Source organism: Oncorhynchus gorbuscha, linkage group LG09, assembly GCF_021184085.1.
Source record: "Oncorhynchus gorbuscha isolate QuinsamMale2020 ecotype Even-year linkage group LG09, OgorEven_v1.0, whole genome shotgun sequence".
Lineage (NCBI taxonomy): Eukaryota > Metazoa > Chordata > Actinopteri > Salmoniformes > Salmonidae > Oncorhynchus > Oncorhynchus gorbuscha.
In genome coordinates, this window is record NC_060181.1 from 74,154,784 (window position 1) to 74,215,731 (window position 60,948).

Sequence of the window (60,948 nt, forward strand, 5' to 3'; positions counted from 1 at the left end):
GGCTTCATCTGTGAGTTCTGCAAGCAGAAGGATGTGTTATTTCCCTTCCAGAGTGAGACCTGCACACGCTGTCAAGGCAAGTGTTTTTCTGACCAGACAGAGACAGCCCGCTCTTCACCTTGACTTTTTTAAATCCATATAAATCTGCTAACGATGCCTCTCTCTTGTTTTAGTGTGCAAGGCCTGTTTCCACAAAGACTGCTTCAGAGATGAGGAGTGCCCTAAATGTGCACGGATCCAATGTCGAAAAAAGCTGATGGACACGTTCTGCCTCTAGAGTACATGTTCGAAGTGTGGGAAAATATCCTCACATTCTTACATGTGTTTGTCTTTTGAATCTGAATACAGAGTATTCCAAATAATAAAATGCTGTGCATTAAAATGTAACAGTATATTTTATATTTGAATTCACTAAGCATGTAACATGAAAGGAGCAGGTACTGAGTCAGGTACAGACCCTCCTCATTTTACCAAGAAGAAAAGATGCTGCTTAGACCGAATATCAGAATGGGTTTTATGAATCTGAGTGGGATTGTGTTTATCTATCATTTTCGGAATTACAGTACTGTACCTTCTGCTCAGTATTACAACAAAAAAATGTGGAATATAGCGACATCTGTTGGACATTTGAGTGAATCACCTCACATTCTAATGGCCATAAAACAATGCCATGCACTAATTAATGTTAGAGTGATATAATTTCTACCTCAATTCACTCATTATGCCGTATCCCAGGACTGTAACATTTGTATTGGGTGAAATAGCCTAAAGCAGTCTGCTGAATATCCCCACAAGCCCTGATATCAAGCTTTGAAATATCATCCACTTTACAATTGACATTGTCTTGTAACTATCACAATAAGACATGCATATACTCACCTACAAACCTATATTGAAGAATGAAAGGTCCAAAAATATTGTCAGAAGTGGGATTCGAACCCACGCCTCCATGCAGAGACCAGAATACCCCTTTCCAGGAAGGATTTTAACCTTGAGTCTGGCGCCTTAGACCGCTCGGCCATCCTGACAACTATAGTAAGCGAAAGAAAATAGAGCATCTATTCATTAAACGATCATTGATTGTCATTTATTTTAGGTAGTATATTGCTACAGAATATTTTCACAGCCAAAAAACGTGAACCTTACGGTATCGCTACCTAACCATTGCCTTTTTGTTAGCGAATCTAGCTAGCTAGTTAGCATTTTGTTTGGAAATAGCTACCGTTAGCTAGATAACGTACTACTAGTGATATTGCAAACATATATATATGATATATACACTGGAAATGAATAAATAATATATTATAATAACTTGAGTTGTAGAATAACATTTAATTTGGTATGAAGTATGAATTGTCAGTGGTTGAGCTTAGTTTAAAATCAACAGTATACAAGATATGGCACTTTGTGGGCTCTGGGTTGATAAATTGTCGTTGGTTGCTGAATTTTACTAGTTTTGTACCTGAAAAAAAAACTATTGTCAGAAGTGGGATTTGAACCCACGCCTCCATTCGGAGACCAGAAACCCCATTACTATGGAAGGTTGAACCTTGAGTCTGGCGCCTTAGACCACTCGGCCATCCTGACAACTGAACATGTAAAAAAGTAATATTTCTTATAAAGATGCATGTAGCAGCAGTCGTTTTATAAGGTGGATAATGATTAGATTTGTTCGGGTTCTAGGTTCGCTACACAGTTTGATATTCATTAAACACTTACCAGTATTTACACATTTGTTATTTTAGCTGTATTTAACAAAATTGCGTTACCCCATGTGACTGTGTTTGCCCCACCCGCATTGGACGACGTAACGAGTCATTCTTATGAAACGTAAAAAGAGGCGTGTGTTGTCTAGTGTTATGCAAAGTTAAAGTAGCTATATAACTCCACTTAAAAATAATTATCCAGCTAACTAGCTAGCTACCAAAAGATGTCGTTTTATAGAAACGCCGTTTGGTTCGTTAAAGGACTTCAAGAATACACAAAGTGAGTATCGGTTTTTGATAGCTTGTGTTGCACATGAATGGAATGTTGGCATTTTAGAGGTTTGAGTGACTAACACGCGCATATGCATTCATAGTTACATATTGATGTTACCAAAGAATCCATGTATTTGTTAGTTAGTAGTCATACAATTACTATACTGACAACCTCAATATAACTGCCGTTACTTTGCCTTTTTAAACATGTGTTTGCTTTATTTTATCTCCGTTCCTTAATCACCATTAACCGTATGTTGAGATGTCTTTTTTCTTTTGTTCAACAGAAGCGGATATGAAGCAGCAGCTAAGCAGTTTAATACTGGGGACCTGGACGTAAACCTGAGTGGCAGGTCTTTTGTAATCACTGGGGCCAACAGCGGCATTGGAAAAGCTACAGCCCATGAAATAGCCAAAAGAGGTTAGGCAAAGTCGATGTCCTATGAGTGTTTAACACAACAATGAATATGTTTTTCACCTTGAAATGTACACCACTAATCTGTAGTATCACTGTTGATGATTAACAGTAGATTTATGAGTGAGTGCTAGTAGGTGGGCCAGAGGCAACTAACCTCAAGGTGGGGTCTCATAGAGGTTTATATAGACAGACTCACAGACCAATCATGAGGACAATATGGTTTTCAACTCCTCAGGTGGCTGATCATTAGTTGTGTGAAGGGGTTCTTTGAGGTCACTATAGTTTACCCAGGTTTTGATATAAAATTGTGGTTTTATTGCAGGAGGGATTGTCCACCTGGTGTGTCGTAACAAGGAACGGGCACAGGAGGCGAAGGAGGAGCTGGTAGAACATAGTAAAAACCAGGTAACGAGGACTGAATGGCACAGAAAGAATCAGTACAGAAAGAAACACCACACATGTTTATTCATGCCCAGCAACTGTCTGGTGAGGGATGAAGAGCAAGCCATTGAGTCAATTGTGAACAGCTTTGTTCATGGGGTCACAATGTGGCATATTCATGGGGTCATCATGAGTTAGGTGCTGCACAGATTAGCTAGGCTAATCTAACAATGATAAGGATCTGTTATACCCAGGTGGGTGGAAGTTGAAGTGATTTGCAGATGAGATTATCTGCTTTCTGCCTTGCTTAGACTGATTAATGTGGACAAGCACTTAGTCAAACAGAAACAGAGGATGGTTTGATAGTTCCTGCACAGTCATGTCTGGGGGTTGTTACGCCTCTGGTTTGGTAGAAAAGTAACACTGCTGTCTGTGTCTATACTCAAGTCCCCGGGTCACGCTCACAAAATTCCATGTTTGGCTTCTTTGTGATCAAATTTGAAAACTGTAATCAATCTTTCCAACTGCCAGCGTAATAGTTCAGAATCCGACTTAATGTGGTTCTATGTTGTTTCCTTGTCTGTGCAGAATGTCCATGTTCACATCGTTGACATGTCCAGTGCAAGACAAGTGTGGGAGTTTGCAGAGAGCTTTTCAAAAAGCAACAGCATTCATGTACTGGTAAGGTATCTGTTAGGTGGTTGAATAATCTCCAAGCCCCACACATGGGTTAGTCCATTGAATAGATTAAAGAGTTGATGGGCTGCTAGTTTGAATAGGATGATATATGAATGATTCAATAGGAATGATTGGGTATGATTCAACATGAGTGATTAGATTCATTGAATTAATTAAATACAAGTTTATTAATTATAATTCTTTCTCCCCCAGATCAACAATGCAGGGTGTATGGTAAACCAGAAAGAGCTGACAGAGGAAGGTGTAGAGAAGAACTTTGCTACTAACACTCTCGGTAAGTAAGATCAACCCAAGGGCAGTAGTCACGTCTCATTGGAAACAATGCACACCACTTACTTATATAGGTTGATATGTTTTCTCACAATGTTCTTCCTCGTCATTACTGTTCACTTGGTTAGGTACCTTCATCCTAACCACAGCGTTGATACCAGCCCTGAAACAGGCACAGGACCCACGAGTGGTGAGTAATGTCCTGGCATAGACAGATGACATTGGCCCAATCAATGAAATGAGAAAAGTTTGAAAAGTGGCTCTTGTATGGCCTTTCCTCCATTAGTTATGTTTGTGCTTGTATTCATGTCTAATTGACCAGCAGAGGGCCCAGTGTGTCTGAACAAATGCATCAAAGGAATCTATTACATATTACAAAAACAACAGCCCATATCGTCATGATGATAATCACCCCTCTCCTCCAGATCACAGTGTCTTCAGGGGGCATGCTGGTCCAGAAGATGAATGTAGACGACCTGCAGTCTGAGAAGGGGACGTTCGACGGCACTATGGCCTACGCTCAGAATAAAGTTAGGACATTGTGCATCTCTACTACACACTCACCCCTGAGCAAATGCATTACCTAGCCTATGACCTCAAAATAAATCTGTAAAAAATGATGTTACAGTTCTGTTATATTCTCTGTGAAAGTGATGTGCTGTGTGTTGTGGTAACAGAGACAACAGGTGATACTGACCGAGAGATGGGCGTCCCAGCATAAAGAGATCCATTTCTCATCAATGCACCCTGGCTGGGCTGATACTCCAGGTACTAACACTTATCTAAAGTCAGAAATCTAGACAAATATTCATCAGTACAAGTATTTCTAGATGATTGTTCTGTGTTGAGAACTCCCTGCATCTGTGTTGACTTGCTAATGTATATGTGTCTCTGTGTTCCCTGTAGCTGTCCAGTTGTCCATGCCTGACTTCCATGCTAAGATGAAAAACAAGCTGCGTACGGAGTCCATGGGGGCCGACACGGTGGTGTGGCTGGCTGTCTCAGCAGTGGCCTCCAACCAGCCCAGTGGACTCTTCTTCCAGGGTGAGACAGGGATGGAGAGTGTTGACGGTGGAACAGGAAGAGGAGGGGGTATTTTTGCTTAGAAATGCCTCCCTGATAGATGCATCCTAGCTGTTCAGATACCGTCCTGCTATCTCTTACATCTGCTCCTCTATTTATTTTTTTCCATAATGCCCCAGACCGAATGGCGGTGCCCACACATCTTCCGCTGGCTTTATCCAGGTCCTCTCCGGCCGATGAGGAGAAGCTGCAGGCAATATTGGAGCAGCTCGCACACAAGTTCAAACCTTGACCTCTCCTACAGCGGTCAAAGGGTTATGAACAGACAGACCCTCAAGCCCATGTGTCCGTTGACAAACACTCATCATTATAGATATGCACTGTATAAAGGGGACATAGCGGTAATATTTTTACAACCATTTTGTATTTATGATGATTATCTGGAAATTGATTGCTTGCTATTGCTAAGATCAAAGTGTAGCCACACAGAGCATTTCAGTGGCTCATGTTTGGGGTAGAGGCCTTCACTGGTCGTTCTGAAATGGACCTGGGATTTTCCCATCCAGACCTGAAATGCATAAATTTGTAAAAAATAAATAAATATAGAAGCCTGTTCAGTACAACTTGACCCGTTCCGTATAGACCTGGTCCGATCCAGACCCGTTCCGAGTAAGACGAGCAGCAGAAAGGTCAATTTTTAAGCTACTTTATTAACTGGAGCTGATAAAAAGGGCAGGTAGAGAGAGGTGATGCTCTAGCAGGTGCCGTGCTGTGTGTGTAGTCTGCTGTGAGTGTGAGTGAAGTAGGGAGGAGGGGGAGAGAGGTGATGCTCTAGAAGGGCCGTGCTGTGTGTGTAGTCTGCTGTGAGTGAGTGACGTGGGGAGGAGGGAGAGAGAAGTGACGCTCAAGCAGGGGCCGTGCTGTGTGTGTAGTCTGCTGTGAGTGTGAGCGAGTGACGTGGGGAGAAGGGAGAGAGAAACCGCAACCAACCAAGCTGACTCGCGCTGTAGTAGAATAATAGCTGCCATTGCTAGGTTATTTATCATCCAATATGATTACGTAGTACCTGTCTTGACTACACCAAACCGGGAGAAGATAGCTAGGCTAATTGAGGCTGATAGCTAGGCTAATTGAGGCTGCATGCACTTTCTCGTCCTACACATTTACAAACAACAATGCCTTTGGGGAGAACAGGCTCGTGGTAATGACTGGAGTGGAATAGTATATAACACATGCAGTGGCAGTTCTAGCTTGTATGGCTTCCTAGGCAAACCCCCCCCCCCAAAAAGCACCATTCTGCACAAACTAATTTTTTAACACCATTTGGAACACCATAAATAAATAATCCTAACATTTAAAACTATAAATATACAAAAATAAGACTCATGAATATCAAAGACGAATAGAAACCAATTGTAGTATATAAATAGAAAATTTAATTTAATTATTACCCTATTGCTAACAAAAAACACAAAACAATTGCACAAATCCTATTTTACACAAATAGAATAACACACTTGTAAAGAAGATAACGTGATTATTGCACTTCAAACAAACGAAATTGCACAACTAGTTGTATTAGTACTGTACAAAGTTTGAGGTGTGCTATTTGATAGCTATTTGATAGCTCACAAACTAGAATCAGGGCACCCACTCCCATACGGTGACATGATATCAGTGACGTGCAAATGAGTGATAGAAAACCATTCGCAAAAGTCACCTTTTCGGATTATTATTATTATTAAAATTAAATTGTGCGGCTGCCCCCGGCAAGATGCTGGCCAATATCGCCTATGCCTAAATCCGCCACTGAACACATGGTTTCCAGGTGTTTGATGCCATTCCATGCTCTGTACCCAGTAGCGGTTCTAGACCATTTCAACTGGGGGGGCCAAGCTGGGGCCAGTTACATTAGATATTATAGTTGTCATTGTTTTCTTCACTGCATTGCAGGCATTAGCAGGCAAAAGACCATGTTCATAATCAGCATCGTTGCCACTGTCTAATAACGGATGTAAAAAAAGAACGATAGCAAAAAATGTCATACTCCACATTTAGGGGGGCCACAAGGGGGTCAACAAGGGGGTCCCCCCACAGAACCGCCACTATCTGTTCCGGCCATCATTATGAGCCGTTCTCCCCTAAGCAGCCTCCACTGCTCCGTTCAGAATATAAAGTAGCAGCCTACCTGTGGGCTCTTCGTCATTGTAGCCTATCCTTCTCCTTTTAACTTAATTCCATTTGAATTCAATCTTCTATTGATTAGGTATCTCCTAACTTTTGCCCCACGCGGAGGCTCTGACTGTAGCCTATTACCGCTTTGATTACTTATGATTGGCCAACAACAAGCTACATGCGCCAGTCTCGTGAATAAATTATGCCATTTCTCTCTACTGCAGCAGTCGAGATCAGGTCTCTATGGGTCATTCTGGACAAGTCAGTTAACATTACACATACCCGAGACCAGTGACAATCAGATGCAACCCAGACCCGTGACATTATTTCAAATTCTGGATCTGGACCCGTTCGGGTCCTGGATCGGGTATCAGGAATTCGGGTACAGGGGGATCCGTGAAGACCTCTAGTTTGGTGTCATTTGATGCTTCATAACGTTTTACACCATACTACTTCCCTCAAATTCTTCTACAAAGGCTTTTCCATTAGCTTGAATGTTGCATACTTCGTACAGTTCAGTACTAATACAGTACATAGTGATTACGTCAGAACTTCTATGGAAACTGGACCTTCCATTTCAGAATGTGCTCTAGCCAGGCAGCTGGTTTAGGTTGATGGATGAATAAATCATGTTTTACTCAGATTTAGCAGTGTATACCATCCACAGCATTTTTACTCAATCAAATGTTATTGGTCATATACACAAAGGTTTTCATCAGGGTTTAACAAGGGCTCATGTTCAAAGGTGCTTCTGGTTGTCAGCGGTAATAGTGTCATTACAACTTTTGTATTCTGTTCTTATTAGTTTACTGTACAACCAGAACAAACAGTCAGTCTTTATATTTAACTTGTCCAGAGAATCATTGAGACACTGTTCTTAAAGCTACATGTTGTTTGTCTTGTTTTACGTGGTTTAGTACTTTGACATACTTTCTTTAAAATGATTTTATCCTTGTTAATCAAACCAGGACCTGTGAGCAGAAATGTGTTTTATTATTAAGAGCACAAATAAAGCCAAGGCTATTGAGCTTTTTATTAAGATACCACTGTACACACTCTAGTGTAGAATGTCCAGTGCATTAAAGACAGTTAATCAACTTCAAGTAAATAATAAAAGGCACCAATAAATATTTAAATCTTATATTTTCAGCATGCCTTCTAAAAGCTTGATTTTTGTCATGTAAATTACTTATAAAACAGGTGTGTGTGTATATGTTTTTTTTTTGGGGGGGGGGGTTCTTTAAGCTAACATGAAATGAAACTGTAAATGGAGTGCTTAGTTTAAAGTAAGTCAATTAACTTCAATAAATGTTGATAAAATCAATCTCAAGAACCTTCATCAGAACAACTTTGACAGCCAATTTTTAAGGCCATTCCTCCTACTTTGGGAATTATTCCCTTATCCAGAGCCTTGCTCATAAATTAAGGCCTATTCTCTTCCTCTTGTGCATTTGCTCCCTTAAGAGCATCTCTCTTTGCATTTGGTGTGCTCTGTCATCAAACCCTTGCTGGAAAGGGTCATTCTGCTCCTGAAATGACAAATGTCACAGACACTGTGTATATACAGTAAATCACATACACACCACAAACAGTATACGCCTGACAAATGCAGTGTACACATCACAGACACAGTTGATCTTACTTCTACAGTTACTTTAGTTTTAACGTGTTCTCAAAGTTTTCACCTTGAGTCTGGCCTGTAGAACTCTGTCATGCTCTGCTACGGCATTTCTACCTTCTCTGTCCTTCCTCTCCATCAGCTGGTTCATATTCTCCTCGTACGTCCTCTGTTGGTCCGCTCTCAATTTCTCCTGGACTACCAGCTACTCCACCATGGCTTGACTCCCGCTAAGAAGCCTCCCTTTTCGTTTGCGCTACTGTAGAGAAAGAGAGAGAGCGCAAAAGAGAGTTAAAACTTCTTATGGCTGGGGGCAGTATTGAGTAGCTTGGATGAATAAGGTGCCCAGAATAATCTACCTGCTACTCAGTCCCAGTTGCTAATATATGCATTATTATATTTGGATAAACACTCTGAAGTTTCTAAAACTGTTTGAGAGTATAACAGCACTGTCTGTGAGTATAACAGCACTCATATGGCAGGCAGCAACCTGAGGCAGGCAAAAATCCATCCAGGAAGTGGGAAATCTGAGGTTGGTCGTTTTTCAACTCATTCCCTATTGAAGATATAGTGGGATATTTGTCATGTTGCTCTTCCTACGGCTTCCACTAGATGTCAACAGTCTTTAGAAACTTGTTTGGGGCTTCTACTGTAAAGGAGACGCTCATAAGGGCTCTTTGAGTCAGAAGTCTGGCAGAGGGCCACAAGCTCGTGATGCTCGTTCACGTGAGAGGTAGCTCGAGTTCCATTGCTTTTCTACAGACAAAGGAATTCTCTGGTTGGAACATTGAAGATTAATGTTAAAAACATCATAAAGATTGATTCTATACATCATTTGACATGTTTCTACAGACTGTAACGGAACTTTTTGACATTTCGTCTGCTCCTAGTGAACGTGCATCGTGAGTTTGGATCTGTTTACAAACGCGCTAACAAAAGTAGCTATTTGGACATAAATGATGGACATTATCGAACAAAACAAATATTTATTGTGGAACTGGGATTCCTGTGAGTGCATTCTGATGAAGATCATCAAAGGTAAGTGAATATTTCTAATGTTATTTCTGACTTCTGTTGACTGCACAATATGGAAGATATTTTCTTGGCTTGTTTGGTCTCTGAGCGCTGTACTCAGATTATTGCATGGTTTGCTTTTTCCAAAAAGCTTTTTTGAAATCTGACAGCGGTTGCATTAAGAAGAAGTGTATCTCAAGTTCCATGCATAACACCTGTATTTTCATCATTTATTATGAGAATTTCTGTAAATTGAGGTGGCTCTCTGCAAAATCACCGGAAGGTTTTGGAACTACTGAACATAACGCGCCAATGTATACTGCGATTTAAAAATATATATAAATATGAACTTTATCGAACAAAACATACATGTATTGTGTAACATGAAGTCCTACGAGTGTCATCTGATGAAGATCATCAAAGGTTAGTGATTTAATTCTATCTCTATTTCAGATTTTTGTGACTCCTCTCTTTGGCTGGAAAAATGGCTGTGTTTTTCTGTGACTTGGCTCTGACCTAACATAATCGTTTGTGGTGCTTTCGCCGTAAAGCCTATTTGAAATCGGACACTGTGGTGGGATTAACAAGAAGTGTATCTTTAAAATGGTGTGAAATACTTCTATGTTTGAAGAATCCTAATTATGGGATTTCTGTTTTGAATTTGGTGCCCTGCACTTTCACTGGCTGTTGTCATATCGATCCCGTTAGCAATCTCAGCCCTAAGAAGTTAAAGATAATTTAAATATCACTTTGAAATTATCTTCTCCGCCCACTTTATTTTATGGATAAAGAATCTGCCATGAAAACTAAACAAATTCACAATAAAAGTTAAATTGTCCATATCGTTTAGATCAAAATAAAACATATCAGTCTTTCAAATTAATATTAATAGTAGTTTATTTTCAAATAAAATCTTCTCACTCCAAAATCTTCTGACATAAGAACAGTCCTAAAATAAATGGTCGAGTCTCTGGGTCACAACCACAAAATACACATTTGTAATCGATAGCTATTTTGAATCTGTGTATAATAAAGGTCTTTACAGGTTAGATTCTATGAATGAGTTTGTATGATACTTCATCTTATTAGATATGCAATATTTGCCAGACAACGATACTTTGTTCCAGTTTACTTGTCATATGGCTATATTCCAGTATATTCTAGCAGAGGGAATAGTTAACATCTTTATACTTTTTTGCCCCACTGTATATAAGAACTATTTAGTCAGCCACCAATTGTGCAAGTTCTCACACTTAAAAAGATGAGGCCTGTAATTTTCATCATAGGTCCACTTCAACTATGACAGACAAAATGAGGGGGAAAAAAACAGAAAATCACATTGTAGGATTTTTAATGAATTTATTTGAAAATGATGTGGAAAATAAGTATTTGGTCACCTACAAACAAGCAAGCAAGATTTCTGGCTCTCACAGACCTGTAACTTCTTCTTTAAGAGGCTCCTCTGTCCTCCACTTGTTACCTGTATTAATGGCATCTGTTTGAACTTATCAGTATAAAAGACAACTGTCCACAACCTCAAACAGTCACACTCCAAACTCCACTATGGCCAAGACCAAAGAGCTGTCAAAGGATACCAGAAACAAAATTGTAGACCTGCACCAGGCTGGGAAGACTGAATCTGCAATAGGTAAGCAGCGGGAGGACCGGGTGAATGACCTGCAGAGAGCTGGGACCAAAGTAACAAAGCCTACCATCAGTAACACACTACGCCGCCAGGGACTCAAATTCTGCAGTGCCAGACGTGTCCCCCTGCTTAAGCCAGTACATGTCCAGGCCCGTCTGAAGTTTGCTAGAGAGCATTTTGATGATCCAGAAGAAGATGGGGAAAATGTCATATGGTCAGATGAAACCAAAATATAACTTTTTGGTAAAAACTCAACTCGTCGTGTTTGGAGGACAAAGAATGCTGAGTTGCATCCAAAGAACACCATATCTACTGTGAAGCATGGGGGTGGAAAGATCATGCTTTGGGGCTGTTTTTCTGCAAAGAGACCAGGACAACTGATCAGTGTAAAGGAAAGAATGAATGGGGCCATGTATCGTGAGATTTTGAGTGAAAACCTCCTTCCATCAGCAAGGGCATTGAAGATGAAACGTGGCTGGGTCTTTCAGCATGATAATGATCCCAAACACACCGGCCAGGCAACGAAGGGGTGGCTTCGTAAGAAGCATTTCAAGGTCCTGGAGTGGCCTAGCCAGATCTCAACCCCATAGAAAATATTTGGAGGGAGTTGAAAGTCCGTGTTGCCCAGCAACAGCCCCAAAACATCACTGCTCTAGAGGAGATCTGCATGGAGGAATGGGCCAAAATACCAGCGACAGTGTGTGAAAACCTTGTGAAGACTTACAGAAATAGTTTGACCTCTGTCATTGTCAACAAATGGTATATAACAAAATATTGAGATAAACTTTTGTTATTGACTAAATACTTATTTTCCACCATAATTTGCAAATAAATTCATTAAAAATCCGACAATGTCGTTTTCTGGATTTTTCCCCCCTCATTTTCTCTGTCATAGTTGAAGTGTACCTATGATGAAAATTACAGGTCTCTCTCATCTTTTTAAGTGGGAGAACTTGCACAATTGGTGGCTGACTAAATACTTTTTTGCCCCACTGTACATGTTATTACATTTATAGTTTAAAATGTCAACTCCTTCTAGCTGTATTGAGGCTACAAAATCCTCAACAGTTGTACTCGGAGTACTGTTCTCCTAAAAGAAGAATAGCACCTTTTTAGGGACCGCTCTAACAACTATTTGAAACTCCTCAGGAGTGAATGTAACGTTGTGTGTTCTCATGATTTCTGGATAATCATATAGTTGTCCATTGTTATTCGATGTTTTAACCCAGATAATATTGTTGTCAACCCTGTTCTGGAAAAACAGACTTGTTGTATATCTATGTGGGGGAAATTGTTGTACATGAGGTTCCAAGTTAGAAGTACTTGTTTATGAAAGTTAGCAAGCTTAATAGGGATCTTACCCACATCAAAGTTGCATTTGAGTAAGAATTATAGACCACAATTCTGTTTTGAAAATTAAATGAGGGATTATATTCCAAATGCAATCCTTATTTCCAAAATAATTTTGTGCAAAATTGTAATCAGTAATGTAACTTTTGGATTACCCAAACTCAGTAACGTAATCTGACTACATTCAGTTACTTTTAGTTTAAATGTCTCATTGATTCGAGTTGAAAAATAAACGCTGTTCTCATAGAATGGCATGCTTTGAGCACGCCTGAAAGTGCTATTTACATGTGAAAAATGAATGCCATATGCTGCATTTGCTACAGGCCTATTGTTGACCTTTTTGTTGGTGACACTTTGATATGTTGATAATATGCAGCTGTTTAAAGGGAACATCCACACATGAAACAATAACAAAATGAAAGCCTGCCTCTGTTTTGCTGAGGGATGGGCCTGGAGAAATGTAACCACTCAAATTAATAGACAGCCATGGATGCAAGGACTGACCATCCATGATATAAAAAGTATTGTTTTAATCATTTTGAGGCTATACAGTGTTTGTTTACATTGACAATGTTTACAAACAGTGGAATAAAAACCACTTATATTTTGGGTTCTCATGGAGTGTGACAGTTGAACTAAGCTCATGAGGTATTTATTTATAAGTTATATTCTTCAAGAATCCATGGATATGGATATATGTTCAAAAATGGATGTAGCAACTACATATTGCCCCGTCAAGTCTATCAAAAGTGTGCAAGTTTGAGCATGTGTCCAACCACAATTCGTAAGGCGCAAATAGCTAAATGAGAGAGCAGCAGTGTGATTCACATCAATGCGCTATGTAGATATCAATAATAAGTGATATCCATATCGCCATAGACTACACCACTGCTGTCATCTTTACCTCCAAGTGTTTATTCAAGTTGGATCATCTTTGAATGCCGACAGCAGTCGCACCATTGGAAGACACAGCTTGGATTTTAGCCTACATAAACCTATTCCTGCTCTTTTCCAGCGATCCATCATGTGTTATCATAGGGGTCTCTGACTTGTGGTCAGACTCGCTCAGGTGGAACAAATTTAAATGTACGCTTTTTTTTAAATGCTGATTTGAATGTCATTGAGAACAGAAGTTTCAAATATTTTTTTCGTAAACATCCTTAATGAATTTAAAAGGAATCCTCGAAGTAATCTAGTTTTTCAAAAGTATTTGATTTCAATATTACATGTAATCCGTTTCTCCCCAACCCTGTTCCTCCATATGAAGTTAAATAGTAAACCAGTTAGCTTTGGTGCTTGACTGCTGTTGTTAGGATAGAACGCTCGGATCAACCGTTAAAGACATGGGTGAGGCTAAAACTTTAAGAGGGTGTGAACGATGCTGAATGGGTGTAGACAATAGCTCTCCTATATATATTTTTGTATTCATTTAAATTAAAAAATCCCCATCCCCGCTGGAGGCCTTTTGTCTTCTACTAGGCCATAATTGTAAAAAAAAAAAATTTGTTCTTAACTGACTTGCCTAGTTAAAATAAAGGTTCAATATTTTTATTGAAGTACCAAAACATTCAAGGCCATTTTCTCAAAAGTGAAGTCACAAGTTGATCAACTTTCAAATCAGAATTACTTTCCAATTGTTCCTCAAATGCAGTGTGTGTGTCTGCTTTTATCCAATGTAAAAAAAAAACATTTTAAAATTTGCTACATAAGACCGAATCAAGGCGGTCGGGCACATATACTAAACAAAAATATTAAACGCAACACAAAGTGTTGGTCCCATGTTTCATGAGCTGAAATTAAATGTTTCTAAACACTTCTACATCAATGTGGATGCTACCATGATTAGGGGTAATCCTTAATGTTGAGTGAGAAAGTTAAATGCACAAATAACACACTCCCATGACACGCTAACCTCGATTCATTCAGGATTATATGTAATCATGGTAGCATCCACATTAATGTTGAAGTTTAGAAACATACTCAATTCTTATTTACAATAAGTGACACCAAAATGACATACAATTACATTCTACTGGACAGAAAATAATCTGAAACACAACCAAAAAAAACTACACATGTGTTGGATACATTTGCTGAGTCACAAGCTTGATGTAAATCAAATCAAATTTTAAAAAATGTCACATACACATGGTTAGCAGATGTTAATGCGAGCGTAGCGAAATGCTTGTGCTTCTAGTTCCGACAATCCAGTAATAACCTAACCTAACAATTCCAAAACTACTACCTTATACAGACAAGTGTAAAGGGATAAAGAATATGTACATAAAGATATATGAATGCGTGATGGTACAGGGCGGCATAGGCAAGATGCAGTAGATGGTATCGAGTACAGTATATACATATGAGATGAGTATGTAAACAAAGTGGCATAGTTTAAAGTGGCTAGTGATACATGTATTACATAAAGATGCAGTAGATGTAGAGTACAGTATATAGGTATACATATGAGAAATAATGTAGGGTATGTAAACATTATATTAAGTAGCATTGTTTAAAGTGCTAGTGTATATTTTACATCAATTCCCATTATTAAAGTGGCTGGAGTTGAGTCAGTGTGTTGGCAGCAGCCACTCAATGTTAGTGGTCGCTGTTTAACAGTCTGATGGCCTTGAGATAGAAGCTGTTTTTCAGTCTCTCGGTCCCAGCTTTGATGCACCTGTACTGACCTCGCCTTCTGGACGAAAGCAGGGTGAACAGGCAGTGGCTCAGGTGGTTGTTGTCCTTGATGATCTTTATGGCCTTCCTGTGACATCGGGTGGTGTAGGTGTCCTGGAGGGCAGGTAGTTTGCCCCCACGGTGATGCGTTGTGCAGACCTCACTACCCTCTGGAGAGCCTTACGGTTGTGGGCGGAGCAGTTGCCGTACCAGGCGGTGATACAGCCCGACAGGATGCTCTCGATTGTGCATCTGTAGAAGTTTGTGAGTGCTTTTGGTGACAAGCCAAATTTCTTCAGACTCCTGAGGTTGAAGAGGCGCTGCTGCGCCTTCTTCACGATGCTGTCTGTGTGGATGGACCAATTCAGTTTGTCTGTGATGTGTATGCCGAGGATCTTAAAACTTGCTACCCTCTCCACTACTGTTCCATCGATGTGGATAGGGGGGTGTTCCCTCTGCTGTTTCCTGAAGTCCACAATCATCTCCTTAAGTTTTGTTAACGTTGAGTGTGAGGTTATGTAGTGAGTCATGCTATGTCTTCCCTAAATACTTTTGGCCCCCTAAAATGGGGGAACTATGTACAAGAAGTGCTGTAATTTACCCTCAAATAAAATCTCAGTCTGCACTTTAAAATCATAGTCACTGTATCATTTAAGTGTTGGAGTAGAGAGACAAAACAACAAATGTGTAACTGTATCAATACCTTTGGAGCTCATTATAATTAGAAAATATTTGACCAATCTCTGAAGTTGTATGTAAAATGCATATCAGTTTATGAATAAATTGTTTTGAATACATTTTTAATGTTTAAGTAAGTAGTAGTAGTCTGTAATTGACTCACATCTGGAAACCTAATTCATGCCTTTGTGGCTTGACGTTCTTCTTACTTTAATCTCAGATAACGGCCACAATTTGGTATTCAAATAGTTTTCAGATTAATAATCAATCAGTTTGCACTCAAGAAATAGCCATTGGCTCCTGTCTTTTCTGACAAAGGAGCAAGAGTGCCCTGGCTGAACAGAAGTGAAGGTGGATGTCACGGTTTTCCTCAGGTGAAAGAGAGGAGGACCAAAACGCAGCGTTGTTATATTGACTCATGTTTAATAAAAACGGATAAACATGAACACTACAAAACAATAAGCGTGGAAAACCAAAAACAGCCCTATCTGGTGCAAAACACAGAGACAGGAACAATCACCCACAAAACCCAACACAAAACAGGCTACCTAAATATGGTTCCCAATCAGAGACAATGACTAACACCTGCCTCTGATTGAGAACCTTATCAGGCCAAACATAGAAATAGACAAACCAGACACACAACATAGAATGCCCACCCAGCTCACGTCCTGACCAACACTAAAACAAGGAAAACACATACGAACGATGGACAGAACGTGACAGTGGAGGCAGAGAAACAGCAACAATTAGAGAAACTTATCCAGGAGAGGACACTGGAAACCTATAGTATACCATGTCTCCTAAAATAAAATTGTATATATTTAATGTTACTATAACCACAGATTGTAGTAACTGAGGGAGGTGTTTAAGAAGATGCCGCGTGTAAATCCATAACCAGGATGTCTGTATTGTGTTGTTCCTCTGTGATCCTAGGCTGAGATGGGCCAGGAGGCGAAGGAAAAGCAACAAAAGTTGGAGACTGCGATAGATAGCAATCTCCAGGAGCAGGAGAAGCTGTTGGCTAAGGGCTTCACAGAGAAGGAGCTCAGGGTATCGTGAAGGGTGTAAGCAATGGCTTTGGTAACTACTTCAACTATATAGGAAAGCCTGTGAGGAACTCAATGCGCTTGTGTTAAAGTCGCAGGTCAGATCCTCTACTCCCAAACTCAAAACAGGAGCGGTTGTCAATGGCATTACCCCTGGCTCAGACAAACGGGTGTTACTGGCCCTCCCACCGCCCCAAACACTTTGAATTTGCACAGTTGAAAACCTCCAATTGATGCTCACAATTGTTATTGCTAAGAAATATCCACATCAATATAAACACTAAACTTGTTGACCCATCATACTGTTGCAGCTACTGAACCAATCACTGATAAGGTACACTGGGGCTAAAGTAAAAGCCTCACTTCATTTGAGAATGTTCTTCAGTTTATAGCACTACATTTTTCATACAGATTATTTTTTAAATAAACTTATATTGGCTCAGCGGTATAAGGCACTGCATCTCAATGCTAGAGGCATCACTACAGACTCTGGCTCGATTCCAGGCTGTATCACAACCGGCTGTGAATGGGAGTCCCTTGGGAGGCGCACAATTGGCCCAGCGTCATCTGGGTTTGGCCGGGGTAGGCCGTCATAAATAAGAATTTGTTATTAACGGACTTGCCTAGTTAAATAAAGGTTAAATAAATCAAATTGATAATAACCGACACTCTTAGATTAGATGAAAAATACAATTCTTTATGTTTTGTATTTTTCTGTTAGAGGACTACAGTAAAACTTTAGCTCCAATACTATTGTTTTTTCTCCAAACATCTCGTCAGCAAATAAGTTTGACGATTTGTAACTCATTGTGATTGCTGTTTGAATAACCTTGCATTGACTTTCTGGACAAAGCGTGATTTATTGACAGATTGAACAATGGAGAGAGAGCTGATGAGCTGAACAACTTGTTTTAAATGAAGAATTCAGCTGAATCTCTACATGAATACTAGGCATTCACATGAAGAGACATCCTGTCTTTGTCACCTCATATACATTTTATGAAATACAAACATGAGTACATCAGCTGCAGTACAACAAGGGGAAATAAAATGATAGAATGATAAGAGCACACATCTCTACTCAGATGACCTGTACCCAGATCAGCTTTAGGATGAGACATGTAGGAATGATATTCTTAACGACTAGAAAATCTCCAATAATCTGCTGCTTGGACAAACTGCACATTAAGACCGGAGGGAAATGGCACAGAGCAGGATTAAGGAGTTAGCTACCTTGCTTTGATAAACATATATACTATAGCTCTTGATTTTCTGATTCCAGATCCTGCTTTGTGATAAACCCCCCTGGGTTACATACACACAGTACAGCACCAACCTGTGAGAATCATACTGCATGACATAAAACCGGTATGCCTAGGTGACAGACTGACAGTTCATCCATTTAGTAACACTAGTGTTGCCAATGATAACATGCTGATGAAAGCAGAGAAAGAGACTGGTATCCAGGTTACATAAAAACATAACACGAAAAACGTATTTCAAATCATATCAGCAGTCATTCAGATATTGTAAATCAGTCTTGGCTTATGAATCAACATGGAACTCATAACTTTTTGCCTCCCAACAATGATAACTGCACAGAGGTCATTAAATGAGGAAATGGATAGGAATAGTGTAATTCTCAAGTCAGTGATTGACTACTACAGTAAATAGCATTAGAGCCCCATACATCCATTCTCCACCAGTAGATATGTATTCGCTTAGGCCCAAGATATGTGTGACGGATTAATCAACATGCTACTATTCATGAAAAAGTATCATGGCTAATTATGGTTTTATAACACAAATATAAACATGCAGACAGGTTGTTGTGGTTTTACAATAGTGTCTCTGCCTAGAAAACAAATCATGTGCATGAACTTAACTGGAACAACTGTAGTTATATCCAGGATATGACACCTATCATAACCATCAATACACTTTGAGAATGTTAAAGCGTAAAAAACTATGTATCACACAAAAGTCCTGATTCATAGCCACACTATCAGTCAATGATTAATGACCTTGATGGTGTGTGTATTACACGAGATATGTCTATCTTGGAGGCTACAGTAACACACACACAGCAATAAATAAACTCATTATAACACAAATACATTTGACACACACATCCACTAACAACTGATCACCAGTCTGGTATACCCCTCACCTCAATGGAAAATAAATATTTTCAGCCTACAACCCTGTGTCATTTGAGTCTGTAGACAACATATTGTAAGTGTATGTATTGGACAATAAAAAGTGCTTTGTTATGATTTTGTTCTCTGAGAAATTGAACCGTAACAACTGAAGTGCAAATAACATAGAAGAGACTACAAGTAGTGAATCATGTTTAAGTAAGGCTGCAACATTTCTGGAACTTTCAATAAATTCCCTGCTTTTCCTGAAATTCCGGTTGGAAGGTTCCCGGAATAGGCAGGAAATCCGGTATCCAACGACCAACCACTTTTTCTGTAAAACCAGGGAATTTATTGAATGTTTCTGGAATTTTGCCACCCTAAGTCCACTACCGAAGTCAAAAGTATAGTAAGTGACATTTCAATAACTCTACAATAAAGTAAAGTAATGAACATGTTCTTTATGATTTACAATTTCAATTGGCAAGCCTAAACTAGAACTTCAGTTTGTAATACAGTATTCATAAAAAAATGAAAAACATTTCTTTCTCCAAGTCCTCTACATCTGTGGCGGTCAACCATTACCTGACAGTGAGATACCACATGTAGACTTGTTCACCAGCTGTGTGTGTATGTGTGATGACTTTCAGAGAGCATAGAAGCTATACAGTAGTGCCCTCAAATTCATCTCTGGACCTCATTGCTCCCCTATAATCAGGGACTGATTTAGACCTGGGACACCAGGTGGTTGCAATTAATTATCAAGTACAACAGGAAACAAGCAGGATTCGTAGCTCGTAGGGTAAGAGCTTAATTCCCATACATTAGGCTATGACCCTCCTGACACCAACTGAAACATGATCCACCTAGAAACAGTGGTATTTTGCCCTCTGCAGACTGCAACAATGTTAAAAACAAAGAGTCAAACCAATGAGCCTTATAAGGTCAACTTTGGGACCTTCTGTAGTTTCATGAATATATTAGAGTATTCCATCTTGCTGCTGTACATACAAGTTACATATCTAACTGGTATTCACAACCCAGGTACATTTCGTGCTTCAATTTGTTTTAGGACTATTGGTTCATTCTTTCTGTTAACCGGAGGGAAAGCTATAAGAAATTAAGAGGAAGGCACTTCAATATAAGCTATATATTTGCCCACCTAGCTGTATTTGATGTTCAGTAGGTAAACTGAGTTCCCTTTACTACAAAACTATTGTCATAAATATAATAATAAACCAAACAATATAGGGAATTATTTATGCAGCCAGTGTAAAGCTTTTCCCGTTTAGTCACCAAGAGGGACGAGGACAGGCAAGAAAGGCCTGGTGTTTCTAGGTTCTGTGGATGTTGCTCTGCTGTTGTAAGTTGTTTAGCTGTTGTTGTGGTGGTGGTTGTTCTTGTTGACATTCCCTCTTCCTCTGAGGATGACAGCCACCAGGCTGTAAGCTCTACCCTGATAGGTGGATGGAGCTCCATGTTGTAAGTTGTTTAGCTGTTGTTGTGGTGGTGGTTGTTCTTGTTGACATTCCCTCTTCCTCTGAGGATGACAGTCACCAGGCTGTAAGCTCTACCCTGATAGGTGGATGGAGCTCCATGTTGCTCCCTGTCAACGATGACCCTCAGGAGACCACTGGAGTCATGTCCCAGAGCTGTTGACACACACACAAACATAAGCTGTATAAAGAAACAGACTCCTTCATACACATATATGCACCCAAGAAAATACTTTGCATAAATGTATCCTCCTGTATTAGATACAAAGTGTCTGGTCATGTCTGTCTCACCTTGACGACTTTGTCGGCCCCAGAGGTCAGCAACCAGCCTGTGGTGGGCTCGTAGTGCATGTAAACTATGCTGTGCTTGCTGTCATGGAATGTCGCCGTGGGCGCCCGGCTGTAAGACGGGGAGGGGGGAAAACAGTTATAACCAAACGTATAGGAAAAACATTTGATGACCAGAAGATGTCCCCAACAAAGGATCACCATACCAACGTGACATCGGACCACCGAGCAAACAGAGGCCCTCTTGTCGACCCCCCCCCCCCATCTCCGAGGCAACGGCCCTATAGGCAACAGTACTCCTAGCAGCACCCCCACCCCCCATACCATGGGAAGCTCCATGGTAAGACATGTAGCTATTGAGGATGCCAGAACCTTGTGCTTTCCTAGAGCGAAAATTCATTATATTTTAGTGAAGCTTCCCACAATACAGAAGCACAATTGGCACAGCGTCATCCGGGGTAGGCTGTCATTGTAAATAAGAATTTGTTCTTAACTGACTAGCGTAGTTAAATAAAAAGGTCAAATAAATAACAAATAGCCCATGGGTCTAACTGCATCAGCAGACTCCTCCAAATGCATCACTGGCTGAAAATGTACTGTGCCTCAGTGGAAGTGGCGTTCATTTACAATTTTGACCGGTTCTGGGAGCTGAAGGATTGTTTCAGTGAGGACAGAATACATCCCAACTACGGCGGAGCACAGACTCTCTTCCAGCATAAAACAGTTGCTTATTCTGACAGTCACAGCCCAGGCCCTCATGAGTCTATCGCCTTCCCGCCACCACAGCAGCAGAAATCGGTGCTGTCTCAGGTAATCCCTACCATTATGTCACAGCGCCCTCCTAAGACTAGAGGTCGACCGATTAATCGGCCGATTTCAAGTTTTCGTAACAATCGGAAATCGGTATTTTTGGACACCGATTTGGCCTATTTTTTAATAGATTTTTTCACACCTTTATTTAACAAGGCAAGTCGGTTAAGAACACATTCTTATTTTCAATGACGGCCTAGGAACAGTGGGTTAACTGCCTTGTTCAGGGACAGAACGACAGATTTGTACCTTGTCAGCTCGGGGATTCAATCTTGCAACCTTACAGTTAACTAGTCCAACGCTCTAACCACCTGATTACATTGCACTCCATGAGGAGACTGCCTGTTACACGAATGCAGTAGAAGCCAAGGTAAGTTGCTAGCTAGCATTAAACTTATCTTATAAAAAACAATCAATCAATCATAATCACTAGTTAACTACACATGGTTGATGATATTACTAGTTTATCTAGCGTGTCCTGCGTTGCATATAATCGATGCGGTGCACATTCGCGAAAAAGGAATGTCGTTGCTCCAACGTGTACCTAACCATAAACATCAATGCCTTTCTTAAAATCAATACACAGAAGTATATATTTTTAAACCTGCATATTTAGTTAATATTGCCTAACATTAATTTATTTTAACTAGGGAAATGGTGTCACTTCTCTTGCAACAGAGTCAGGGTATATGTAGCAGTTTGGGCAACCTGGTTCGTTGCGAACTGTGTGAAGACTATTTCTTCCTAACAAAGACAGCCAACTTCACCAAACGGGGGATGATTTAACAAAAGAGCATTTGCAAAAAAAGCACAATCGTTGCACGACTGTACCTACGCATAAACATCAATGCCTTTCTTAAAATCAATACACAGAAGTATATATTTTTAAACCATATTTAGCTCAAATAAATCCAGGTTAGCAGGCAATATTAAACAGGTGAAATTGTGTCACTTCTCTCGCGTTCATTGCACGCAGAGTCAGAGTATATGCAACAGTTTGGGCCGCCTGGCTTGTTGCGAACTAATTTGCCAGAATTTTACTTAATTATGACCTAACATTGAAGGTTGTGCAATGTAACAGGAATATTTAGACTTATGGATGCCACCCGTTAGATAAAATACGCAACGGTTCCATATGTCACTGAAAGAATAAAGGTTTTGTTCTCGAGATGATAGTTTCCAGATTCGACCATAATGACCTAAGGCTTGTATTTCTGTGTGTTATTATGTTATAATTAAGTCTATGATTTGATATTTGATAGAGCAGTCTGACTGAGCGGTGGTAGGCAGGATCGTAAGCATTCATTCAAACAGTACTTTCGTGCATTTTGACAGCAGCTCTTCGCTGTGCTTCAAGCATTGCGCTGTTTATGACTTCAATCCTATCAACTCCTGAGATTAGGCTGGTGTAACCGATGTGAAATGGCTAGCTAGTTAGCGGGATGTGCGCTAATAGCGCTTCAAACGTCACACACTCTGAGACTTGGAGTAGTTGTTCCCCTTGGTCTGCATGGGTAACGCTGCTTCGAAGGTGGCTGTTGTCGATGTGTTCCTGGTTCGAGCCCAGGTAGGAGCGAGGAGAGACGGAAGCTATACTGTTACACTGGCAATACTAAAGTGCCTATAAGAACATCCAATAGTCAAAGGTATGTGAAATACAAATCGTATAGAGAGAAATAGTCCTATAATTCCTATAATAACTACAACCTAAAACTTCTTACCTGGGAATATTGAAGACTCATGTTAAAAGGAACCACCAGCTTTCATATGTTCTCATGTTCTGAGCAAGGAACTTAAGCGTTAGCTTTCTTACATGGCACACATTGCACATTTAATTTCTTCTCCAACACTTTGTTTTTGCATATTTAAACCAAATTGAACATGTTTCATTATTTATTTGAGGCTAAAATGATTTTTTACTGATGTGTTATATTAAGTTAAAATAAGTGTTCATTCAGTATTGTTGTAATTGTCATTATTACAAATAAATAACTAAATAAATCGGTCAATTAATCGGTATCTGCTTTTTTTTGGTCCTCCAATAATCGGTTTCGGCGTTGAAAAATCATAATCGGTCGACCTCTACCTAAGACTGTTACAGATGTTTATACTCCAAGATGTGTTGTCAGTCATAATCTTGTACCCATAAAGTTGATTCCCATTGTTAGCTCCATTACCGTTAAATCAAATGGGAAGCCCACTCTGGCTAGCACAAGCTCAACCAGAGCTATTAATTCAAATGTGAATTCCATAAATACGGATATTCCCTTGGTTATCAAATCAGGTAAGAGGCTTGGGATGTTGCACTTAAACGTGCAGAGTTTGATTTAAAATAAGGACCTTGTTGATATCAGTAATCTTGTGCCTATAAACCTGAATTATACTGTTAGCACAAACTGTCTGGACTATTAGGAAGCCCACTTTGTGCAGCTCACCCAGTACTATTGGCTCAAATGGAAATATCATTGACATGTCTATCTCTGAGAGTTTTTTTTTGTGCTTTCCTTGGGAATCCTAACAAGCAGCCCAGAAAAGGGCTAAAAATAGCCCACATCAACCAAATTCATAAAATCGATAACTTGCTAACAGTAAACAACATTCATATACTGGGTGTCTCTGAAACTCCCTTAGATAATTCATTTGATGACACAATGGTAGCAACACATGGTTATAACATCTACAGATGAAACAGAAGTGCCAATGGGGAAGGTGTTGCTGTATATATTCAGAGTCATATTCATGTAAAGCTTAGAGAGGATCTCAAGTCAAATGCTATTGATTTAATATAATTTCAGCTGCCTCACCTAAAGCCTATTCTTGTGGGAAGTTGCTATAAGGACCCCCGAGTGCTAACAGTCAGTATCTGGATAACATGCGTGAAATGCTTGAAAGTGTATGTGATATCAACAGAGGTCTATTCTCATCAAACTGGTTCTCATCAAGCTGTCCACTCAAGAAAGCTTCAAACTGTAACCAGTACCTGTAATCTGGTATAGGTTATTAGTCAACCTACCATGTAATCTGGTATAGGTTATTAGTCAACCTACCAGGGTATTTACAAACAGCACAGGTACTAAATCATCCATGTGTATTGATCACATCTTTACTAGTGCTGCAGAAATCTGCTCTAAAGCAGTATCCTCACCCATCAGATGTAGCAATCATAATATAGTGGCCATATGTAGAAAAACCAAAGATCCAAAGGCTGGGATTAAAAAAGTGTATAGGAGATCATACCAAATGTTTTCTAGGGATTCCTATGTTGAAGATGTAAAAAATATCTGCTGATCTGTTTGTGTTTAATGAGGAGCAACCAGATACCGCACTTATGGAATTGCTTCTTCCAGTTACCGATAAGGATTCAACCATTAAGAAACTGACTGTCAAAACTGCTAAATCCCAGTGGATTGATGAGGAATTGAAAAACTGTATGGTTAAGAAGGTCGAGGAAAAAGGAATGGCAATTAAGTCTGGCAGTCTGAGTTGTCATGTGACTAAACAAAAATAACAAACAGTACCTCGAAACAAAGATAAATGATAAAGGATGATGGTAAAAAGCTTTGGAGTACCTTAAATGACATATTAGGCAAAAAGGCACCGCTCTATCCTTCATTGAATCAAATGGCTCATTCATCACAGAACCCTCTGATATTGCCCACGACTTGAATAACTTTATCATTGCCCAAACTAGCAAACTTACATGCTGACAACAACGCTCGAGTCACGTGCGTTGCAAAATAAATGTACACATACATGTTATTCAAACATTGCACCCACACTGCTCGCAGGCGTCAGTGAGCATCTACGTGGCCAGGCGCTAAAATAGAAATTGGTTTTTCATTTATAACGCTCAATGCGTTGCAAGTCCGGCCTCTCCCATCTCCTCATTGGTGTTTAGGAGCATATACCCACGTGCCATCTCCTCATTGGTGTTTAGGAGCATATACCCACGTGCCATCTCCTCATTGGTGTTTAGGAGCATATACCCACGTGCCATCTCCTCATTGGTGTTTAGGAGCATATACCCACGTGCCATCTCCTCATTGGTGTTTAGGAGCATATACCCACGTGCCATCTCCTCATTGGTGTTTAGGAGCATATACCCACGTGCCATCTCCTCATTGGTGTTTAGGAGTATATACCCACGTGCCATCTCCTCATTGGTGTTTAGGAGCATATACCCACGTGCCATCTCCTCATTGGTGTTTAGGAGCATATACCCACGTGCCATCTCCTCATTGGTGTTTAGGAGCATATACCCACGTGCCATCTCCTCATTGGTGTTTAGGAGTATATACCCACGTGCCATCTCCTCATTGGTTTTTAGGAGCAAATACCCATGTGGGTGATTGAAAGATGAACGTAAGTCCACACTCTGGTAGGTTGTAGTAATGCTGTGAAGTTGGTTGCCAACCGCCATATAAAGTCCAAAGAAGAAAAAGAAGCCTTAAGGAAGGAGGAGAGATGACGAGAAACTAATTTGGTTGACCGTTTTATCTGTGGATTAACTGTCGGAGTTGAGGACCTTGTGCATTTCAGGTAAAATAACAACCCAATGTTTACATACCAGGATAAATTAACTAGCAACAGCAAGTTAACTAGCTAAATTGCCATAAATGTTGAATGCTTTTTGACCTGTCCCCAAATTAATATAATTGGTTCAGAGTTTGTTTTGATATTTCAACTTGCGTGTCCTGATCGCTTCTGGTGTGAGTGAACAAAATCAAAGTGCGCACAATGGCCGGTTTGGTCAGCATGTTAGGCATGACATGCCAACCTCAAACTCAGTCTTCATATTCATGCAGAACTGACCTGATAATGAAAGACAAGCATTGTAATTATGAATTCTGTAAAGTGAGTGTGGAAGAGGTGTGTGACCTCAGACCTGGAGAGAAGCAAAAATCATTCTGCTACCCAAGAATAGCAAAGCACCCTTTACCCGGGTTCAAACACCCGACCAATCAGCCTACTACCGGCTCTTAGTAAACTTTTGGAAAATATGGTGTTTGACCAGATACAATTTTATTTCACTGTAAACTGATTAACAGCAGCATGCTTTATGGGGAAGGTCGCTTAACATGTACAGCACAGAACGGTGTACAGCACTGACACACCAACACAAAAGACCAATGATTGGATGAAAGAAATGAATAAGAAGATTGTGGGGGCTGTATTGTTAAGACTTCAGCTTTCGATATTATCGATCATAATCTGTTGCTGAAAAAAAGTATATGTTATGGCTTTACAGCTATATTGTGGATAGAGAGCTACCTATCTAAATAAGTATTTTGTTTTAAAATATACTTAAGCATCAAAAGTAAACATAATTTAGTGGCAACAGTTTGGGGTAAGGCCATTTCCTGTTTCAGCATGACAATGCCCCCATGCACAATTTTTATTTAAATTTTAAAAAATGTAACCTTTATTTAACTAGGCAAGTCAGTTAAGAACAAATTCTTATTTTCAATGACGGCCTAGGAACAGTGCCTGGTTAACTACCTGTTCAGGGGCAGAACGACTTGTACCTTGTCAGCTCGGGGATTTGAACTTGCAACCTTTCAATTAATAGTCCAACGCTCTAACCACTAGGTTATCCTGCCACCCCAAAATCGAGGTCCATAAAGAAATGGTCTGTCGAGATCGGTGTGGAAAAACTTGACTGGCCACTAGGCTCTGACCTAAACCCCATCGAACACCTTTGGGATGAATTGGAACGCCGACTACGAGCCAGGAGTAATCACCCAACATCGGTGCCCAACCTCACTAATGCTCTTGTGGCTGAATGGATACTCCAATATCTATTTGAAAACCTTCCCTGAAGAGTGGAGGCTGTTATAGCAGCAAAGGGGGGGACCAACTCCATATTAATACCCATGATTTTGAAATTAGATGTTCGACAAGCAGGTGTCCACATGTCATGTATTTTTACTCAAGTACTTTACACCACTGATGTTATTAGCTTGTTTGTGCACAGTTGTGTGTTACTCACTCCTCGTCTGTGATGGACTCATGGCAGCTGTCACACACCCGCACCTCGAACTCGAAGCCCATGAGAGGGATGGTGGAGCGCTTGGCAGAGCACTTTCCACACACAGCCTGCCCACACTTCCTGCAGTGGTGCTGGGGGAGAGGAGATCGGAGATAGGCTTAGGTTGGCCCTACTCGGCTGGCAGACAATGACAATGTGCATATATCTCACTCATGTAGACTCACAAACAGGTGAGGCCACACCAGGGCTGTTTTTCTGTATTTCACCATGCCATAGTAAGAACACAAAATAGGGACTTCTCCTGCCCTTTTGTGGACAATAGGTGAACTACACCCCAGAGTGATAGTGACAGTATGGAGCCCACTGTACCTGGCGCAGGCCGATCTTCTTACTGTCCCACATCTGTTTGAAGTTCCAGAAGAATGGTTGCTCACACTTCTGACACGAGTCACTGTCCAGCCACTCTGGGGTCTGTGGGAACACACAGATAGACAGGTTGAAAACAGACCTTAAATACAGTAATTCTCTAGAATCAGCTTTCCCTTTCTCAATCCTACCTTTAACCATTGGGAGTTAATAAAGGGAACTGACCCATAATCAGTGCTTAGGTATGATCTAAGTGAGAGATGGTTAGAGCCAAACAAAGCCATAGGTAGTCTACACAGATTCAGCAAACTATCTGCCATGTTGGCACTGAACACCTCATTTGCATTCAGTACATGAACATTCAAATTTTCATTCAGTTTGTCATTCTCTCAGTCTGTGCATCTATGGCTGTGGTTTAAAGCCACTCGTTCTGTTTCAGGTCACTCTCACACCTCCCCGCAATCCGTCTCACTGCCTTGAGGTTTCTCTTCCTCCCTCCTGCTCCATCATTCTATCTTTATCAGTCCATCCCTCCCTCACCTCCTGTCTGGTCACGTCCATGTTCCAGATGACGATGCCGCCATCTGAGCTGCAGGAGATCAGTTGACGTGTGTGTGGCGCATAGCACAGGCCCTGGACTTTATCACTGCATAGTTAACATACACACAAGGATGCAGTATATAAAGCTTGATTTGATGATTACATTTCATACATTCTATCCACAAGTGCTCTTGGTTTTCCATTTTGCGTACTCAGACACCTTCTCCAACTGCATGACTGTACATGTATCAGCCTAAAGTTATGGATCATTACTTAGCAGAAACGCCCCTTAGGAGACTACTAGAGGCATTTCAACAGTTTCTAAGTCTGTATCATCCAGATGAATACACTGGGTTTTAATACTACATTGGGAGTACATTTGAAGACTATATTGGACGACCATGTTGACGTTCAGTGTGCAAGTCTTACTTGTGTCCCTGCAGTTCTATGGCGGTGCCTTTGCGTCCCCCGATGTCCCACATGATGATGGAGTGATCTGAGCTGCCAGAGAACAACACTCTCTGGGCTGGATCCCAACACAGTGCCGTCACGTTGCCTAGAGACAGCAGAACACTTAACACACATTCTGAGATCGTACTGGAGATAACGAACATTCCCAGCCTCTGGATCTTTAACTTGACCTGGTCAAGGCTGCACCAAGTGGAACAACCTAAGAAAAACAAACTAAAACGGCTCACTGAGTTTCTACTTCTTGGTAAGACAGCAAATGCAAATCCACCCCCCCATAACAGAAGGACAACTTGATTATTTACTTGTAATTTTAAAATATGGTGCAAATTCATCACGTCAAATATAAGCCAGTACGCCAGGCACCAAATACGATCCATTGTCCTCTTAACACCCACTCTCATCCCGTAGCTCTTCCACCATCCCATGTACTGTTTATTATTGTGAATGTAAATTACCACCAAAAAGTTAGAAATAGCAGAAAAGTAGGGTAAAAAATAAAAAGAGGAGAAAGAGAAAAATTATTTAAAGAAAATAGGGAGAAGTCAAAACAGGACAAAACAAGAGACGACCAGACAGGACAAGACAGGAGGGGACAACGAAGGACCAGACTAGTGGATAAGTTGCCAGTTAGAAGAGATATAGGTAGGAAGTGCCATATTTGGCGTTGCCTGGGGGCAGTGTAGGATAGAAATGGTTCCAAGATTGTGTAAAAGTCCTTCAGTATGTTATTTAGTTTGAAGATGGATATCTCCAGGGAGGCTAGGTCAGACCATAAACTAAGCCAGTGTATGGTTGAAACATTGGATCTGCTTTTCGACTTGAACAATATCCCTTTTTTTCCAGATTGTTAATGAGATCAAAATAGTCATTAAAAGAAACAGGGGTCGTCATCATAAAAATAGTGTAGTATACAGAGTGAAGGGGATGAAAACATGGTAATATGGAAGATGACAGACAATGCTGAGAACTTTTTTCCAATAATTCTCAATACATTTACATTTAAGTCATTTAGCAGACGCTCTTATCCAGAGCGACTTACAAATTGGTGGGACAAAGCCAGAACGCATGGAGATGAGTGTCGGGAACATCTTTTTGGCAGAAAAAAACACAGAATCAACAAGCCCCATCAGCCACCAAGTTCCATAGATATTGTGTAATTTATGTAGGACTTCGTACGGGATAAGTTAAATGTTCTTATTATATGAGATGCTGTGGGCGGAGGTAAATGCGTTCTTCTGGGCTTCCCTGTTAAGGGAGATGTCCAAATCGCTGGTTCCATTTCTCTAGGGAGGATAGAGCATCACCTACTCCTGTCAGTTTTTTAAACATTTTGGAAGTAATATTTATTGAACTCTGGTTGTCTAAGAGCAATCGGCTTAGCTCCGAGATATGTTAATGCTTCGGATTGAATTGCAATTTAGATTTAAGTAGCTGTTTAATCTGTAGGTACTGAACACTTGAGGAGCTATTCAAATGAATCCTTTTCTGTATCTATACTGAACAAAAATATAAAACGCAACATGCAACAATGTCAACGATTTTACTGAGTTATAGTTCATAGGAGGAAATGAGTCAATTGAAATAAATTAATTAGGCCCTAATCAGTAGATGTCATGACTGGGCAGGGGCGCAGCCATGGGGAGCCAGGCCCACCCAATCAGAATGAATTTTTCCCCATAAAAGGGCTTTATTAGAGACAGAAATAGTCCTCAGTTTTATCAGCTGACTGGGTGGATGGTTTCAGACGATCCTGCATGTGAAGAAGCCGAATGTGGGGGTCCTGGGCTGGTTACATGAGGTCTGCGGTTATGAGGCCAGTTGGACATACTGCAAAATTCTCTAAAACGGCGTTGGAGGAGCGATATGGTAAAGAAATTAACATTAAATTCTATGGCAACAGCTCTGGTGGACATTCCTGAAGTCAGCATGCCAATTACATGCTCCCTCAAAACCTGGAGACATCTGTGGCATTGTGCTGTGTGACAAAACTGCACATTTTAGAGTGGCCTTTTATTGTCCCCAGTACAATGTACACCTGTGTAACGATCATGCTGTTTAATCATCTTATTGATATGCCACACCTATCAGGTGGATGGATTATCTTGTCAAAGGAGAAATGCTCACTAACAGGGATGTAAACAAATTTGTGCACACAATTTGAGAGAAATACACTTTTTGTACAAATGGAAAACTTCTCGGATCTTTTATTTCAGTTCATGAAACATGGGACCAACACTTCACATGTTGCGTTTATATTTTTGTTCAGTACTTAAATGAAATGTCCTTTATCAAGTAACTTGTCCATACTTCCAGTGTATTTAATGTGAAGGGATTGGAAAAGGGCAGTTTTTCAACAGATTGAAAAATATAGGGAAGATCTTGAATCTTAAGTGGTTTTACGCGGGAGTCTTCTATATCAATCCAGGAAGGTGAGTTTACAGCCATTTGGCTGTTATTCATTCAAAGGCCAAATAATAATTTAGAAAGTCTGGTGCTACTAGTCTGCCTTTGGGTTTACAGTATTGTAATATAGTAAGTTTAATTCGGGCCTTTCTCTGTCTCCGATAAAATCTTGAGATTTTATGAATGGTTAAGGGTATCAAACCATTTCTGTAGGGGGGGGGGACTGGAATCATTTTAAATGTATTAATATGACCGGCAAGAGACAGAGGAAGAGGTCCATCTTTCGAGATCTTCGACCAATTTCAATAGTTGAGGGAAATTATATTCAAACATTTTATCTAGCCTGTGTGGTACTTGTACTCAGAGATATTTAATGCCTTGAGGAAAAATAATCTCCTTCTGCTCAGCAAAGAAGGAAAATAAAATAGGAACTTGAGAAAAATGTCAATGCTCTTGATACCCTCCTTGCATCCATTCAAACCAATAATATTCCTAAGCGACTATTACAGGCCAGACTGAAACTTAATTAGCAGTTTCCCAGAGTAGCATTGGACATTTGGGACATCAAAGATGCATTACCGATGAAAAGGTCTATATGGGAATACGCTTTATGATGAGGTGAGAAATAGGTATACTCTCTCATGTCTGGATTGAAGAGGTGCCAAATATCCACCATATCTTGTTCTATCATGTATCCTTTAATGGTCCTGGGGCGCTTGTTGAATGCATGTGCCATGGGCTCCTTTTAACTAGTGGGTCAAGAACAGTGTTAAAGTCCCCAATTAGAATTCTTGTAAATACTTGAAGATTAAATACAAAAATCGAGGACAGCCAGTCCAGTATTGGGACAATATAAATTCAGTATGGTGTATGATTGATTGTACCATGAATTAAGATAAGCGCCCTTCAGTCTTTGAAAAAATATTATGAGTTTAAATAGTGTTTATTTTTTTGAGGATGGCAACCCCTCTGCTCTTGGGAGTTAAAGGAAGAATAGTAAAATTGGCTTATTCACTTTATTTGTAATTTTTCATGTTCAAGGTCAGTTAAATGTGTTTCTTGAAATAATGACTTGAACTGCCTGAGAGGGGAGAGGATTCTCAACCATTTTTTGGGGGGGTGAATTTATTCCTCTAAAGTTCCAAGAGGATGCAGTTAGAGTTGCATCACTCAGTTTAGGTTGGCATTCAAATATATGTGGTATTAATACAGTATTATACATGTCTATGATCGTCAATGTAAATGTTGCTGAGAATATGGCATACCAGGGATCCCATTAATCTAACAGGCAGTTTGATCAGGCAGCAGCTAGAGAGTAAGACAAAAAAGGATCGACCTTCGAAACATATAAAGCACAACCAATGACATACCCACATTCAGTAAGCAGGACAACAGAAAATAAATACAATGATGCATTGAATGAATGTTGAAAAAAATTAAAGTGAATTGCCTCTCTAGGCCACTGGGGGTTTACGCTCATGTAAATCTCTTAAGGCATTCTTGAGCACCCTCGTGTTAAATTCTTACTTATGTTCAGGGCAGTTTAACAGGCAGATAATTGCATAATGGCAAACGTGTAATAGGGTTGAATGGCGAGAACCCGGTTACCGAGATTTACCACCCAAAACCACTCCCTTTTCCCGGAATAAATAACTGAGAGAAACATGTAAAATATAATAAATTATTTATATGAACAGCATGGCGTGGAAATGGAAATAAATGTGGCTTCTCTACCACCTCTGCATGATGAATCAACGCTCAGAGTGGGGACAGACCCATCTCAGTATGGAGCGCAGTTCACAATGCATGTAGACCTATCATCTCATCATGGTAACTTTTTTTTCTTGCGACAGGTATGGCCTGCATTTGCTGCAACATAGCCTATGTATGTTACAGTAATATAAAGACAGAATGTGTGTCTTACTTACCCATCTCCAAATCAAATCAAATTCTATTTGTCACATGTGCCGAATACAACAGGTGTAGTAGACCTTATAGTGAAATGCTTACAGCCCTTAAGCAACAATGCAGTTTAATAAAAATACAAAAGATAAATAAAAGTAACAAATAATTAAAGAGCAGCAGTAAAATAACAAGAGAGAGGCTATATACAGTGGGTACTGGTTAGTAGAGGTAATTGAGTCCTCAACTGGCAGCGTCATTAAATAGTACCCGCAAAACACCAGTCTCGACGTCAACAGTGAAGAGACTCCAAAAAAAGAACAGACACTGGACTGTCACGTCTTTATTTTAGTTGGTCAGGGCGTGAGTTGGGGTGGGCATTCTATGTTGTTTTTCTATGTTTTGTTTTGTTGTTATATTTCTGTGTTTGGCTTGTATGGTTCTCAATCAGAGGCAGGTGTCAGTCGTTGTCTCTGATTGGGAGCCATATTTAGGTAGCCTGTTTTAAATTGTGTTTTGTGGGTGGTTGTATCCTGTGTTAGTACCATACGGGACTGTTTCGGTTGATTGTTTGTATTTTTGTTCAGTTGATTTATTAAATATATCATTATGGACACTTACCGCGCTGCACATTGTTCTGATCCTTGCTACTCCTCCTCTGAAGAAGAGGAATTCCGTTACACTGGACAGAGGAACTGCCTAGAAGGCCAGCATCCGGGAGTCACCTCTTCATTGTTGACGTTGAGACTGGTGTTTGCATTTAATGACGCTGCCAGTTGAGGACTTGTGAGGCACCTGTTTCTCAAACTAGACACTAATGTACTTGTACTCTTGCGCAGTTGTGCACCGGGGCCTCCCACTCCTCTTTCTATTCTGGTTAGGTCCAGTTTGCGCTGTTCTGTGAAGGGAGTAGTACAAAGCCTTGTACAAGATCTTCAGTTTCTTGGCAATTTCTCGCATGGAATAGCTTTCATTTCTCAGAACAAGAATAGACTGACGAGTTTCAGAAGAAAGTTATTTTTTTCTAGCCTGTAATCGGACCCACAAATGCTGATGCTACACATACTCAACTAGTCTAAAGAAGGACAGTTTTATTACTTCTTTAAACAGAACAACAGTTTTCAACTGTGCTAACATAATTGCAAAAGGGTTTTCTAATGATCAATTAGCCTTTTAAAATACTAAACTTGGATTAGCTAACACAACGTGCCAATGGAACACAGTAGTGATGGTTGCTGATAATCGGCCTCTGTATGCCTATATAGATATTCCATTAAAAAATCAGCCATTTCCAGTTACAATAGTAATTTACAACATTAACAATGTCTACACTGTGTTTCTGATCAATTTTATGTTATTTTAAATGGACAAAAAAAGTGCTTTTCTTTCAAAAACAAGGACATTTCTAAGTGACCCCAAACTTTTGAATGGTAGTGTGTGTATATATATTTTACCCCAAAAACATATGGGGGATTGGAAATGCAGACAATTACATTGATGGAAGCAACAATCTGCAATATCAAAGCTGATCCACCCATGGAAAAAAACAAACATTTTATACAATAAGAAATACTAAAAATACAAAACAAAAAAAATGTAGTACCGACAATCTGCAAAGGCAGATTAGCCACTCGTAGCCGGATCCTCACAAGGCAGCCCAATCTCCTTCCACAAAACCTCTGTCTATTTCTCCTGCAAATGACGGGGATGAGGGCCTGTTCGGGTGTCCTGTTCGGGTGTCTTAAGTCCCTCTTGTCCGACTCATTTAAGACAAAGTATTCGTCCAGTTCAAGGTGAGTAATCGCTGTTCTGATGTCCAGAGGCTCTTCTCGATCATAAGAGATTGGAGCAGCCACATTATGTACAAAATAAGTTACAAACAATGCGAAAATCAAACAAAATAGCACGGTTAAGAACCCATGAAACGGCCTTCCCCTCCGGCGCCATCTTAATCTCCATCTGGCTTTCAGGGTTACCTTGTTTTTCAATTGTAAACGTAATTTTTTTAAATGTAGCTGCAGAGATTTAAAATAACCTTTCACTCGAATATCGTCGGTTTAAATCAGTGCACAAGTGAGCCCCCTCCAGCAGTCTCTCTCCATCAACTCCATTCAAATTGCATCCAAAATAATTTATCCTGTTCTAGATTGATATACAGTATAACCCTATACTAGAGGTCGACCGATTAATCGGAATGAGCGATTAATTAGGGCCGATTTCAAGTTTTCATAACAATCGGTAATTGCCATTGTCGGACACCGATTATGGCCGATTACATTGCACTCCACGAGGAGGCTGCGTGGCAGGCTGACTACCTGTTACACGAGTGAAGCAAGGAGCCAAGGTAAGTTGCTAGCTAACATTTAAACTTATCTTATAAAAAATAATTCATATTAACATAAATCACTAGTTAACTACACATGGTTGATGATATTACTAGTTTATCTAGCTTGTCCAGCGTTGCATATAATCGATGCAGTGCCTGCCTGTTAATTTATCATTGAATTACAGCCTACTTCGCCGAAAAAAGCACTATCGTTGCACCAATGTGTACCTAAAATCAATACACAAGTACATATGTTTAAACCGGCATATTTAGTTATTATTGCCTGCTAACATGAATTTCTTTTAACTAGGGAAATTGTGTCACGTCTCTTGCATTCTGTGCAAGCAGAGTCAGGGTATATGCAGCAGTTTGGGCTGACTGGCTCGTTGCGAACTGTGTGAAGACCATTTCTTCCGAACAAAGACCGTAATAAATTTGCCAGAATTGTACATAATTATGACATAACATTGAAGGTTGTGCAATGTAACAGCAATATTTAGACTTAGGGATGCCACCCGTTAGATAAAATACGTAACGGTTCCGTATTTCACTGAAAGAATAAACATTTTGTTTTCGAAATGATAGTTTCCAGATTTGACCATATTAATGACCTAAGGCTCATATTTCTGTGTGTTATTATATTATAATTAAGTATATGATTTCATATTTGATAGAGCAGTCTGACAGAGCAGTGGTAAGCAGCAGCAGGCTCGTAAGCATTCATTCAAACAGCACTTTCCTGCAGCTCTTCGTTTGCTTTTTTACATGGCAAATATTGCTCTTTTACTTTCTTCTCATACACTTTGTGCATTATTTAAATCAAATTGAACACATTTCATTATTTATTTGACACTAAATTGATTTTATTGATGTATTATATTAAGTTAAAATAAAAGTGTTCATTCAGTATTGTTGTAATAGTCATTATTACACACACATATATACAGTAGGGAGAACAAGTATTTGATGCACTGCTGATTTTTCAGGTTTTCCTACTTACAAAGCATGTAGAGGTCTGCACTTTTTATCATAGGTACACTTCAACTGTGAGAGACGGAATCTAAAACAAAAATCCAGAAAATCACATTGTATGGTTTTTAAGTAATTAATTTGCATTTTATTGCATGACATAAGTATTTGATACATCAGACAAGCAGAACTTAATATTTGGTACAGAAACCTTTGTTTGCAATTACAGAGATCATACGTTCCCTGTAGTTCTTGACCAGGTTTGCACACACTGCAGCAGGAATTTTGGCCCACTCCTCCATACAGACCATCAGGTTTCGGGGCTGTCGCTGGGCAATACGGACTTTCAGCTCCCTCCAAAGATTTTCTATTGGGTTCAGGTCTGGAGATTGGCTTGGCCACTCCAGGACCTTGAGAAGCTTCTTACGGAGCCACTCCTTAGTTACCCTGGCTGTGTGTTTCGGGTCGTTGTCATGCTCGGAGACCCAGCCACGACACATCTTCAATGCTCTTACTGAGGGAAGGAGGTTGTTGGCCAAGATCTCACAATACATGGCCCCATCCATCATCCCCTCAATACGGTGCAGTAGTCCTGTCCCCTTTGCAGAGAAGCATCCCCAAAGAATGATGTTACCATGATTGTACTCATCCTTCTTCTTCCTCCAAACACGGCGAGTGGAGTTTAGACCAAAAAGCTCTATTTTTGTCTCATCAGACCACATGACCTTCTCCCAATCCTCTGGATCATCCAGATGGTCATCGGCAAACTTCAGACGGGCCTGGACATGCGCTGGCTTGAGCAGGGGGACCTTGCGTGCGCTGCAGGATTTTAATCCATGACGGCGTAGTGTGTTACTAATGGTTTTCTTTGAGACTGGTGATCCCTCACCTTCCTCATGATCATTGACGCCCCACGAGGTGAGATCTTGCATGGATACCCCGACCGAGGGTGATTGTCATCTTGAACTTGCTCCATTTTCGAATAATTGCAACAACAGTTGTTGCCTTCTCACCAAGCTGCTTGCCTATTGTCCTGTAGCCCATCCCAGCCTTGTGCAGGTCTACAATTTTATCCCAGATGTCCTTACACAGCTCTCTGGTCTTGGCCAGTGTGGAGAGGTTGGAGTCTGTTTGATTGAGTGTGTGGACAGGTGTCTTTCATACATGTAACGAGTTCAAACAGGTGCAGTTAAAACAGGTAATGAGTGGAGAACATGAGGGCTTCTTAAAGAAAAACTAACAGGTCTGTGAGAGCCGAAATTCTTTTTTTGGATGATCCAGAAGAAGATTGGGAGAATGTCATATGGTCAGATGAAACCAAAATATAACTTTTTGGTAAAAACTCAACTTGTTGTGTTTGGAGGACAAAGAATGCTGAGTTGCATCCAAAGAACACCATACCTACTCTGAAGCACGGGGGTGGAAACATCATGCTTTGGGGCTGTTTTTCTGCAAAGGGACCAGGATGACTGATCCGTGTAAAGGAAAGAATGAATGGGGCCATGTATCATGAGATTTTGAGTGAAAACCTCCTTCCATCAGCATAGGCATTGAAGATGAAACGTGGCTGGGTCTTTCAGCATGACAATGATCCCAAACACACCGCCCGGCCAACGAAGGAGTGGCTTCGTAAGAAACATTTCAAGGTCCTGGAGTGGCCTAACCAGTCTCCAGATCTCAACCCCATAGAAAATCTTTGGAGGGAGTTGAAAGTCCGTGTTGCCCAGCAACAGCCCCAAAACATCACTGCTCTAGAGGAGATCTGCATGGAGGAATGGGCCAAAATCCAGCAACAGTGTGTGAAAACCTTGTGAAGACTTACAGAAAATGTTTTACCTCTGTCATTGCCAACAAAGGGTATATAACAAAGTATTGAGATAAACTTTTGTTATTGACCATATACTTATTTTCCACCATAATTTGCAAATAAATTCATGAAAAATCCTACAATGTGATTTTCTGGATTTTTTTTCTCATTTTGTCTGTCATAGTTGAAGTGGAACTATGATGAAAATTACAGGCCTCTCATCTTTTTAAGTGGGAGAACTTGCACAATTGGTGGCTGACTAAATACTTTTTTGCCCCACTCCATAATTGCACACATATATACATAAAAAATGAAAATCTACCGATTAATCGGTATCAGCTTTTTTTTTGGGTCCTCCAATAATCGTTATCGGCTTTGAAAAATCATAATCGGTCGACCTCTACCCTATACAGTGCATTTAAAAAGTATTTTTAGACCCCTTGACTTTTTCCACATTTTGTTTTGTTACAGCCTTATTCTAAAATTAATTACATTATTTTTTCCCCCCTCCTCAATCTACACACAAAAACCCATAATGACAAAGTAAAAACAAAGGAAATGTCCGTAGAATTCCAAGACTGGATTGTGTCGAGGCACAGATGTGTGGAAGGGCACAGAAACATTTATGCAGTATTGAAGGTCCCCAAGAACACAGTGGCCTCATCATTCTTAACTGGAAGAAGTGTGGAACCACCAAGAATCTGTCCTAGAGCTGGCCGACCGGGCCAAAATTAGCAATCGGCGGAGAAGGGCCTTGGTCAGGGAGGTGACAAAGAACCCGATGGTCACTCTGACAGAGCTCTCGATTCCCTCTGTGGAGATGGGAGAACATTCCAGAAGGACAACCATCTCTACAGCACTCCCCCAATTAGGCATTTATGATAGAGTGGCTAAACAGAAGCCACTCCTCAGTAAAAGGCACAACAGCCCACTTGGAGTTTGCCAAAAGTCACCTAAAAACTCTTCGGACCATGAGAAACAAGATTTTCTGTTTTGATGAAACCAAGATTGAACTCTTTGGCCTGAATGTCAAGCGTCACGTCTGGAGGAAACCTGGCACCATCCCTATGGGGAAGCATGTTGGTGGCAGCATCATGCTGTGGGGATGTTTTTCAGCGGCAGGGATTAGGAGACTAGTCAGGATCAAGGCAAAGTTGAACGGAGCAAATTACAGAGGTCCTTGATGGAAACCTGCTCCAGAGCGGTCAGGACCTCAGACTGGGGCGAAAGTTCACGTTCCAAAAGGTGAACGACACTAAGCACACAGCCAAGACAACACAAGATTGGAACATGTCTCTGAATGTCCTTGAGTGGCCCAGCCAGAGACTGGAACCTAATCGAACATCTCTGGAGAGACCTGAAAATAGCTGTGCAGAGCTTGAGAGGATCTGCAGAGAAGAATGGGAGAAACTCCCCAAATACAGGTGGTCCAAGCTTGTAGCGTCATACCCACGAAGACACGAGGCTGTAATCGCTGCCAACATGTGCTTTAAAACTAAGTACTGAGTAAAGCGTCTAAATACTTATGTAAATGTGACATCAGTTTAAAAAAGAACATAAATTTGCAAAAATTGCACAAAAAAAAAGTTTTTGCTTTGTCATTATGGGGTATTGTGGGTAGATTGATGAGGGGAAAAAACAATTTAATTAATTTTAGAATAAGGCTGTAACCTAACAAAATGTGGAAAAAGTCCAGGGGTTTGAATACTTTCAGAAGGCACTGTGTCCTAGCCTACTCTTTCAGGTAATAAATTCAATGTGTTAGCCTTATGTTGAGCTAATTTATGATGTGTTATGCATGAAAAGCCTCTAACTTATAGCCTCTGTCTCTTGCGCAATACTCAAGCACCTGTGCTTCGCTGGCCTCTCCTTAAAAAACACTCCTTAACTCGGAGTCCCATGCAGGAACAGCTAGACTAGAATAGCTTGCTGGACATAATGTCTTTAGCATTTCTTATACCAATAGACTATTCGAGAAGAGATGCAAGCTGTTTTTTGCTGAATGTTAAATACAGCAGTCAATAGAACTCATGGGTAGTTAGAAAGAAGAGTGAACGCACGATGGCAGTAGGCTATAGCAGTTATTTATTCAGACCCATAACCATTCAATCTTCGTGAAGAGAAGTGAAAGCCTTCTGCATCCAATACTAGTTCTATATTATTCAAAGAACCCATTAGAATGATGATAAGGACAACGAAATGTATTTATTAAATGTTGAAAGCGAGGAAAGAATGAAGCAACAGAGAGAGAAAGGTAGGCTAATAACAGAGGAAATATTATTAAATATTATGAAAGGTATAAATGAGTCAGCCTATTAATTATACAAATAGGCCTTACTATACACTGCTCAAAACAATAGAGGGAACACTAAAATAACACATCCTAGATCTGAATGAATGAAATATTCTTAAATACTTTTTTCTTTACATAGTTGAATGTGCTGACAACAAAATCACACAAAAATTATCAATGGAAATCAAATTTATCAACCCATGGAGGTCTGGATTTGGAGTCACACTGAAAATTAAAGTGGAAAACCACACTACAGGCTGATCCAACTTTGATGTAATGTCCTTAAAACAAGTCAAAATGAGGCTCAGTAGTGTGTGTGGCCACCACGTGCCTGTATAACCTCCCTACAACGCCTGGGCATGCTCCTGATGAGGTGGTGGATGGTCTCCTAAGGGATCTCCTCCCAGACCTGGACTAAAGCATCCGCCAACTCCTGGACAGTCTGTGGTGCAACGTGGTGTTGGTGGATGGAGCGAGACATGATGTCCCAGATGTGCTCAATTGGATTCAGGTCTGGGGAACGGGCGGGCCAGTCCATAGCATCAATGCCTTCCTCTTGCAGGAACTGCTGACACACTCCAGCCACATGAGGTCTAGCATTGTCTTGCATTAGGTGGAACCCAGGGCCAACCGCACCAGCATATGGTCTCACAAGGGGTCTGAGGATCTCATCTCGGTACCTAATTGGCAGTCAGGCTACCTCTGGCGAGCACATGGAGGGCTATGCGGCCCCCCAAAGAAATGCCACCCCACACCATGACTGACCCACCGCCAAACCAGTCATGCTGGAGGATGTTGCAGGCAGCAGAATGTTCTCCACGGCGTCTCCAGACTGTCACGTGCTCAGTGTGAACCTGCTTTCATCTGTGAAGAGCACAGGGCACCAGTGGCGAATTTGCCAATCTTGGTGTTTTCTGGCAAATGCCAAACGTTCTGCACGGTGTTGGGCTGTATAAGCACAACACCCACCTGTGGACATCGGGCCCTCAAACCACCCTCATGGAGTCTGTTTCTGACCGTTTGAGCAGACACATGCACATTTGTGGCCTGCTGGAGGTCATTTTGCAGGGCTCTGGCAGTGCTCCTCCTGCTCCTCCTTGCACAAAGGCGGAGGTAGCGATCCTGCTGCTGGGTTGTTGCCCTCCTACGGCCTCCTCCACGTCTCCTGATGTACTGGCCTGTCTCCTGGTAGCGCCTCCATGCTCTGGACACTACGCTGACAGACACAGCAAACCTTCTTGCCACAGCTCGCATTGATGTGCCATCCTGGATGAGCTGCACTACCTGAGCCACTTGTGTGGGTTGTAGACTCCGTCTCATGCTACCAGTAGAGTGAAAGCACCGCCAGCATTCAAAAGTGACCAAAACATCAGCCAGGAAGCATAGGAACTGAGAAGTGGTCTGTGGTCACCACCTACAGAACCACTTCTTTATTGGGGGTGTCTTGCTAATTGCCTATAATTTCCACCTGTTGTCTATTCCATTTGCACAACAACATGTGAAATGTATTGTCAATCAGTGTTGCTTCCTAAGTGGACAGTTTGATTTCACAGAAGTGTGATTGACTTGGAGTTACATTGTGTTGTTTAAGTGTTCCCTTTATTTTTTTGAGCAGTGTATTTCAAAATGAAAATCAAATTCACTAGCCTATACTTGTACATTTGTAGGCAGTGTGTTCTGTTCTACTTTATCATGGTTTGAACAATGTGTGTATGTGTTTCAATCCATATAATACAGCATGTTAATGTAGGGCTCATAAATGTATTTAATATATGGATCATCAGACTCAGGTAGCATCAGGTTTGAATTTTTATGCTGATCAAAGCCCTAACAAACCCAGACATATTTATATGCTTCATAATGCTTTGAATGACACTTCCGGTGTTGTTGGGAAATACTTGGTGACCCAGGAGAAAAGTGATTTATTCTCAGGATGGAACATTTGTAAAATACAGGGAAAATATTCAACACTAATGTGCAACTCTACTGATAAGAGACAGGCCTAGAATAGTGGTGCTGTCAGCAGTTGTCAGTCACAAGCTTTTTTGTCAATATAGGAAGTAGGAGATGTGACTATGCTACAACAGCTGACCCCAGATCAGAACATAGGGTTTGTAAATAGCTGTGAGGGTTGTCCTCCGGGGTGTATATCTCACACAGCTCATTAGCTCTGTCACTGCTGGCAGGGGATCAAGTGGTCGGGAGGGACAGTCAGTGGGTAACAGACCTACTTGTAAAATCTACATGATTTTTCCAGACCTGGGTTTAAAATAGTATTTGTGTTTTCTTTCAAATATTTAGGGTCACTTAATTTGGTTTCCACTGCGTAATGAACCACTGGAGTAGTCCAAAAAGGGTGAACCCCCCCAGCTGGAGTTTTAAGGCTGGTGGAGGATGGGATAGTAGAGGACGAGTGTTGTGTTCCAACGTGGGATGTAATTAGTACCTGTGTGTCCTTTGAAGGTGGTGACCAGACTACAGCTGTCCTGCTCCAGCTTCAGGATGGTCACCTGACCAGAGTGGTCACCCACAAAGGCGTGCCTTGTCTCCACATCAAACCTGGGAGACGTTGTGTCAAGGACAGTCTCCAGCAAAAACACGACAGTGGCAATGACTGATTAAAGAGGCAATCTGCAGTTGCTACATTCATTTTTGGCTTTATAAATGTACCCATAGATTATTGAAGAATATAACGTATAAATGCCTCATGACCTTAGTTCAACTGTCGTACCACATCAGAACTGAAAATAATGAGCTTGTTTGACTCCAATGTTAGTAAATTTAAATGTTTTTTTAAAAGAACATAGTTAAAACTATAATTGTGATATCATTAATGGTCAGTCCTTGCATCTATACCACTGTCTATGAATTTGAGAATAGTTAAATTTCTAATCTTTTACCTAAACATGGGCGGGAAAATACTTTGTTATCGTTTAACTACGGATTGCTGCTTTAACTGAACAATTTGCATCTGAGCAACTTCACACACATTTACTCTATTCTCAAAGTGTTACCTTGTTGAAACCTACTGGATCTGATCTGTATGTGGTTCATTCTAGTCAGAGAAAGGTTGACTGCATATCCAACAAAAACTAAAGATCCCATTTCAGTAAACTTACCACAACAATCAACTGTTCATTAGCTACAAAATCATATATACTTAGTCTCTGAGCTCAAGAGTCCTTTCAGTGACCTTCTGAGGGCGCAGCCAGGAACACAGTTCTCCCTGTGACCTGTATACAAGAGGCCAGAACAATAACAGCCAGAGAGAAAAAAAAGACAAATCTTCTCACTTAGCATAATGTCATTTCTCCTTCTTCTGAAAAAGGTTGCTGTACTAATCTGACCCTAGGCCAACTCAAAACTGTGGCTGTTATGGAGAATTAGCTGGATGACATACTAAAGAAAATACACGTTCCAAGTTGATTTCTTTAAATTTCAACTATTTTGGACAGTGCCTCCTTTAGGTTTGCAAGTCAAACAAAGCAAAACAATGGCTGCCATATGAATGATGTCAGCTGAAATGCAACGCCGTTTTGCTTTGCTATATTTAACATGGGAAGTGTTTATCCCTGGCTTTGAAGAAGCAGTCAGTCTTATGACCTCACAGAGCTGGTTGGTATTGAGTGCCCTCCACAGTGGAGTGGACTCAAACCTTTCATCTCGCCATTACAGAAAACTCTCTGGAGCGCTGCCTTGGTGACCGCATGACAGAAGGCTGTTGTTAGCATCTCCCAATAAGAACTACTTGGACGCTAATCTGGCTCCTTCTCTGGTGTACCCCACAGCGCTTCGTTGTTATAAAAATATACACTTGTTTGAGGTGAAGGAGACAGTCAAAAGCCATTACCACTTGAAATATGTTTTGTGGCTTTACATTTCACTTAAGTATCCGTTAAGATAAAGTGCCTTCAGAAAGTATTCATACCCCATGACTTATTCCACATTGTTGTGTTATAGCCTGAATTCAAAATGGATTAAATGTATTTCTTTTTTCCTCATCCATCTACACACAATACCCCATCAGTTCCAATTGGCTCATTCAGCCCCCTCCTGTCCCCTGTAACTATTCCCCAGGTTGTCAACGTACTGGGTAAAATAAGGGTTTTTATAAACAGGTGAAAACATGTTTTGACATTTTTGAAAAGGTACTGAAAATGAAATACAGAAATATCTCATTCACATAAGTATTCACACCCGAGTCAATACATGTTAGAATAATCTTTGGCAGCGTGGTTTTTGATCATTGCTAGACAACCATTGAAGTTTTGCCATAGATTTTAAAGCAGATGTGCAGTAACAGTCAAAAGTTTGGACACCTACTCATTTTTTTTTACCTTGTAGAATAATAGTGGACATCAAAAATATGAAATAACATATGGAGTCATGTAGTACCCCACAGAAGTGTTAAACAACTGAAAATATATTTTATATTTGAGATTCTTCAAAGTTGCCACCCTTTGCCTTGATCACAGCTTTGCACACTCTTGGCATTCTGTCAACCAGCTTCACCTAGAATGTTTTTTCAACAGTCTTGAAGGAGGTCCCACATTTGCTGAGCACTTGATCGCTGCTTTTCCTTCACTCTGCGGTCCAACTCATCCCAAACCATCTCAATTGGGTTGAGGTCGGGTGATTGTGGAGGCCAGGTCATCTGATGCAGCACTCTCCTTCTTGGTCAAATATCCCTTACACAGCCTGGAGGTGTGTTGGGTCATTATCCTGTTGAAAAACAAATGCTAGTCCCTAAGCACAAACCAGATGGGATGGTGTATCACTGCAGAATGCTGTGGTAGCCATGCTGGTTAAGTGTGCTTTGAATTCTAAATAAACCACTGACTGTGTCACCAGCAAAGAACCCCCACATCATAACACCTCCATGCTTCACGGTGGGAAACACACATGCAGAGATCATCCGTTCACCTACTCTGCGTCTCACAAAGACATGGTGGTTGGAACAAAAAAATCTCCAATTTGGACTCATCGGACAAAAGGAAAGATTTCCACCAGTTTAATGTCCATTGCTCGTGTTTCTTGGCCCAAGCAAGTCTCAGCTTCTTATTAGGGGTCCTTTAGTAGTGGTTTATTTGCACCAATTCGCCCATGAAGGCCTGATTCACACAGTCTCCTCTGAACAGATGATTTTGAGATGTGTCTCTTACTTGAACTCTGTGAAGCATTTATTTGGGCTGCAATCTGAGGCTGGTAACTCTAATGAACTTATCCTCTGCAGCAGAGGTAACTCTGGGTCTTCCTTTCCTGTGGCGGTCCTCATGAGAGCCAGTTTCATCATAGTGCTTGATGGTTTTTGGTGCGACTGGCTCCCGGGTTGGATGCGCGCTGTGTTAAGAAGCAGTGCGGTTTGGTTGGGTTGTGTATTGGAGGACGCATGACTTTCAACCTTCGTCTCTCCCGATCCCGTACGGGAGTTGTAGCGATGAGACAAGACTGGATACCACGAAATTGGTGAGAAAACGGGGTAAAAATTCAAAATGGAAAAAATGAAAAGAAAAAAAAAGTACTTGACATTTTCCGCATTGACTGACCTTCATGTCTTAAAGTAATGACGGACTGTAATTTCTATTAGCTTATTTGAGCTGTTCTTACCATAATATGGCCACAGTATTTTTACCAAATAGGGCTATCTTCTGTATACCACCCATACCTTGTCACAACACAACTGATTGGCTCAAACACATTAAGTAAAGAAAAAAATTCCACAACGTACTTTCAACAAAGGCACACCTGTTAATTGAAATGCATTCCAGGTGATTACCTCATGAATCTGGTGGAGAGAATGCCAAGAGTGTGTAATGCTGTCATCAGGGCAAAGGGTGACTCGGCCACTCAGGAACATTCACTGTCTTCTTGGTAAGCAAATCGTGTAGATTTGGCCTTGTGTTTTAGGTTATTGTCCTGATGAAAGGTGAATTAATCTTCCAGTGTCTGGTGGAAAGCAGACTAAACCAGGTTTTCCTCTAGGATTTTGCCTGTGCTTAGCGCCATTTCTTCTCCCCAGTCTTTAACAATTACAAACATACCCATAACATGATGCAGCCACCACTATGCTTGACAATATGGAGAGTGGTACTCAGTCATGTGTTGTATTTGCCCCAAACATAACACTTTGTACTCAGGACAAAAAGTTGTGCTTTGCCACATTTTTTGCAATATTACATTAGTGACTTGTTGCAAACAGGATGCATGTTTTGGAAAATGTTTATTCTGTACAAGCTTATTTCTTTTCATTCTGTTAATATAGTAGAGTAACTACAATGTTGCTCCAGACTCAGTTTTCTTCCTATCACAGCCATTAAAAACTGTTTTTTAAAGTCACCATTGGCCTCATGGTGAACTCCCTGAGCAGTTTCCTTCCTCTCTGGCAACTGCGTTAGGAAGGATGCCTGAATAATTGTAGTGATTGGGTGTATTAATACACCATCCAAAGTGTAGTTAATAACTTCACCATGCTCAAAGGGATATTCAATGTCTGTTTTTTCACCCATCTACCAATAGACGCCCTTCTTTGCGAGGTATTGGAAAACCTCACTGGTCTTTGTGGTTGAATCGGTGTTTGAAATGTACTGCTCGACTTGGGGACCATACAGATAATTGTATGTGTGGGGCACAGATGAGATCGTAATTCAAAAGTCATGCTAAAAACTATTATTGCACACAGGAGTGAGTCCATGCAACTTGTGAGATATTATGAAGCAAATTTTTACTCCTGTACATATTTAGGCCTGCCATAACAAAGGGGTTGAATACTTATTGACTCTAGACATTTCATCTTTCCATTTAATTAATTTCTAAACATTTTTTAAAAAACATTCCACTTGGACATTATAGGGTATTGTGTAGGCAGGGATTTTTTTTATATATTTTTAATCCATTTTAAATTCAGGCTGTAACAACAAAATGTGGAAAAAGGAAAGGGGTGTGAATACTTTCTGAAGGCATTGTACAGTCGTGGCCAAAATTTGAGAATGACACAAATATTAATTTCCACAAAGTTTGCTGCTTCAGTGTCTTTAGATATTTTTGCCAGATGTTACTATGTAATACTGAAGTATAATTACAAGCATTTTATACATGTCAAAGGCTTTTATTGACAATTACATTAAGTTGATGTAAAGAGTCAATATTTGCAGTGTTGACCCTTTTCAAGACCTCTGCAATTACCCTGGCATGCTATCAATAATCTTCTGGGCCACATCCTGACTGATGGCAGCCCATTCGTACATAATCAATGCTTGGAGTTTGTCAGAATTTGTGGGTTTTTGTTTGTCCACCCACCTCTTGAGGATTGACCACAAGTTCTCAATGGGATTAAGGTCTGGGGAGTATCCCCGAGCCACTTAGTTATCACTTTTGCCTTATGGCAAGGTGCTCCATCATGCTGGAAAAGGAATCGTTTGTCACCAAACTGTTCCTGGATGGTTGGGAGAAGTTGCTCTTGGAGGATGTGTTGGTACCATTCTTTATTCATGGCTGTGTTCTTAGGCAAAATTATGAGTGAGACCACTCCCTTGGCTGAGAAGCAACCCCACATGAATGGTCTCAGGATGCTTTACTGTTGGCTGATGGTAGCGCTCACCTTGTCTTCTCCGGACAAGCTTTTATCCAGATGCCCCAAACAATCGGAAAAGGATTGATCAGAGAAAATGGCTTTACCCCAGTCCTCAGCAGTCTAACCCATGTACCTTTTGTAGAATATCACTCCGTCCCTGATGTTTTTCCTGGAGAGAAGTGGCTTCTTTGCTGCCCTTCTTGACACCAGTCCATCTTCCAAAAGTCTTCGCCTCATTGTGCGTGCAGATGCACTCACACCTGCCTGCTGCCATTCCTGAGCAAGCTCTGTACTGGTGGTGCCCCGATCCCACAGCTGATTCAACTTTAGGAGACGGTCCTGGCGCTTGCTGGACTTCCTTGGGCGCCCTGAAGCCTTCTTCACAACAATTGAACCGCTCTCCTTGAAGTTCTTGATGATCTGATAAATGGTTGATTTCGATACAATCTTACCGGTATGAGGATTCTGTGCTATGGACTATAGCCCATTACCATATATGTGATTGAATATTATCTGCTGTTGGCTTGTGTGGATGTATGTATGCATTTTGCAACATAGCTGACTTGAAACATTGTTAACAGTTTCAGGGCCATGGGCCTTTCTCATGATGGAAAAATACAGAATAACATGAAGACAGGAACTCTGCAATTGGGTTGGGGGGGGGGGCACATTCAGAACGTAGTGTTGCGAGAACAAACAGTCTTTTGTTAGATAACAGGAGCCAGGTAACAGTATCGAGCATGAGCGCATAGATATTCTTCACAGCAAGTTACATCTATCAACTGGAGCACCCGGGGGCTGGTACCAACTCGTTCGACAACAATGAACGATAGGCTGGGTGAGTCTAAACCACACCCAGTCTCTACTCTGACAGGCCAGCTCGGGAAGCAGGCACTAATACTGTCATCAGGGTATATTATAATATCTTTGTCAGGAACAAGTCAGTTCTCTGTTTTTGCCCTGCGAGGTGGGACAGAGAGCCCGTATACACGAAAATCGCATTTAACATTTATTGCTTAGCTAATAAAAAATACATAGTATACAATCGGTGACTCATTGCCATATTTATCCTGATACCAGATTCAAATTGACGCAATTCTAACACCGGCAGCAATATCCTTGCCTGTGAAGCCCTTTTTGTGCAAAGCAATGATGATGGCACATGTTTCCTTGCAGGTAACCATGTTTGACAGAGGAAGAACAATGATTCCAAGCACCACCCTCCCTTTGAAGCTTCCAGTCTGTTATTCAAACTCAATCAGCATGACAGAGTGATCTCCAGCCCTGTTCTCGTCAACACTCACACCTGTGTTAACAAGAGAATCACTGACATGTCGTCAGCTGGTCCTTTTTTAGCGGGGCTGAAATGCAGTGGAAATGTTTTTGGGGGATTCAGTTCATATGCATGGCAAAGAGGGACTTTGCAATTAATTGTAATTCATCTGATCACTCTTCATAACATTCTGGAGTATATGCAAATTGCCATCATACAAACTGAGGCAGCAGACTGTGAAAATTAATGTGTGTCATTCTCAAACCTTTTGGCCACAACTGTATATGTGGCATAGCAACATCATGTGAATAGCATAGAAAGAGTAGAATAGGTTGTTTCTAACTGATGAAGGATACTGTAGTCCAGAGACCCAGGCTATGGTGTGGTATAACCCCAGCTGTGTTCCACTCTCAGAGCAGTGCCAGGTGAGGTTCTTGTCCTGTCCTGTACTAAGGACCCACTCCATCTCCAACACAAAGAGCACCACTGTCACTTTGCCCTGGTGGGCTAAAAAACACACACTTATGAAACACATCATGATAATAAAACAGATAAAACAATACAGGTATATATGACCAAACATAGTATACAGTAGATGGACTGGTGTTCTTTGCATCCTCAATCTTAGCTTATTGCTTTTAGAGGTCTTGCAGATAAAACCAAGCAAAGTGCCAATGACAGAAAAAATATATATATTTTGACTGGTTTAATCCCTTCCTGCCATTGACCGGAGTCAGCTGAGTCACACAGAGAACACAGCCTGTGTCTACACTTCCCTTCTCACCCTCATAGGTCCTTTCCGGGGTCATCTTGTTATAGTCTTCAGACAGGATGAACTCCTGAAACACAGGAAGTCACTCACTGGTTTTCCCAAGAAGTAGAGCAATATTTATTATGGGACATACTTTTGGGTCAAAATTATCCAAATAACTTTACGAAGAGGCCTAAGCAAAAACGGAAGTGCTTAGCTTTAAAATTATTTCCATGTTATTTTTAGACAGGCAATTATTCTGCAAATAAATCCCATAATCTACACATAATGACAAAGGGTTTTACAGCAACCCTAGCCTACATGTCCAACGAGATCACCAATTACAAAAATGTGAGGGCAATTATTCTACAACTCACTTAAATTTCCCAGTGAAACAGCCATTCCTGAAGATGAAAGCATATTTACTATCCCAGTGTTGATTGATCCACCTAACTGCTTAGCCAATCATGCAAGAGATTACTCAGAGATACAAACACTCTGGGAGTATAGATCAGTGCTGAGTGTCTGGAGAAGCAAAGACTCGGTAACACACAGTAGCTACTCAGTGACCCGCTGATGTGAAACCATGACAACCAACCCCCAAACTGACCCTGGCACTGGGGTACAAGCTTTGGTAGCCATACGTGTGTCAGGGATGAGGCTGGATGCTAAGTAGAAAAGTACATATGTAACACCCATACATGAGTGTATGTTAAAACTACATAAATTGTCACTTACAGAGATGGTTCCATTCTCCATTCCCACAGACAGCCTCCTGGTCTCTGGGTTAAAGGACATACAGGAGCATGAAGCTACAAAAAGAAAGAAATGACAGGTCTAAGAAAAGTTGGTGTGTATTAAAACTGGAACAGATGCTAAAACAGATTCCATACAGACAGAATAGCTAACGACAGCTCACAAAATGAGGCCAATGGAGTTTAGGCCTAGATGCTTAACTCCATGCATAAGTAGCTAATGAGAGACGAGTACTCACCTGGCATAGTATGATAGGTGCTGGGCCAGTACTGGCCACTGTCTCTCTTCAACCATATCCGGATCGTCCTGCGGGTCAGATGCAAACTTTGGTAATGGTATTACGGTAAAATCTCCCTTAGGTTTTATGCAACCACGTTTCCCAAAAACTCTTAAATATCTGCTCCAAATTCAGATTAAAAAGATGTCTGCAGAAAGAATGGAGTGTCAGCTATAACCTGGCATCTTGAGTTTGAAAAAAAAAACACGATTTTGTTGAAGTGGATTTAGACCCGGTAACGAAATTGCACCATGGGTTCCTGATCTGTACTACACAGAAATTCATAATTACTGATCATCACCGATCCTCCACCAAATGTCCCAGTGGGTGCGAGACACTGTGGCTTGTAGGCTTCAGCAAGGCTGGAAGGCTGCTTCAGCAAGGCTGGAAGGCTGCTTCAGCAAGGCTGGAAGGCTGCTTCAGCAAGGCTGGAAGGCTGCTTCAGCAAGGCTGGAAGGCTTCTTCAGCAAGGCTGGAAGGCTTCTTCAGCAAGGCTGGAAGGCTTCTTCAGCAAGGCTGGAAGGCTTCTTCAGCAAGGCTGGAAGGCTTCTTCAGCAAGGCTGGAAGGCTTCAGCAAGGCTGGAAGGCTTCAGCAAGGCTGGAAGGCTTCAGCAAGGCTGGAAGGCTTCAGCAAGGCTGGAAGGCTTCAGCAAGGCTGGAAGGCTTCAGCAAGGCTGGAAGGCTTCAGCAAGGCTGGAAGGCTTCAGCAAGGCTGGAAGGCTTCAGCAAGGCTGGAATCGGGCAGATTGGTCTTTGTGAAGGACACATGAATCAAGCCACGTGCAAGGTTGTCCTGGAAGAAAACTGACTTTCTGCTTTGACAATGTTCCCCAACTCTGAGGATTGGTTTTTCCAGCAGGACAATGATCCATGCCACACAGCCAGGTCAATCAAGGTGTGGATAGAGGACCACCAGATCAAGACCCTGTCAAGTCCAGCCAAATCCCCATTGAAAGCCTCTGGAATGTGATCAAGAGGAAGATGGATGGTCACAAGCCATTAAACAAAGCTGAGCTTCTTGAATTTTTGCACCAGGAGTGGCATAAAGTCACCCAACATCAATGTGAAAGACTGGTGGAGAACATGCCAAGACACATGAAAGTTGTGATTGAAAATCAGGGTTATTCCACCAAATATTGATTACTGAACTCTAAGTTAAAACATTAGTATTGTGTTGCTTGAAAATGAATATGAACTTATTTTCTTTGCATTGTTCGAGGTCTGAAAACACTGCATCTTTTTTGTTATTTTAACCAGTTGTCATTTTCTGCAAATAAATGCTCTCAATGACAATATTTTTAATTGCAATTTAGGAGAAATGTTGTGAGTAGTTTATAGAATAAAATAAATGTTAATTTTACCCAAACACATACCTATAAATAGTAAAACCAGAGAAACTGATCATTTTGCAATGGTCTCTTCATTTTTTACAGAGCTTTATGTGAAAATGGAGCGTTTTCTATGTTTTGTGGGAAAAACGAGGGGAATATAAGTGTTAACAATCACATAATGTTATTTTAACCAATTATGAGTAGGCATTGCCTACTAAATTGGTTGATTCTGTCTTTGGAAACACTTATCTTCCTCTATCCTTTTTTAATACAAAACATAGAAATGTGCAATTTACACAAGCTGTATGATGTTGGGCTGGTGAGATGATGAATATAAAGTTGAACATTTTTTAAATTTCCCTTTAATAATTCATAAAGAAAATGAACACACGTAAAATCACAATAACAAATTGATAGGTCTATCATTGCTTGTTACTTATGTGACCTTTGAATGACTGGAATGAGCATGTGGTTGAGACTGTGGGAATTTTATGACACGCTAGAGAGAGATGACCAGTGGGCTTTCATGTCAGCTGACTGACAAGCCCGGTTGTTTTTATGCAACATCTGCATGACAGTATATCAGTGGTCGATAGCCAGACAGACAGTGTAGAAGTCAGGTTTCTGATGAGATACATCTCTCTCTCTGCCTATTAGTTTTAAAGCGGGGTGACATTGGTACACATCAAGACCAATGTGTACAGGTCTAACGGAGCGAAGACGCTAGGTGACCACGTCCAGCCAGAAAGAGCCATGACGACATGCTGCATACAAAATAAGCTCAAGCTGACTAAACTCCATGTTGAAGAAAGTTTCTGATGACCTCAACCAACGGAATTGAGCAGAGACCAGGCATTGTGGAATTCAGCTTTGGATACAGCGATTTCACCCAAGGTCAATACTTTTTTATTTTTATTATGAAATGATTGTGCCTAATTGTCTTCAGTAGTTTCATGCCATTGTTTGTTGAAATCCATACTTTGTCAATAAATGCTACTTAAATATAGCGTCATTAAAAAAAATACTTGCCCTATCAGATTCTCTGATTCTGCATATTTTTTATACTGAATGTAACCAGGTCTTCAACCAAACCCTAATATAGATAAAGGGAACCTGAGTTTACAAATAACAAAACCCACTTAAGATATGCACCTACTGTAATGACACCTGATTGTATGAAATATTATACCTTAGCTGTTAAAACAAAAATTGGGCCAACCAAGAATCTATTTTTTTTAAGTGGTTTGTTGTGCACACATTTATGAACATCTGCAATCTCACCTTTGCTAGAGTAGCTCAGGAAGGTTAGCCGCCACCACACACACTGTGTAGCCTAAGGGAGGGGTAAATCTAGTGAGTCTTGCATAGAAGGTGTGGGAGGAGCTGCGAATGGAAATTTCCCCATTGAAAGTCTAAGGCCTTTGAAATGCATTAAATTGTATGCATATATTGCTATGGTTTAAAAAGTAGAAATAGTATCAAAACGATTGTCAGATAATCTAGTCTGAAGTAATCAGTAATGTTAGCTTGGTGTCTCTAGCTCAAAGTTTTTGAGCAGGGGTGGGCAGAAGAAAAATAATGTGAGTATGTTGACTGAAATTACATAAGAGTTGCTGTTATAAACACACTAAAACCCTAAAAATATTACCTCTGGTTAGGTCAGTAGCATATGTGTGTGATTAATTGCAATAGGTCAAAATAAATAACTTGAATGTCAATGATTTATTGTGTACAACATAAAATGTGCATAAATTAACAGATCATTTGCATATTAAATGCCAATGTGCATATTTCATACATTTATTTATCCTTTATTTTATTTAACCAGGCAAGTCAGTTAAGAACCAATTCTTATGTACAATGACGGCCTACCCAAGCCAAACCCAGATGACAACTCTGGGCCAATTGTGCGCCATCCTATGGGACTCTCAATCACGGCCGGATGTGATACAGCCTGGATTTGAACCAGGCACTGTAGTGATGCATCTTGCAATGAGATGCAGTGCCTTAGACCGCTGCGCCACTTAAATGCATACGTATATATATATGTAATCCCAATTCATTTTGAAATGCACATTGTATAACCCTGCATGTCATTTTGATTGGAAATTCGTATCCTGGAATGTTTGTTAGTTAATCTGAGCCCACCTGTGTCATTTTGGTGCTATTTTTGTTAAACACTTTCTCTAGCGACCTTTGACCCAGAATTCGGACACACAAATTGTATTATCTCAGCAATGGTAAGATTTAACTGTATTATTGACTATATGTTTTGTTTATTCCATGTGTTACTCTGTGTTGTGTTTCGAACTGCTTTGCTTATTCTCGGCCAGGTCGCAGTTGTAAATGAACTTGTTCTCAACTTGCCTACCTGGCTAAGTAAAGGTTAAATAAATTACATACATGAAGCAAAGTGTACTATGCTTCTGAAATTCTGTTGAATCATTGGGTATGCTCAGTTCAAGCGATGTTTATTTTACCGCCCCAACACCCTACTAGAGGACAAACATAAGAACAAGGTAAGCGTTATATAGTATTGACCTTTACCGAATCGATGTGGTCGGAACTGAATTACACAAAGCCTGGTCTCTGCTCAACTCCGTTTGTGGAGTGAATAAGAAATGTTATTCACCTTGAGTTTAGTCAGCAAACGTCGCATAAATAAACTCGAGCAATGACCGAGCGGTCGTCGGTTCGGAGGGAAAACCCACTAATTGATAGGGATCTTATAGCGTCAAGTTTGCATAGAAATTGTGCAAAATGTATGTAATATTGTAACGTTAGCTAGTCACATATTCGAAAACATGGTCTCATAAAAGGGTATAGTAAAGCAGTATCATCCTACCTGTCATCAGACACGCTGATCACCCCGTCCTCCTTTGGAATTATAACCGCCGTGTTCACAACATCTTGGGAAGACTCGATTTTATTGAGCAGAACAGGCGTCCGAGTCTGCGGTTTGGGTTGTATTTGTGCCGCCATGCTGGAGGTATAGCTCCTTCGCCAGTTCTGTCTCTCCGTAACATAACACCCTAATCGAGCCGCATAGGTATTCTAGGTTGTAGTAGCTAGAAACTGTTTGAACACAACGACCCGTGTGTTGCAACAGCCAAAGATGCTGCTTGTCAGCTGACAAGACATTCACCTACTACGACGCCCATGTTCGAACCATAGACATGCGCGAAAAAACTAGAACGCAAGGCTACCGGAAGTTGCAATATTGTTTTACTTGTTACTGTATATACAAATGGTTAAAACAAACTAGAAATTAGCACATACTGATGAAATCATGTGATATTCAGCATTCTTACTATGTAAACAGTTATGCAATATTAATGGCGTATTTTTGTAGGTACTAACGGAGGCAGGCTAACATTTGCAATTGCTCATAGGTCAAAGCAATGACGTTTGAAAGCTTATGGGGAAATGCAAAGCCGGAGGTATTTAGCTCCTTCGTAACATAACACTCTAGCCGAGCCGCATAGGTTTTCGAGGTTTTAGTAGCTAGAAACTGTTTGAACACAGCGACGCGTGTGTTGTAACAGCCAAAGATGCTGCTAGTCAGCTGACAGGAAATTGAACAACGATGCCCATGTTCGCGCCATAGATATCGAAAAAAATAGAATGGAAAGGCTACCGGAAAATCAATATTAGAAAAGTTGTACTTGTTACTGTATATGCTTAACTAAATGCTATGGTCTCATATAGAACTAAACGTATAAGATCTCCTAAACCTGCAGTTAACCTCAACCCTAATTTCTGGTGACTATCCCAAAACTCCATTCTTTTCCCATTAATTTCACCTATAGGAATGTTCAACGAACCAGAGGTAGAAAATGCTAACTAATTTCCGATTTTTAGGACTACAAGCTGACAAGTTCTATTGATTGGCTTGAATAAAACCTTTCTGAATAAATTAGGCTATAGCAGCTGCAGTATTATTATCCCATTGAATTTTTTTTAAAATATGAAATTTGAAAATTATGCACAAACGAAAACATCACTTTCGTATGGTAATGACGAAACCTTCAAAATAAAGTCTAGCATTTCATCACATTGCATTTTAATCAATGGCCACTTTTTTAAGACCAATAATGAAAGTTACAATGTTGCGACTGATATGTATAATATTGGGCTGTAGAGGAAACACCTGTCTTAGCTAAAGTGGGGTGGAAATTATTCAGTATGGTCTCGAGTTCTAACCAAATATGTTTTTAAAATTATATACATGTATATTTATTTTTTTACAAAGACATATGTTTTGTTTTTTTGCGGGACTGTTGGCAATGTCACGTTCTGACCTTAAGTTCCTTTGTTTTGTCTTTGTTTTAGTATGGGGTGGGCCGTCTATTTTCCTTTTTCTATAATTTGGGATTTCTGTGTTTGGCCTGGTATGGTTCTCAATCAGAGGCAGCTGTCAATCGTTGTCCCTGATTGAGAACCATACTTAAGTAACCTGGTTTCACTTTTGAGTTGTGGGTGATTATTTTCTGTGTCAGTTCCACACGGAACTGTTTTGGTTTTGTTATTTCACATTGTCGTTATTGTTTTGTTCAGTGTTCATTATTCTTATTAAACAATATGGACACTTACCACGCTGCGCATTGGTCCTCCGATCCTTCCTACTACTCCTCCTCGTCAGAGGAAGACAACCGTTACAGGCAAGGCCTGCTGCGGCTTTTTACTCCGCCCCCTCCATTGCCCCAATGCAATACTGTATATGGAATACAAATCGGGCTGTAGAGAACCTTACTACCTATCCCAGCAAAAATGTGGGTCTCTACTAACCAAATATGTTTTGTTTTTGAGAGGGACCATGGACTGTCATACATATCCAGCAGTACTTCGTACTCTGCCCCCACCATTTCCCCCAATGCAATACACATATGGAATAGGCTACATGGGTTGTAGAGAAAAAACGTTACTAACTATAGCTAGGTTTCCATCCAATTGGCGACAGATTTTCATGCAAATATTCTAAAATCTACATAAAAAAAAGAGCACTTTCTCACCAGAAACCACGTTTCAATCCAGTTTTTATGTGAGTAGTCATATCCTATATAAAGAAAATAATGACAGCTGTGATGAACAGGTAGTTTTGGTACAATAAATGCAGACAGATCATTTTTAAATACCAAGGTAAACAAGGTGACTTTTCACAGAGTGCACAGACTTGGAGCTCGGAGCGACAAGGCCAAGGGTCCCAGACCTATCATCTCAAACTTTGAACACTACCAACAAAATGAGCTAAAAGGGACCAAATACGGTCTCAATTACCAATTTTCACAGGAGATAAACGAACGTCACAAGAGACTGTATCCTGTACAGAGGCAACAGAGGGAGAGTGGTAAGTGTGCCTGCCTCATTGTGGACAAACTCTTTATAAATGGACAGCTCCATAACACCATGGCTGTACTAAATTCTACAGTGACTTCAGGTTATGAAAAAAAAGGATGTAAAAATGTGAACACTATGAAGTTGATATGAACACACACGCACTCAATTACATGCTCGCTTAGACATACGGACTTATACATACACACCTGATCTCTCTCTCTTCTCTCACTCTCTCATTCTCCTCTCCCTCTCTCCCCTTTCTCTTTATCGTCGATAAGTTGTCTATAATTTAATGTTTTTTATTTGTCTATGTATTTGTCTACATGTTTATCTATGTTTACAACAAGCCAGGGGATGATATCAGAACGGGGAAGATATCAGAACAGGAATGTTGTGGAATAATAACATATTGTACGGGATACATTTGTACTGTAGTGAAGCCGTCTCTATAGTAATGCAAGGTCTCTTTCATGATCATGTAAAACGTCAATTGCTATGGCAATACTGGGATGTGTTTTTCAATTAAAATGATGCAACTATGATGGTGATATGATATGGATTACAATTATCACCCTGAATACTAAGGCTATACTCACTTCATGTTACACACATAGACACTCAACCATGCAAATTGTCTGGGTTACTATTTATTTGGACATCACACATTATAGTCTTACTCTAATCCAGACATCATACACACTCTCACTAAATCACATCCAATATCATACACATCATCCTACTCATATTTACTACACACATAATATCTTGGCCCAATTTTCCAACATCTGTGGCATTGGCTCACAGGCAAACAGGCAAGGGAATACAACAAATATTGCTAGAACCTGTTTCTTGAATTCTAAATATCAGACATTTGAAATCTCAAAATATGACTGTCATAATACCTCTTATGGCAGTAACTTAACAAGCACTAATTATGGTCAATTTAGACTGAGAATAGTATGCTAATCCTTTGCACATGAACGCTCACTATTTCGGGAACAATTGCAATCAATATATATATTTACGCTCAGGGTGTCGCCGGGATCTTTGCTGAAAAGTTTGTTTCTGTTGGAGAGTTTCCTTCTATCTCTCTCTCTCTCTCTCTCTCTCTCTCTCTCTCTCTCTCTCTCTGTCTGTGTGTCGTGGTTAGAGGGGATAGTTCAGAGTGACATTCATTCATGTTGTTGTATAATGAATGTTTCAGCGGTTGTCGTTATTCGCGTTCAATGATACCGAATTCCTAGCTGCAGACTAATAATTCATATCAAAGACTTGTTCTTATTCTGTTGGTATCGATAGTCTAAGAGTTTAACCACGTGGTATGGTTAAAAGATTCAGCAATCGTCTCAATCTTTGTCCTCTCGTGATTGAGAGAAAACATGGTCTGTAACCTTTGTCCTCTTGTAATGGAGAAAAACATGGTCTAGTGAGAACTTCTCAAAGTTGGGGTTTTATTCAGGAGTTGCAGAAAAGGGCTTGTCCCAGGATGCCCGACCCTAACTGGGCTCATGGGCGGTCCTCTGATTTAGTTCAACTCAAAATGGAATTGTAGTTTCCTTCATTAAACAGTCCAAAATCACATTACACAATTTTACAAACAGTATCATCCTCAGTGTTGGCCGTTTGCAGTTATCTCTTGGGGAGAGGAGGATGGCAGTGTCTGGAACCATTCTATGTTCCCTCTGAGGTTGCCCTTATCTTGAACTAGAGGCTCACTCTCCTCTCCGTGAGCTTGTCCAGGATGGGTTGTATTTGGGATGGGAGCGTCTAAAATGACAATTGATATATCCCATTGGATGAGGTAATGTCTTGGTACTATTTTGTACCAAGAACGAGATAAGAGCTTCGTTTAGGAGACCAAACTGAACAATAATTTATAGCTAAATACTGTCTGGCGATGGGATACTCCTCTCTCAAGTAAAATCTTTCTTTGTATAATGTTCATAAGATCTGTTATTTGTCATGTCGACTAGGGGGGTGGGTCTTTGCTATAAAGGATCTCAGTTGCCAATATGTAAACACTCTCAGAGAATTCATTTATAGACACTGAATTTATCTGAGAGTCACAGAGTTGTGATGGAGCTCATATAATTAAAGATGGACTTTATGATAACTCTGACTTGTGTGTGGTTTGCTCTCATGATTTGGTAATACAGGAAATTTCCACTACAACCTCATATCTGAGGCTATTAAATAAACAGCGTTATGGCAATGTGGCCGACACCGTCTCTCATGACTTTTACAAACTTGTCCCAAACGGACCAGTTCGTAGCTGGATTCTTCACCAATCTTTTATACCTTCTCCGGAACATAAATGTTGCTCGGACCTCAAGTTCTGTGAGGTGGAAGAAATTCCTTTGTTCTCTATGAAACTTCACTCTGTCTCTATACTGTGTCCATGAGACAATCTCTTCCAGGAATTTACGACCTCTCTGACCACAGCAGCCTAGTTGTAGGAGGCAGGGAAGAGGGGGATGGGGCTTGCTGTACCCAAAGAGGGCAACGTCATGACAACTGTTTACAGGAAACTCGCTCTACAAACTTAGATGAAGTTGCGTGGAAAAAGAAATGAGGTGGTGAAATAATTTTCTGTCATGGACAAAGGAACTCAAAAGGTGTGATGATATTAATTAACAAAAATGGTGATCTGAATGTGCAAATAGTCAAGAATGATTCGCAAGGAAGGTGGATCTTTCGGAATATGAAAGTGGACGAAAAAGAGATTTGGCTCATTAATTTATATGGTCCAAATCAGGATGATCCATATTTCTTCGAAAATATTCATACCAATTTATTGAACTTACAAATCAAATCATTATGGTGGGAGATTATAACACAGTGTTAAGTACCTCAATGGACCAAAAAGGAAATCACTCTACA

At 40.5% G+C, this 60,948-nt stretch overlaps 3 protein-coding genes and 2 non-coding genes across 7 annotated transcripts in view; 2 read left to right on the forward strand and 3 right to left on the reverse strand.

The window, feature by feature from the left end:
* The window catches only part of rubcnl (rubicon like autophagy enhancer), a 10,992-nt gene extending 10,605 nt beyond the window's left edge, over positions 1-387 (forward strand). For all 3 annotated transcript variants that reach the window (XM_046363414.1, XM_046363415.1, XM_046363416.1), the window contains 2 exons: positions 1-76; positions 174-387. The exon at positions 1-76 is cut by the window's left edge and continues 15 nt beyond it. In XM_046363414.1, the coding sequence (XP_046219370.1) occupies positions 1-76; positions 174-277 (180 nt within the window). In that variant the 3' untranslated portion in view covers positions 278-387. The remainder of the gene's footprint in view (positions 77-173) is intronic.
* A 531-nt stretch (positions 388-918) lies between these two features.
* On the reverse strand, positions 919-1,028 carry trnal-caa. The gene is made up of 2 exons: positions 991-1,028; positions 919-964 (listed from the first exon to the last, which is right to left on the reverse strand). It is a non-coding gene; the product is annotated as a tRNA-Leu (tRNA).
* A 450-nt stretch (positions 1,029-1,478) lies between these two features.
* Positions 1,479-1,587, reverse strand: trnal-caa. Its single transcript has 2 exons — positions 1,550-1,587; positions 1,479-1,524 (listed from the first exon to the last, which is right to left on the reverse strand). It is a non-coding gene; the product is annotated as a tRNA-Leu (tRNA).
* Positions 1,588-1,827: 240 nt separating this feature from the next.
* Positions 1,828-8,154, forward strand: dhrs12 (dehydrogenase/reductase (SDR family) member 12). The gene is made up of 10 exons (XM_046363417.1): positions 1,828-1,986; positions 2,267-2,400; positions 2,720-2,802; positions 3,367-3,459; positions 3,670-3,751; positions 3,876-3,937; positions 4,173-4,277; positions 4,425-4,515; positions 4,654-4,791; positions 4,950-8,154. The coding sequence occupies exons 1-10, from the start codon at positions 1,931-1,933 to the stop codon at positions 5,060-5,062; spliced, it is 957 nt and encodes a 318-aa protein (XP_046219373.1). The 5' UTR covers positions 1,828-1,930; the 3' UTR covers positions 5,063-8,154.
* Positions 8,155-18,354: 10,200 nt separating this feature from the next.
* LOC124044055 (WD repeat and FYVE domain-containing protein 2-like) lies at positions 18,355-56,259 on the reverse strand. The gene is made up of 12 exons (XM_046363418.1): positions 55,577-56,259; positions 51,362-51,429; positions 51,106-51,179; positions 50,401-50,455; positions 49,973-50,123; positions 43,220-43,332; positions 29,032-29,158; positions 28,603-28,708; positions 28,066-28,167; positions 27,697-27,827; positions 20,901-21,009; positions 18,355-20,765 (listed from the first exon to the last, which is right to left on the reverse strand). The coding sequence occupies exons 1-12, from the start codon at positions 55,711-55,713 to the stop codon at positions 20,736-20,738; spliced, it is 1,203 nt and encodes a 400-aa protein (XP_046219374.1). The 5' UTR covers positions 55,714-56,259; the 3' UTR covers positions 18,355-20,735.
* Between the last annotated feature and the right edge of the window lie 4,689 nt (positions 56,260-60,948).

Bases quoted from the DNA above. Each gene is read 5' to 3' on its own strand.
- dhrs12 (XM_046363417.1), top strand. From the start codon at position 1,931: ATGTCGTTTTATAGAAACGCCGTTTGGTTCGTTAAAGGACTTCAAGAA. The intron at 2,401-2,719 runs GTTAGGCAAAGT...GTTTTATTGCAG, and splicing joins CCATGAAATAGCCAAAAGAG to GAGGGATTGTCCACCTGGTG. The intron at 3,752-3,875 runs GTAAGTAAGATC...TCACTTGGTTAG, and splicing joins CTTTGCTACTAACACTCTCG to GTACCTTCATCCTAACCACA.
- LOC124044055 (XM_046363418.1), bottom strand. From the start codon at position 55,713: ATGGCGGCACAAATACAACCCAAACCGCAGACTCGGACGCCTGTTCTG. The intron at 28,168-28,602 runs GTGAGGGAGGGA...GTGTTCCCACAG, and splicing joins TGGACGTGACCAGACAGGAG to ACCCCAGAGTGGCTGGACAG. The intron at 27,828-28,065 runs GTACAGTGGGCT...CCTCTCCCCCAG, and splicing joins AGAAGATCGGCCTGCGCCAG to CACCACTGCAGGAAGTGTGG.